Source organism: Octopus sinensis, linkage group LG25, assembly GCF_006345805.1.
Source record: "Octopus sinensis linkage group LG25, ASM634580v1, whole genome shotgun sequence".
NCBI classification, from domain to species: domain Eukaryota; kingdom Metazoa; phylum Mollusca; class Cephalopoda; order Octopoda; family Octopodidae; genus Octopus; species Octopus sinensis.
The window spans coordinates 17,630,429-17,702,517 of record NC_043021.1 but is presented as its reverse complement, the minus strand read 5'-3'; the positions used below and the strand labels follow the sequence as shown (position 1 = coordinate 17,702,517).

Genomic DNA, 72,089 nt, shown 5'->3' with positions numbered 1-72,089 from the left:
GTGCAGCCTTTTGGCTTGCCAGCCCTCAGTCAAACCGTCCAACCCATGCCGGCATGGAAAATGGACGTTAAATGATGATGATGATAAAGGGTGGTTCTTTAGGCAAGTCTCTTCTACTATAGTTCTGGACTGACCAAAACCTTGTAAGTGGATTTGGAAGATGGAAACCGAGAAAAACCCATTATATATCCAAATGTGTGTGTGTGTGTGTGTGTGTACTTGTTTGAGCTGTTCATTTCCAAAATCTGCCGAAGACATATCTGACCATGGGGGGGAACTATTATTCCTTTGCTTGTAAACAAGAAGGGCATCCAACCATGGAAAATCTGCCTTATATTATCAATGGTTCAAAATTCAAGCAAGATTTTATTAATATCAATTGTATTACTGGAACTTGTTAAGTTGGTGGTTTATAATGGCCTGAAATTGACAGATTGGAAGGATTTAATAGAATTCTTATCCCTGTTAGTGATAGAATTGTGATCCCGCCCCCCCTGCCTTTATAATAAAAACAATGTCTGAGATTAAATATGAATATTTACTCCATCATTTTGAACAGAACCCTTTACTGGAGGGAGAGACAGAGAAAGGATGTTAGTCTTCTCTTCTTTCTTATAGCCCCAAAATTTATCCTGTTTTGTGAACTTTTCATTCTTAGTATTTGTTGACATAGTCCACAGTTTCACTAAAATTTGATGCTCATTGCTGCATTCAGTAAACATTCCTTTGTTAATGTAGAGAATTGACCACTATAAATGACCACTTTGAATACCTTTCTTTCATTGCTGACCCTCCAATTGAACCAGTCCTGTTTTCCTGTATTGCCCAGCAGTGATCTTTTGTCCTTGAACATTTTCACAAAAGTGAAACATTTATTACTCCTGATACTAAAGTCTCCTGATGTAAAAAAAAACAAAGACTGGTATGGCAGTCTGAATACCTTCTGTCTCCACCCAGTGAGAGCAACCTGGATTAGAAAGTTTTCTATCAGTTTGCTCAGTTGTAGCTGCTAATATTGATATAATTACTCTTTCTCTTCATCCTAATTAATCCTGTCAAGTAAGAATCAGCTCAACAGTCCGCTATCTCTGGTTCTCTTTCTCACTGACATCAACAATTCACTCTCTGAAGCTGGGAGACATATTTTCTCAGTAATACCTAACCTTTTTGTGCCAAGGTTACCTTACCACTTGCTGTCTTCCTTGACCCTTTAGCTTTTCAACTAGCCTAAATATTCTACCTGTTTTATGTTAAAACTGACCACACCTATCTTACAATGTCATTGTGAAAATAAACAATCACATCCTTGAAGTCTTGAACACAAGTACCATTGACAGGGAGATTCAGTTGTCTTTGCATCCTCTTACATAAACACAAATGAAATCAAGTCATGCTTTGTCCTTAATGTGAAAGATCTCACATTTTCTGGTCCAGTTACTCTACATTTGTTTATCTACATCAAGATGTCAACAAGCGTAACTTGAAGCCCCAGTAATTTTGGCCCCATCTATTGGGAAAAGTTTCATTCCCAACCATTTCCAGTAGTTACTATAAAATAAATTAAACACATTATTATCATCGTCATCATCAACAACACAGTTTTGTAGGTTAAGTAGTCTATCATTGTGTCACTCTCTCTTTTAGTCACAGAGGATTCACAATCATTGCACAGTTCAGATTACCTTTTCCTATTTAAAAGAGAGAAATATCCCTGTTTCCCCTCCACCATCTTGTGTGTGTGTGTGTGTGTGTGTGTGAAGCCAGTGTCCAACATGACCATATTGTCTAAAGAACACACATCTATAAGCACTATCCTTGTATGTGTGATACACTGTACCAATGGCCATCTTTTCTCAGTGGCTAGGAATGTTGGTTGAGTTTATTCATGTCAACTGTTCTCACTAGGAAATGATAGTTTTGTTGTGCTGTTTAGGTGTCTGTCAATAATATTGTTTACTTCTAGTAATAAAGTTCTATGATATTGTTTCTTAAACTTTGTGTACATACAACAGCAAATTCTCATATTAAGACTTTCACTTTTATTTCTCTTGCAGATAGCAATGAAGCTGCTTTCACAGCTCTCCAGCAGGGCTGTCTAGCTGCTGATAATTGTTCACCTTCAAAACTAGACGATCCACAGATAAAATCCTCCTGTTTACATAGATGGCCTTACTTGCAAGGTAGGTTTGCCACTTGTTATAAATTTAAAAAAAACAAAAAAAAAACCCATTTTTCATTTCAGCACTGTTCAGTCTGCTCCAGGAAGATTTATCTTTTCCAGATTACATAACAGTTTGGTACAAGATAGTATCTAGTTTGTTCATTTTTCAGTTGTATGAACACTGCTCATATACAAATCTTTGTGTTGCTTTGCATAATTGCCATAGTCTCCAGCAGCATATCTTTATATGAGGTTTATATTATCAAACATTGTGAGATAGCTTCAGAATTTCTAGTCATCATGTTTTGTTAAAGTGACTATTGCTGTAAAGTAGAAGATAAATTCCTGGCAAATTGTTCCTGCAACTTGGTTTTGACTCGTGATAGTTTCACTTTAATTACGGCACGTAAAAAGCACCATCCGTTCGTGGCCGTTTGCCAGCTCTGTCTGGCACCTGTGCGGGTAGCACGTAAAAAGCACCCACTACACTCACGGAGTGGTTGGCGTTAGGAAGGGCATCCAGCCGTAGAAACACTGCCAGATTTGACTGGGCCTGATGAAGCCTTCTGGCTTCACAGACCCCAGTAGAACCGTCCAACCCATGCTAGCATGGAAAACGGACGCTAAACAATGATGATGATGATGACTAATGAAGTCAAATGAACTAGTTCCAATAATCCACATTATTGTATGTGTATGAGAGAGAGAAAGTGAGAGATCTTTTGTACTAAAATGACTATCATCAAAGCACAGTTAGTTTGCTACTTTTTTGTACTGCTTATATCTGAAAATTACAGTCAGTTTCAACAAATTCTCAATTTGGTTTTAACAGGTGCCAACAGAATACCTCTGAACTCGCAGGACGTCCTACGCCTGTTGAAATCCTTACAGCCTTTATTGTCAGATGCCATACAGAAGAAACGCACCATGCGGTTATGGGAGCACACTTATAAGTTGTCTGGTCCTCTTAGTTGGAAAGATTTCCATCAGCTGGCAGGCAGAGGTAAGTCGAACACATCTTGCCTTCACACTTGTTTTTCATAACAATACTTTTATTCTCTTATTTCTTCAACCACTGGTGCACACACCCACACACCCACACACACTCTCTCTCTCTCTCTCTTTTCACTTGTTTCTCTCTTCTTCTACTGCTACCACAGCTTCTGCTCATCAGAACTATCAAGCTAAATACCCATTTCTTTATTACCCACAAGGGGCTAAACACAGAGGGGACAAACAAAGACAGACATAGGTATTAAGTCAATTACATTGACCCCAGTGCGTAACTGGTACTTAATTTTATCGACCCCCGAAAGGATGAAAGGCAAAGTCGACCTTGGCGGAATTTGAACTCACAATGTAACGACAGACGAATTACGGCTATGCATTTCGCCCGACCATCTCTCCTCACAGGTTCATTTATCTGCCTGTCTTTCTTTCTCGTCATCTCTAATGCATCCCTAAATTGTATGTCCCTGGAATTCTTTCCTTGCTCATTGTCTACCTTCTATAGCTGCTGACATCAATCCCATTAAACTAACTACCCTAAGTGAGCCAACAAACATCATAGGACCCCCCCACACACACACACACACACACACCTCCATCTGACTAAATTTTTCTACTATCGGTACAACACCTGAAATTTGGGGGAGGGGGCTAGCCAGTTACATCGACCCCCCCCCCCTGCTTTACTGGTAATTAATTTAACTGATCCCGAAAGGACGAAAGGTAAAGATGACCGTAACAGAATTTGAACTCTGGACGTAAAGACAGACAAAATGCCGCTTAAGCACTTTGCACAGAGTACGATAACTTCTTCAGAGCTAGCCACCTTCATCTGATTAAATAATAAGACACAGAGACATAACTGTATTTATGGTCTATATCATTAAAATTATTCTCATTGTGATTATTATCTAGGAGCATGAAGAGTAATGACTGTAGGGATAAAGTGCTACAGTAATAACAGCGGCGTTAGTGTAATAAAACCTTTAATAGGCTTAGTTGTGTTGTGGAATGGTGAGCAACAAAGGTACGTAACTCTGTATGCACCAGAATGTCTTTTATGGACAAAAACCACATTCTATGGCTTTCTCATACTTGAATGGTTAATTGAAGAGAAGTCATCCATTCAGCTGTTAAATCAATTGATTCTACTAAAACTAACTCCTCATTATAAACCCAAGAATAATTGATATAAAAGTGTAGGGAGAAGGCAAAAAAAAAAAAAAAAAAAAGAGTCCTTGACAGTGTCCCTAATATTGATAAATATGAGATGACAAAACCATTACAAAGTAGGGTGACCAACAGATTGATATTGTTTGCATTATCTTTCTTTTAAGTTGGAATTGCATGCTGTGTCATTCAACATTTTCCCCAATGTCATTAACATGGGTTGTTATCATGATCGTAAATATTGCAGCCATAAGTACGAAACAATTTAGATAGAATTAAAATGGATTAGACACAATTAGAAATGTAGTAGAGATGAAATTCTTAATGATTATTTAAAGTTTAAACTTTAAAATAATTTACATAAAAATCGTATTAGTGTATATAAATTCATTTTATATCTTTTTTTTTTTGTTTCATTCTTGTGTGGGTTGGATGAATACATATTGAACCTTTATTTGGTTTTTAAGTCAGGGATTTCTTTTATTCTGTAACTTAGTGGTTCAGCAAAAGAGACCAATAGAATAACTACCAGACTTCAAAAATAGATAAATATAAAAAAGGAAAGATGTACTGGTTGTGATTTGTCTAATTGAACCCTCTGAGATGTTCCCCAGAATGGGTGCAGTCAAGTGACAAACAAGTAAAAGGTGGAATTGAAAGCACAGTGTCACAGGATCAGTTATTATTGGGGAATGCCAACATAATGCCACTGTTTTTGTGCTGATAGACTTTTGTGGGAGGATGCGGAATGTAAATATTTACACAAAGAGAGAGAGAGACAGACAGACAGACAGGCAGTCCTCTTCTGCTCTCATTGTACCAATGTCAGGTTGCTCAACTTACTGTCCAGGTCCTCTCAGAGGTTCTGTTTCACATTGTGACACGATGTTTAGTCACTTGCTTGATAGCTTCCCTTGTGGTTGCCACCTCGGCTGGACGTATTTGTGGAGTTTTGTGAGAATGAATTTGTGGTCTGTCCGGCCTTCTGTGTCATATATGGCCTTTTGGCACCTCATCATCCCACCTGTCCCATCTCCTGACTATGATGTAGTCACTTCGATGCCAATGTTTGCTGCATTAGATGTGTCGATGCGGAATAGTACCTCTGACAGGGGTACATGTGGTGCTCTCTGGAGTTGTTCATCTGCTTTGCCCCCCCTCTTTCTCTCTCTCTCTTTCACACACACACACACACACAGGTTTCAATCTCAGAAAGGGAAGAGCCAGAACAGATACTGTAAGGTATTTTGTTCAATGCTCTGATGATTCTGCCAACTCACTGTTCCTACCCCCCACCAGAGAGAGATAGAGCTGTAAACAGTTCTATTCCTGCATGCTAGCATTCTTTATTGATTACAAATATTGATTATATATTTATATTGTTATTCGAACTGAGATATATCTGCAGATATTGATTTAATGTTTTTATTGTCATCTTATTTCAGGAACAGAAGAGAATTCTGAGCCCCAACCAATTCCTTCATTTCTTGTTGGCTATGATAAAGACTGGTTGTCTGTATCACCATATGCACTCCCTTATTGGGTAAGTAGAACAATTATGATGTCCAGGCTGTGGTGGGTATGTTGCCATACAGGCATGTTAACTTATTGGATCATTTAAATCTGTGTGTTAAGGGTTTGACAAAAGCTAAATGAATGAGGCTACATACATTGCTTGACCTCATAGAAAGTACAGCAAATCTCCATGAAATCTCACTCAGCTGTTAAAAAAAAAAAAAAGAAATGAACCTAAATAATAATTTTAAAAATGGGATGGTTATAGCTGGAATATCTGGTCATAGAAATAATTCAAGGGTGGAATGAGTTGTAGAAGAAGAAAATTATTTGGGCAAAATTTCTCATTGGAGAAAAAAGGAAAAATAGGTAAAGTGTTAGTGGAGGAAGGTGGAGGGGAGGGAAACAGTCAAGAGAAGACAAGGGATTTAGGAAGTTCGTTTGGTCTGGGGAGCAGCAGCATGTTTTACTTTTGGTCTTGTTTAATACACAATGTGGAGGCACGTGGCTTAGTGGTTAGGGTGTCAGCATCATGATCGTAAGATTGTGGTTTTGATTCCTGGACCGGGCGATGCATTGTGTTATTGAGCAAAACCACTTCATTTCACGTTGCTCCAGTCCACTCGGCTGGCAAAAATGAGTAAGGCTGCGATGGACTGGCATCCCATCCAGCTTGGGAATAAATACGCTACGGAAACTGGGAAACCAGGCCCGTGCGCCTGGTTAGGCTTTAAAAGGGCGTATTTATTTTATTTTAAATACACAACCCACTGTTTACTTCAGTTTGTTCAGCTGAAGACTCTCTGAAGCTGTATGACTTAGAAGTTGGCTCCCTAACCATGTGGGTTTGGGTTCAGTCCCATTGCATTGCCCTTAGGCAAGTATTTGCATAGCTCTAGGGTCACCAAAATTTTGTGAATGAATTTGAGAGACAAAAACTGAAAGAAGCCTCTGTGTGAGTGAGTGTGTACGCATAAGGGTCGTTGTGCTTGTGTCTCCTTGCCGTGACATCACATGATAGCCCCTAAATGAGTATCACCCCCATGCAAGCAGTATTGCTCATTTTCAATCTTCTGTGTTAACATGCCTGGCCATGAGGAAGTGTTACTTTGCTAAGAAACAAGGAAGGGTTGGTGGCAGGAAGGGTATCCAGCTGTACGAAATCTTCATCCTCAAATTCCACCTGACCCATGCAAGTATGGAAAAGTGGACATTAAAATGACAACATGGTGGAAGCAGCAGCAGTTCCTGCCCACCACCATGGACAGAAGCATGAAACTGATGTGGAGTCATTGGAGTACTTATGAGGTTAATCCATAATAATAGTTTTAAAATCCCTCATAACAGCATGGTATTAAGGCATCAAAAAACAACAACAAAAAAAAGAAACAAAAACAAAGGAATTTGTATGATCAAGAAATTTTACAAATTTACGAATTGTTAATTAGGCTGAAATAACCAAACCATTTTCATGCCATTCTCTTTCTTTTGTTTTTTTGTTATACACCTGACTGCAATTCCTTCTTTATTTCAGGACAAGCTTCTTCTTGAACCATATGGGAAGCCTCGTGATATCGCTTATGTAGTGGTTTGTCCAGATAATGAATACATTGTGAAGAATGCAAGGTTTTTTTTCAAAGAATTAAGTACAATATACGAGCTGTGTCGGCTGGGCCGACATAGCCCTATAACCAAAGTACTTCGGGATGGCATTCTGAAGGTAGGCCATTCTGCTGCCCAAAAATATGCTGATGAACCTATAGAAGACTGGTTTAATTATATTGGTAAGTGGTTTCAGCTCTTTCCAAAACCATTCCAAATCTCATTCATTTCAGCAGACTTGAATTTACACATCCATGTGACAAGCCTTATCTCTAACCTCCCAATTCACCGATTCTAGTGACTGTCGTGTTATATGTGGATCAGAAATATAGACTTAAATACATAAATTGCTTATGACTTTTTAGATCAGTGATTTTCAACCAGGGTTCCGCCAGTACAGTGCAGGGGTTCCACAAGAAGTTACAAAACTGCTAAAATCGGCAGTAATTTTTAGTTCTCCTGTGCAGATATGTGTGCATAAGACTATTAAATTATTGCACAGGGGTTCCTCGAGCCAGTGGAATGTTTCCTTGGGGTTCCGCTCCAGCAAAAAGTTTGAAAAGCACTGTTTTAGATATATAAATGTTATCACTGGAAAAGCCATGACTGTCACAACAGCCTTTTCTTTTGTCTCTTTCATTCATTAACATTTTTTTCCTTTTATTGTTTTCTAGGTGAATCTCCAGTTGCTGCTAAATTAAGACTGTATGCTAGGGTGTGTAAACACCAGTTGGGTAAGTTTTTTTTTTCTCTTTTCTTTTTCTTTTCTTTTGCATCAGCATTGTTTGTGTGACAAAATTATTAGCTTCAATTTGACCCCCCCCCCCAAACTGCAACATTTTGGTACTTTGCTACTTTTCCTATACCTCTCATATTGATTTTTTTCCATCATTTGGGACTTTAACCCTTTTGTTACCATATTTATTGTGAGATGCTCTGTGTTTCATTCAATTAATTTTAATTATAACAAGGAATTTAGCAAAAGAACTTAGTTATCATTAGGCTAGTGTTGGGAACACAAATTGTGACTAAGGTTTGGTGGAAGATTTTAATTCAATACTTATGAAAGTAAGACATTTGTACTACGGAGCCAGAGGCGGTTTTGGCCGGGTTGGTATCAAAAGGGTTAAAGTCAATTATCTGACACTTTCTATTCTCTTTATCTACTAAACTAAACCAAACCAAACCCTCTTCTATTACTCTGTTTATTATTAGTACTTTTATTATTGTTATTATTATTATTGTTGTTGTTGTTATTTATTATTTTTATTATTATTATTGTTGCTGCTGCTCTTTCAGGCCCTCATCTTGCCCAACAAACGCTAGACAAGTCATTATTTGAGATGAGTTGCAGCAAAAGTAACCACAGCACTCCACGATCATCTGACATGTCTCAAGCTCCAGCCACTCCGGAACATCAAACATCTGGTAGTACGACCAGCAATGTAACGTCGTCTACAGCACCGAACCAACCACTGTCCAGTCAGTCCCAGCAACAGCAACAACAACAGCAACAACAACAATCAACAACAACATCAGCAACGACTAACAGTTGTAACAATAACAGTAGTAGTAGTAGTAACAACAACACTACTACTACTACTGTTACAGGCCACATTGGAAGTAGTAATCCTGATGATATGAACAAAGGTATGTAAAGTGTTGGCGGCTCCACTATATGTCTTATTTGTAATATCTACAATATGTTAGTACAAATTTAAGTCACGCTCTCTGAATTCGACTAATCCAGTGCGATTAGGAGCCAGCCAGGTAGAAAAACTATCTTGGCAGGGTTTTCATGGCTGGATGCCCTTCCTAACGCTAACCATTCTGCAGAGTGGACTTAGTGCTTTTTGTGTGGCACTAGCACAGGTAAGGTCAGTTTTGGTGTGATTTTTACAGCTGGATGACCTTCCAAATGCCAACCACTTTACAGTGTGGATTGGATGCTTTTTCATAGCACTAGCACTGGCAGGGTCACCACGTAGCTTGCAAGACAAGGAATTATGAGAGGGGTGGGGGCATTGGAGGAGGGGGAACTTATATATAAGCAAAAAGTAAATAGTTTGTGATGCAGTGAATCTAATTGTGTACCAAATATTTTATTATTTCTACCAGTGGCACAGGGTCAAAACCTTTTTGCGCGGGGGTGTGGGGCATCGCATTAGGTGAAATCTCTTTCTTAATTTTATTGGCATGTGCCTCAATGAGATTTGACGTGAGAATAGTAAATCAGTAGAACTAAATATTACAGAGTACTTTGCCCATCATTTTGTTAATTCTAGGAAATGACTGTCTTAAATTTTGGTATATTGCCTGTGGAGGGATTGCTGTTTACTGAAATATGTCAGTTCTCAAAGGGAAAGACGTATCTTTTTTGTTTTCTTTTTTCTTTCTTAAACAAACTGTATAAATGGTTTTCTAGATTGACAATCACTCTTTGGTTTGACTTCATTATTACAACTAGACTGGCCAGTCTTGATTCCACTTACATGGATACTCTAACAATTGGGAGTGGTTTGTTGTATTGGAGTTGAAAATTCTGGTATTGTGCACCTTTTCTTAGTGTAGTAAGGGTAAAGACCCCCTTCGGTCATGAATGACCATGGGATTGCACCTAGAAAGTTACCCTCCTAGACACAAGTCCGGGCAAGGTTGTTTATGGAAGACCAGCAGTCGCCCATGCATACCAGCCTCCCCCTCTCCACACCACCAGTGTTATCCAAGGGAAAGACAAAGGTCGATACAGCTTGGCACCTGTGACGTCGCAACTCATTTCTACAGCTGAGTGAACTGGAGCAACGTGAAATAAAGTGCTTTGCTCAAGAACACAACACGCAGCCCGGTCCGGGATTCGAGCTCACAACCTCACAATCGTAAGCTCGACGCTCTAACCACTGAGCCATGCGCCTTAGTGTAGTATGAAATATATATATATATATATATATATATATGTAATAACCTTATAGCGTGCTTTCCAAAGCTTCTCTTCGGATATTGGCTACCAGGTATTATTATACAGTAGGATTTCTTCCGTTACTGGGTATACATATGGAAATCTGGAAAGATCCATAGAGTATAGACAAAAAGATTTTAACTTGAGAAGCAGGAATGAATGGGCATTGTTACAAATCACTACAATTGTTTCAGCATATCATCATCAGCTGATAATTGCTGAATGTTACCTGCATTATACACAGCAGTGGTTTGGACTCTACTCACCTGAAGATGCGCATGTATACACCAGTATTGAATCCTATAAATGCAATAGTGTGTATAATTTATGCCTCATTCAGGAGCTGAAACAATTTTAGTCATTTGTAATAAAGCCTGTTCATTCCTTCATCTCATATTAAAATTCTTGTTTGTGTGTGTGTGTAAAAAGTGGGGAAGGAAATAGAGAAATTATTAGATAGATGGTTGGTTGACTATAGGGCTTTGTCTTTTATCTTCTTAACATCAACTCCTCAACTTGATGTCCTGTTTCGGAGTTGGAGTGGGACGAAAAATGCATCTTTCATAGCTTTCATCCAGTTGTTGGAATAAGAATTAAATCAAGGAATGATACCTGCTGTATAATAGCATCTTAGTGAAGGGGGACATTTCTTTTTCTCTCACTTAGCTCTAAAACTGGAGGTACATGTTGCCCCTTAGAATTCCCTCCAGCTTACATATATATCTACATTCTTATTAGAGTCTCTAATATCCTGTGTAACTCTTTTATTCATTTATTATTTGTTTCTGTAGATGGTGGTGCTGACAGCAACAGTTCCCAGCAGCAACGGGACGGCGGCATCCATGAACAACAACAAGAATCTGAGGATAGTTCCACAGAGTGCCCGGCTCTAGTTATTTATATTGTGGATCCTTTCACCTATTGTCAGGAGTGGGACCACCTTAATAGGCTTGGAACGATTGGGTTACTGCACTGCTACCAAGAAATTGTGAGAAACTTGCCAGAACATATGCAAAGCCATGTTAGTCTACAAGTGAGTATTTGTTGATTGGTTGCATTTGGTTTCATTTCCTACTTGTATTGTGTTCATCATCGTTTAACGTCCGCTTTCCATGCTAGCATGGGTTGGACGGTTCAACTGGGGTCTGGGGAGCCCGAAGGCTGCACCAGGCCAGTCAGATCTGGCAGTGTTTCTACAGCTGGATGCCCTTTCTAACGCCAACCACTCCGAGAGTGTAGTGGGTGATTTTATGTGCCACCGACACAGGTGCCAGACGAGGCTGGCGAACGGCCACGCTCGGATGGTGTTTTTTTATGTGCCACCGACACAGGTGCCAGACGAGGCTGGCAGACGGCCACGCTCGGATGGTGTTTTTTTATGTGCCACCGACACAGGTGCCAGACGAGGCTGGCAGACGGCCACGCTCGGATGGTGTTTTTTTATGTGCCACCGACACAGGTGCCAGACGAGGCTGGCAGACGGCACGCTCGGATGGTGTTTTTTTATGTGCCACCGACACAGGTGCCAGACGAGGCTGGCGAATGGCCACGCTCGGATGGTGTTTTTTTATGTGCCACCGACACAGGTGCCAGACGAGGCTGGCGAATGGCCATGCTCGGATGGTGTTTTTTTATGTGCCACCGACACAGGTGCCAGACGAGGCTGGCAGACGGCCACGCTCGGATGGTGTTTTTTTATGTGCCACCGACACAGGTGCCAGACGAGGTGGCAGACGGCCACGCTCGGATGGTGTTTTTTCATGTGCCACCGACACAGGTGCAGACGAGGCTGGCAGACGGCCACGCTCGGATGGTGTTTTTTCATGTGCCACCGACACAGGTGCCAGACGAGGCTGGCAGATGGCCACGCTCGGATGGTGTTTTTTCATGTGCCACCGACACAGGTGCCAGACGAGGCTGGCAGACGGCCACGCTCGGATGGTGTTTTTTCATGTGCCACCGACACAGGTGCCAGACGAGGCTGGCAGACGGCCACGCTCGGATGGTGTTTTTTCATGTGCCACCGACACAGGTGCCAGACGAGGCTGGCAGACGGCCACGCTCGGATGGTGTTTTTTCATGTGCCACCGACACAGGTGCCAGACGAGGCTGGCGAATGGCCACGATCGGATGGTGTTTGTTACGTGTCCACAGCATGTTATGTTTAGATATCTTATAATCTCTAAACCCAGATTTTTATTGAGAAAATGCATTTCGAATTCCATGCTTTCTGAGATTCGCCAACACTACACCTGATTTTCTCCCCTCCATGTATCTGACTCATACATTGTTCGCTTTCCAGACATTTGTACATTACTGCATGTGCTTTATATGCACTGTCTGACAAGTTGTGGTGCACCTGAGCACTGTATACAATAATTTCATTATTATTATATTATTATTATTATAATCTGTTAATAACTTCAGTAGGGAAATATAATTAATATTCAATAGGCACAGCTGGTATGGCCGTGTGGTAAGAAACTTGCTTCCCAACTGCATGACTCTGGGTTCTGTCCCACTGCATGGCACCAAGGGCAAGTGTCTTCTACTATTGCCTTGGGCTAACCAAAGCCTTCTGAGTGGATTTGGTAGATGGAAACTGAAGGAAGCTCGTCATTATATACATACATACATACATTATATACAGGGTTGGCCAAAAGTCACCTGACAGTAAATCAAAACCATTTAATTCCAAGATTTCTGTTTAACAACTGAATGAATTTAAGAAAAGCATCTCAATATAAAATATCATGAAAATTGTTCAAACTGAAGTCCTTGAGTGACACATTCTTTCATTCGAGTCAACACAGAATTACAGATAGTATTTATGGAATTTTGATTTACTGTTGGGTGACTTTTGGCCAAACCTGTATATTATATATATATATATATATATATATATATATATATATATATATATATATTATATATATATATAATGTATATATGTATGTGTGTCTGTGTTTATCCCCTCACTATTGCTCGACAACTGATGTAGGTGTGGTTTGGCAAAAGAGATCGATGCAGTAAGTCCTGGACTTGATTTCTTTGACTAAAAACCCCTTTATGGCGGTGTCCCACCATGGCCATAGTCAGATGACTGACGCCTGTAAAAGACTAAAAGAATCAAATTCCTTTTCAATAAATAATACCATTTTCCAATGTGGTGTCATACTGTTTTCTTTATTGTCTAAAACCATTCTGTTACAGAGGAAGATGGTTTTATTATTCCATGCTAAAGAAATTCATTTAAGAAGAAAATAATGTTGGTGCTTTTTGACATTGAGAGGTTTTATATTTGTTTTCAGATTATTCCCTCTGAGGCTGTGATAGATCAAAAAGAATGTGGCTCACAATATCAGATGCTCAAATCTTTGGCATTCTCAGTTTTTACTACTTGCCGCTGGAATTTGGCCCACAATGTCTTAGGACGATCGTTAACTGGCTTTGGGCCTGCTGCTGATGCCGAACTTTTCCTTAAACAGAAAGAGGTAAGTTGGCAGCATTTTTAATGAAGCTGATAATGTTAGTAGTTAACTTTTTTTAATATTGTTGTCCTATTTAGCATTTTAATGTATTTGTTAGTCACTATTAATCACTATGTGTGTTAATTCAGGGATTATCCTGTGTGGGATCATAACTTGTTCTCATTGGTTTGTGTATTTATTGATTAATCAAGTTAGATAGCGATGGAATGTTGTGAAAATTTTTGATGCAATATCTGAACATTGACATCGAGGTCTAATTCTGTTGATTGTGACTAAAGGATTTACTCTGTTGTGTCTGGGGAGAGTCATTTTCTTTTTGTGCCTCACAATTTAACACACGCATCGGTAAAATTTCTACTTTTTTCTGATTTTTATTTTCCTAAAATTTTCCTTGTCTTGCAACCATTTCAATAGTCAAGATGCACCAAAAATTTTAGGAAAATAAAAATAAGAAAAAAGTGGAAATTTTACTGGTGAGTGTGTTACATTATAAGGCACAAAAAGAAAATGACTCTTCCCAGACACAACAGAGTATGCTTCAACACACGAACTCATATAAAGAATCTTGCAAACCAAATCCAAAAACGAAATAAATGATTTACATTTGACGAATATTTATCCTCATCTTATTTCTTGTTAACACAACATTTCGGCTGATGTACCCTCCAGCCTTCATCAGGTGTCTTAGGGAAATTTTGAACCTGGGTGGACAAATATCCATCAAATGTAACTAATGTACATAATTCCTCATCTCTTAAATATAGAACTGCAACTAAATGATATTTTGATAAAATAAACTTTTCATGTGACATTTCAGCGGTTCATTTTATTTTATTGTAATGTTTAACATGAGTGTTGTTTTAAAGCATTGTGATAATTCTTTTAACTTTTGATGTATGCAGGTTGAAAAAGCTGGACAGATGAGACTCTATTGCCCACCTTTCATTCTGGCACCGGTGAAGGACAAGCAATCAACACTTGCTGAATCTTGTGGCGAAAAACTTGAAAAAAGTACGATTGTGTTTTGTGGCTACTGCTTGAGTGAAGATCAACGTTGGCTACTGGCCGCTTGCACTGACGAACGAGGAGAGATGCAAGAGACTTGTATAATAAATATCGAAATACCCAACCGGTAAGTCTTTTGGTGAACTCAAGCAACATTTTACTCACCTCTGTGCTTTCTAAAATATTCTTTGTCAAATATCCATGGACTCTGTTGTCTCAGAGATGCACTTTTAGATGTTTGGGCTCTAACAGCGAAGAGGAAGCTGGATATCATCAGTTACAGAGCCATTTCTGGCACCTGGTTGTAGTCTCATTGTCCAGTCCAGTTCTTTGTTATGTTTTGTGGATGCTGGTTATTTGTTTTTTTTTATATCGACTGGCCTCGTGCCGGTGGCACGTAAAAAGCACCATCCGTTCGTGGCCGTTGCCAGCCTTGCCTGGTCCCCGTGCCTGTGGCACTTAAAAAGCACCATCCGATCGTGGCCGGTGGCTCGTAAAAAGCACCCACTACACTCATGGAGTGGTTGGCATTAGGAAGGGCATCCGGCCATAGAAACATTGCCAGATCAAACTGGGCCTGGGGCAGCCTTCTGGCTTCCCAGACCCCAGTTGAACCATCCAACTCATGCTAGCATGGAAAGCGGATGCTAAACGATGATGATGATGATGATTTAGATGAGTTAAGGTAGTATCCCTAACTTCTGTAAAATTTCCCTGACTTGGGAGTTAGATGTAGCCTCCAAGGCATGAAACTAAGATCAACATACATTGAACAATGTGTCCTCCTCTGTAGGCATTCCATGTAACTAAGTATTGAAACTCTTCAATGTCGGCCACCCTTGAAAGCTGTTCTAGTTACCAGTTGTCAGTTACTTTGATTCTTCATCACTAAATATCTGTGAGATAATCTCATGTAGTTTTGATTTGAGTTCATTAGTGCACTGACGATGATAAATACCTAATACTATTTTACACCTAATTTTTCAACATTATAAGTATAAATTTGCAATAATGTTTATATATTGCTTACCCCCCCCCCCCCCACACACACACATCTCTTTGTTTAGTATCAATAATCTTATGTTAGTTTGAGATATTTACTTTCAGGTATTCAATACTGACATGGGTTTGATAGGTCGTGAAAATTTTTTTGTTGCTGGGTGTACTTCTTATTGCTCAAGTCTGCAAAGTAGGCAAGTTTGCAAATTTAGAGAAGGTCTTACCACAAAGCATCATCACTATTCAAGTCACCTTATGTTTACTAACATTACTTAACAGTTTTTGCAAAAACAGGCCACCCCTAATTGGACTTTGGTTTACCTAACTGCAGAATATGTGTTATATGCAAGTTTGCTAAAATTTATTAATATTTTCTTTTCTTTTTTTAAATGAATTATTTTCACATGAATGTCTTATCACTTTTCTAATTTCAGTAATCGACGGAAAAAGGCTTCAGCAAGGAAAGCCGGTTTACAAAAATTATGGACTTTCATTGTTGGAATTGTGTCTATGACAACTCTACCATGTCGTCTTGTTATTGGACGATTTGGTCGACTTGGCCATGGGGAATTGAAAGGTAAGGGGAGAATCGGCAAACCTGTTGCTGTTTAATGTGTTTTCTCTCTACGCATGCATTTACCTTGGTGGTACTGTTGGAGAGATTTTATTTTTACCATAGTACCCTGTTATGTGAAGGCTCATGACTCAGAGCATTGGGCTTACAATCATGAGACCATGAGTTTGATTCCCAGACTGGGGTGTGTGTTGTGTTCTTGAGCAAGACACTTTATTTCACTTTGCTGCTGTTTTCTCAGTTGCAGAAATGAGTTGCGGTGTCACTGGTGCCAAGCTGTATTGGCCCCTTTGCCTTTCCCTTGGATAACATTAGTGGTATGGAGAGGGGAGGCTGGTATCTAGGTGCAATCCCATGGTCATTCATGACTGAAGGAAGTCTTTACCCTGTTATACTAGAGGTACCTAACTGTACTACTTTATACTAGAGAATTGAGGTACAACAGCCATACAACTATTTACTATATTTACTATATAATATACTGTAACTTTTGAGGTACTTAGCTATATAACTGTATGCTAGTGTATTGAGGTACTCAACTCTACTCTTCTAATATTATAGTACTATATTTTTGAGGTACCCAGTTTTCCTATTATAGTAATAATTTGATATATTACCTTTAATTTTACATTATTGTCGACTTCTAATTCTTGATGTGACGAATGCTGTTATAATAATTATTGTTATGAGGGTGTCAGAGCAGTACAATAGGCAGAATGACAAACAAAATGCTATCTGATATTTAATTATGTCCCTTTCACTTTATGAGTTTAATCATGCCATGGTTGACTTTCATCCTGCCTGGTTCAATAAGATAGAGCACCAGTAAAATACTGGGGGAATGAATTTATTTTTTTATTCACCCCATCCTTCCTCAAAACAATTTTGTCTTTGTGTGTTTTCGTTAGAAGAAGATTTAATTATTAACATTTGTTTGATTATGGTTTAATTGTTCTCTTTCAACAGGCTGGGCTGAACTATTGGGTAAGAAAAACTTGATGAAAGCCAGTCAGCAAATGAGAGATATGTGCACCCAGTGTTCCATAATGTCTAGCAGTGAGACACCTTGCATCCTCAGTGCGTGTCTTGTTTCCATGGAGCCCCAGTCTTCCTTTAGAATTATTTTTGATTCAGTAAAAGTTGAAGAAAAGATGAGTAGCAATTGCCCCTTACAAACTCCACGTGATGCATCCTGTACACATATCCTGGTATTTCCTACCTCAGCCACAGCACAGGTAAAACCGTTACACCTTTTTTGTTAAAGAATTGCATTCAGATTATTGTTGTTCCTTGTCTTATAAGTACTACCGTCAATTCAACCCTTTAGTATTCAGATACTTTATCAAATGTTATGTTTGTTTATTTACATTGTTTTGGATTAATCTTATAGCTTCAAGATTTTGAATGGTGTGATTATTTACTTTTAGAATGACATTGTAGGATAAGTGTGAGAGACCAGATCTGACTGGTTTCAACTTAAAACAGGTAGAATATTTGGGCCAAGTATAGCTGGCTTAAATACGAAAGGGTTAAACTGTCCTGATTTGATCCTAATGTTCTACCAGTTCTCTGATCAAACTGGCCAGATCCAGCCTCTTGGACCTTCACTACAATGTCATTCTAAAAATAAACAGTCACATCATCTAAATGATGAAGCCAAGAGATAATGCTTGATTAATTCAAAATGTTTGACAAAATAATCTGAATGCTAAAGCTTTAAGTGTCTGCTTTGAGACTAAAAGTAATTTAATATTTATACCTACATGACAACCTTTTGGAATTGTACTTGTCTAGCAGATGACTTGTGTGTCTGTGTGTTGAAGCTACATTATCAAACAACCATTTCAAAATTATTTCGCGAGGTATGAAGGTTTTTGTACAACTGCAACCTGGTCACTGACACAATTCTCCTGTAGGTCCTGAAAGTAGGTCAGTGAGCAGGTTACAATCAGGGGACGACAACTTTAACACCTTGTGAGATATATTTGAAGGGAATTTAATACTCTTTGATTTTTACAGTAAAAAGTCTTCCATGATGTGTCTCTGTTATAGACATAATTATGAAATTATATTTTTCATCTCTGGAGATAAAGATTAATAAGGCAAAAAACATAATTGCTTAGTCATTTAATTATATATTTATTTTTTAGTCTTTTATTAATCATAACAAGATTTTAGTATTTTGATTATTTTGTCTTGGTTACACAAGTTTGGAAATGAAATGATTTTTGTATTGTTTTTGTCTCGTTGCAGGCCAGTAACCACTCACTCCATCGTGGAGAGCATTCGATGGATCCTACCTACCACCTAGGGGACCTTAATACAGATGCCCTCTTCCCCTCAGCTATAGAAGATGGCATTGGAGATGATATTGGATGTGAAATGGACGATCTTCTCTCCATCTTCATCAACCCCATGAACGATGATAAAAACTCTGCTTCTGGTTCTCTTATTCATGGAGATGAGGGCTGTCAGTCACCTTCAAAGATGGGAGTCCCATCAGCAGTAAGTATTTGCTCTTCCTTGTTACCGTCTGTGTCTGTGTTGTCAGGAACTCTCTTAGATGTAAACATGTTATCACTAGACTTTTTGATTTCTTCATTCAACAGTCCCCACCTGAGTAAACCTTTTAACGTGAGATTGCTCAGTTTTTCCTTTTCTAGTTTCTCTGCAAAACTTTTTACTTCTAAAGTGTCGTACATTAAGTTTAGAATATGGAATGGAATTTTTGAAGTAGTTGAGTGAAAGCCTTTTTTTAAAGATAGTTTAGTGGAAGCTCTGTCACAGTTGAGTAGAAGCTGTGTCACAGTTGAGTGGAAGCTCTGTCATAAGTTGAGTGGGAGCTCTGTCATAAGTTGAGTGGGAGCTCTGTCATAAGTTGAGCGGGAGCTCTGTCATAAATTGAGTGGAAGTTCTGTCATAAGTTGAGTGGAAGTTCTGTCATAAGTTGAGTGGAAGTTCTGTCATAAGTTGAGTGGGAGCTCCATCACAGTTGAGTGGGGGCTCTGTCACAGTCGAGTGGAAGCTCCAACATAGATGAGTAAAAGCTTTTTAAAGATAGTTGAGTGGAAGTCCTGACATGGTTAAATGAAAATTAAGTACAACTGGTTGTTGTTAGTAAATTTTAAAACTGAAAACGTGTTGGTGTGAAGTGGTATGAGTGGTGATGGTACCATGTATGGGTGTAGACTCATTAATGGTCTTGTTAGAATCAAGCTTGGTCTTGTTGTCTTCTGCTCGATGTTGACCTGTTTTGTTTTCTTGTGTTCTGTTTCAGGGAGCTGTTAACACATCTAATGATCTTCAAGAGGAAGGTGGTACATTGCTGCAACAACCTCTGGCAATGGGCTATTATGTGTCCACAGCTAGCACAGGACCACTACCAAAGTGGTTCTGGTCAGCATGTCCTGAGGCTGAAAACATGTGTCCAAATATACTCAAGGTCAGTTATTCTCTTGGTCAGTCTCTCACTATAATGTCTGGTCCTTCTCACACTTTCAAAGGAAATTCAAATGCTTTCCACTATTGATGCCTTTCCTAACGCCAAACACTTCACTCTGTAAAGTGGTTGGCATCAGGAAAGGCATCCTGCTGTACAAACCATTCCAAAGCAGACAATTGGAGCTTGGTGCAGTACTCTGTTGGTTGAACTCTCCAATCCATACCAGCATAGAAAATGGATGTTAAATGATGGTATTACATTATAAATGAAGATTGAAGAAATCTTTTGAGAATTTCCTTTATTTTACATTCATTTTTCTCTCGTAACAATATAAGCATTCTCATGACTGGATGCTCTCATTGTTGCTAACCTTTTCCTGCTTTAGGAGCAAAGGAGTTTTTATATCACTATTTGGAGTGATATATATATATGTGGAGGTGCACGGCTTAGTGGACTCATGCTTATAAGATTGTGGTTTCAATTCCTGGACCAGGCAGCGCATTGTGTTCTTGAGCAAAGCACTTCATTTCACGTTGTTCCAGTCGATTCTGCTGGCAAAAATGAGTAGCATCTGCAATGGACAGGTGTCCTGTCCCAGGGGGAAATATATGCACCATGGAAATTGTGCTAATTGGTCCGATGAATCTATATGCCTCGAGAAGGGTCTTTATATTATATAGTGTACTTCATGAAGGCGCATGGCTCAGTGGTTAGAGCGTCGAGCTTACGATCGTGAGGTTGTGAGCTTGAATCCCGGACCGGGCTGCGTGTTGTGTTCTTGAGCAAGACACTTTATTTCACGTTGCTCCAGTTCACTCAGCTGTAGAAATGAGTTGCGACATCACTGATGCCAAGCTGTATCGACCTTTGTCTTTCCCTCGGATAACACTGGTGGCGTGGAGAGGGGAGGCTGGTATGCATGGGCGACTACTGGTCTTCCATAAAACAACCTTGCCCAGACTTGTGCCTCAGAGGGTAACTCTCTAGGTGCAAACCCATGGTCACTCATGACCGAAGGGGGTCTTTACCCTTTACTTCAGGAGTGTTAAGCTTTGGAGTGTCATCTTCATTGAGACTGTAAATACAGCACTGTTTTATTTTTCTATTTAAATGATCTTGTGTGAGAAACAGAAATCACAATTTTTACTTACACACCCACCCACCCACACGGTGGGCTCCCATTTGGTTTCCAGCTTCTAATGTCATTCTTGAGACATTGATTAGGCCAAAACGATTGCACAAGGTACTTAGCCAAGAACCATGTTCTTGCAAAGGAACTTCTCAACCATACAGCCATTTCTGTGCCTATCATATAATGTTATCTTCTGAAACCTGTCAGAAATATTATTAATTTCAGTCAAGAATTGAAAGTGGGAGGTCTGATTGTTACTTTTGTTTAATTAATATCTTTTTTTGTTAATGACTAATTAATATTTTCTCTGTAATCTCTTGACATCTGAGCTGGTATTGGAAGATAAATTTTATGGGGATTCTTTCATTAGTCTTTGATTCCAAATTGATTGCTCTTTACATTTTAACATAGTTAAGATTAACTCACTGAACAGGCATTTTAAAATTCTATAGTTTTTAGATGTTTTTATAAAAATTCATGTTTGATACTTAGGGATTTCTAGTTGTTCTCTCCAGGATTTTTGTTGGTATGTTTTTCATTAGACCCTAATACTTGATTGCTAATGTGCTTCTAATTATGTTGCAGGCTGCACTTCACACACACTGTTCATCAAAACAAGATGATCCTCTTCCCCTTCAGTCAACACATAGTAGAAACATTCACCCCCTTGATTCGAATCTAACCTGTGATGTTTTGAGGTAAGTTTCAACCATTTCTGAAGAATTACAGCTTCCTTCTGCCTTTTTGCTTGCCTTAATAAATCGAGAATCATATTTTTCTGCTTTAAAAGAATCTTTGATTTTCTTAAGTCATTCTAAATGTGAAATGTTTTGAAGTTTCTATTTTGATTGCTAAGTCGTTTTATTCTTTTTCCTCATCTAAAATTCTATTGTATTTTGTTATTTTTTCTAGATTTGTTTTGGAAAACTACAATGCCTTGTCCTGGTTGACCATGGACCCAGTAAAAAATGACCGCCAGTCATGTTTGCCTGTGCACTTTGTTATGTTGATGCAGATGTACCATGCAGTTAATGCATTTGTATGACATAGTATCGGCAGGAGGAGGAAGAAGCGGCGTAAGAAGAAGATGAAGAAACTCTGAAGACAAGCTACTTTGAGCAGAATCCAAGAGGGCTAAGAATAATACTCAAACGAGCAGCAGTTTTACACTGAAATTTCCCGATCCCTCGAAAACATTATTGTTATTATTATTAATATTATTATTATTATATAATAGACAGAGCCGTTAGAAAGGGAAAGCAACAGTACCCTACCGACACAATGATTCCAGTTGTTGGTATTTTTTAAGGGTGTACCTGTTGCTAGTGAATCTAAAGTTTGTCTTGTTCTCTCCTCCCCCTGCCAATTGTGCAATGTGGTAACTTAGTGACAGCACCTGCAACAGTTGATCTGTAAATGTGTACAAATATTTCTTCATATTACAATCTTTCATTTTTTAAAAGATAAAAAAAAAATATTGTTTCCCCCCTCCCCTCAATTCCAACATCTCATCTCTTTTTTTTAAAAAAGAAAAACAATTACTAACAATTTTTTCTCCTACTTTCCATTTTGCTTCATGCCCGGTTGTGTCTGAAGTTTTAGCAGGAATCACAAGCCAACTGTATGTATGTATGTGTGTGTGTCTGTGCACGCACGTGTGTATGTATGTGTGTGTGTGTCTTATATATATATATATACTTGGTTCCCATCATAAGAATTTTCAACCAACAAACAACAGTTTTCCTGATAGTTGGAATAAATCCACCATTAGTTTTAATTATTCCTGGGTCGATACATTCATCTCCATTGAATCCCCATCACTTTCGTTATCATATTCAGTCAATCATTTTATTTAATATTTTGTTCCAATTATTTCCTAATTTTTATCTTTCTGCTATCTTTACCAATTTTTATTCTTTACTGCTTAATATTTGGTACTCCATTATTTTTTCCTACCCTACACATTCACACACATATTCCCATTATTTTAGGGGTTTTTTCACTTCTAACCACCCTACAGTACATTCTTCTTCACGATAATTGAAATGTTATATATATATATATATATATATATATATATATATAATGAGGTCAGTCAGATATGATCAAAGCTCTTTAGGGTGGGAGACATTTGAAGTTAAATGTGTTGAGGAAGGGAGTTAACTCCTATAGCTAAGGTTTGATAATCAGTTATTTCTTATGTAACTGGAAAATGTAATTTTCATCACCATACATTTTCTTTTGTACATTTTGTTATAAATATTCTTGCTGTTGCTCAGTGAAATCAAATAGGAAAGTTCAATTATTTTTTATGTATCATACCTCTAAAATTTTTTAAACTTAGGTTTTGATTCTTGAAGAAGTGAAATAAAAATGTAAAAAAAAAAAAAGTTTCTTTTTAATCCTTAAAGTTTTATTTATATCACAGTAAATGTCTAATGATTTTAAAATGGGAATAGTTCTTCCTTTTAGTTTAGACAGAATTTGAATTTCAGATAATGACTAATCCAACTTCTGCCTGAATTCCAAACCAAAACAGTCCTTTCAATCCTAAACCCCAACATTATGTAAATCCTACTTCAAGAAGCGCAGTTATGATTTTTAAAAATGTAATTATATCAATTTGGTTCTTTAATCATTGACCCATATCACGTAACCCATCTGTTTCTAGGAAAATATCAGTTTTTAGAACAAAGAAATTTTTATAGTGTAAACTATGAGTGGAGCTGGTTAAATTTCATATGACAATATTGCTCCTTAATTTTTCCAGACCCTAATCTTGTATTTACTCTTTGAAATCCCCTGAGAAAAAAACTGATTAAGGTTTTGTTGTGACAGCTGACTTGTTTGTGCCTTGTCTCTTGCCTCGTCATCTCGTTGATAAAGGATCATAAACACATATGTCAACAGCCCATGTTATTTGTTGTAATTCACCTTGATGGCTTAACAAAATCTTTAGTCTAAAGTTTGATATCAATTTTATCAGTTGTGATGGACATCTCAAAAGCTATGCAAACCTACACTGGGCAACAATATCACAAAGTATAGAGGACAACAATAGTGCAAAGTTAAGAGGGTAACAATATCACTATGCCTTCTTATTGTTAAACCTGTTCCTTTCTTTATCCTTCTCTTGGAAGCACACAAGTCATTCCATTCCCCCACCACACAACCATTACTTATTCTCCATCAGCAACCATCAGCATGGATATATGACTAACACAACATGAAAACATCATCATGCTGTTTGCATTTCAACATGATTAAACTTGATGATGAATATCATAACAATTAGCTGGTCGGATCACATTTAGTTTTTGACTTTCTTAAAGAAGTACTCCACCCATCCTAGGTTTGTTCCACGATGGGTCTGATGACAAGGAAGATTAAAACACTGCCCTCTTTGCTTGATATTAAAATGCTGTGTCTGAACTAAAAGCTCAGTCACCTCTGCTCAATCACTCCTCATTCACTCAGTATTCATTGTGTTGGCAATTTATGTGTTATTTTACATAATACAAACTGGAATTTAAACTGCTGTAACATTTCCCAACTTCCATTGTGGCAAATATTCTCTTGCAAAAAATTTTTACTGAATTCATTTTTTTTTTATATATACAAACTGACCCTATTTTGTATATGTAAGCTTGTAGTTGCATTCCATAGAGACCATATTCTTGTAGTTTATCCAAACAGGGCCACAGAATTATTGAATAGCTTCATCTTTTGTTGAGATATTTTGTTCTGAGTGTGAGTGAACACTCAAAATGCATTTAGTAAGAAAACAGCTGCACTTGTGTGTGCAGTTAGTTTTAGATTGCTATCATAGTAACACGAAAAATGGTATCAGGAACTTTGAGATTTGTAGTGGGCCAGCAGAGAGATTTTACCGATGAAGGGGCTGTTGTTCTATCCCTTGTACTGTTTACTCCACATCCTACATCCTTAAATTAGCGGGAACATAATAAATCTGAACCACAACTGAATGCTTGTTGTAGGTCTCAACAAATCTGAGGAATTTTTTTTTTCTTTCTTAGAATACTTGGAAACGAATATAATGGCAAAAAAAGGTGGGCGATTCTTAGCCTCTCCCCCTGGACCCCAACACAAACATCAAACTCAGAACTGACAATAATATAGCTCTAGGTGAACGAGTGAGAGAGAGTGAGAGGTGATAGGTTGTAATTATCGAGTGCCTTCATATTTGACAAATTTCTGTTTAGATATCAGGGTTGGCTGTGGACAAATTTACTTACGGAAGATTTAATGTAAAGAAGAAGAACCCCTTCCCCCCTCCTCCGTCTACAAGATGGAGAAAAAGTTATTTTTTAAGAAAAACCTCAAAACCTAACTTATGTGCCTCTCTTTATTTAAAGAGTTTTAAATATCCTCATGTTGTTTATAAGGCATACATATATGTAGGTAGTGTGTGTGTGTGTGTGTGTGTGTGTGTGTGTGAGGGTAAGAATGTGTGTGTGTGAATACACACGTATATAGGTAATGTGTGTATATGTGTGTGTGACTACATATACAGACTAAACCACTTCATTTTTGATTCTATAATACTTAATAATTTTGATAGTTGAGAGAATGGATGAACATAAAAACCTTGAAACAAAAACAAAACAAAACAACCAATAGCTACCATAAGATTATGAGTTTAAACATTTAAATTTTCTCACTGCTAGATTTCAGTTTTAATTTATATTGTTTAAAAGACTTGAATAACTAAATTTCAACATTAAAAATAAATATTGAAAAAAAAAAAAAAACAACCAAACTATTTTTGTTTTATTTATTTTTCTTTATATAGTTATTTTTTTCTTTAGTTTTTTGGTTAATTTCTGTCAAAATGTGGCTATTTAATCTAACAATATAACATTGAATTAACCTCCCTTCTAGTCTTGGAATCAGTCAACTCCAATATAAAGGAACAGTTTGTATATTTTCCTGTATAAATGTTTCATATGAGAAGTTTAAGGCTATGAGTTTGTGAATGCCAGTGTCAGCGCTGTCCTCTATTGAAACCAAAGAAAGTAGAAAACATCTCTACCATTCCTGGCTATGCAATAACTTCAAATAATATTAAATACTCCTTTACCATTCCTGCTACAGACTTCAAAGAACCAGTGTGTGTATGTATGTATGTATGTGTGCGTTTCTGTGTAATATGTGTATACACACGTGCATACGCACACATACATTGATGTTATTTTTATTAAGGCCGACTATAGTTCCATTACAAAATGGTCAGTTGATCGCAGTGTTCAAAAGTCGAGAAACTCTGAGTGATCATATGTGAGTGTGTATGTAAGCTATATGTATATTTATATATATGTATGTGTATATATATATGTGTATATATATATATATATATATATATATATATGTGTGTGTGTATATATAATTATACTTTCTCCCCTCTCAGTTCTATATTAAGAAGCCCTGAGATTATTTTTTTATTGGAGTAAACTTAGGTGTTTCCTATTTTGTTCCCGATCTTTTCCTGACAGGTTTTTCTCGTTTGTTCCGGTGGTTTTGGAAACATTTTAATCCAGTTTACATTATCTCAAAAATATATATATGTATATATATATATATATATATATATATATATATATATATATATATATATATTATATATATATATATGTGTGTGTGTGTGTGTGTGTATAACACACATATACTTAGTGTGTGCTAAAACTGTGCTGCTGTCACTAATTCTTCCCACATTTTCTCAATGAATTAACATTGATGGGTTTTGAGAGCAAGAATTAACGAACATCTTACACTAAATAGTTAAGGAATGTTGTACACTAATTACACACCATGAAAATATCTTCGTTTTACTTCTTGTGATTTTCACCACTACCACTACTACTACTACTAGATATTGTCTTTTGCTGCTGCTGTTACTACTACTACTACAACAACTACTAATGCTGACAATTCATTAAACACAACACAGGTTGCTGGCCCTTGGATATTTTATTCGACCACAGAAGCCACTCAATGAAATAAAGGCTTCTCCTGCTTGTAGCTGTTATTTCTGATCTCTGGATTTCAAAAAGAGAGGAAGAAAGGAGGAGAAAACTATTAGAAAAAAAAAAAAAAGAGAGGACTGCTTTGTTTCATTACATCCTTCCGGGGTTTTATTTTTCTCATTGAAAAAAATAAAATTTTTAAAAAACCCCAAAAAAAACAAGAACAAAGGGGGAAAAACAAAAACAGAAAGAGGCCTAAACTAGAATGTTTAGGTTTCAGAATATAAACACCCAACATACAGTTTTCATCATTCAAACATATGCAGACATATAATTATAATAATAAGAAAAAACACTGAAACTTCTACAAAGTTGGATCTAATGTTATTCAAGGGAGAGAAATACGAAAATTATGAATTATCTCTGTTGTTCTCACGGTTTAACATATTTCTTTATCACTATCTCTTCCTCCCACCTCTCTCTCTCCCCCTCTCTTGCTCTCTTTTATCCTCCCAAATTTGAAAATTTCTCATCTTCGCGCTCCACCTTCCTTTTCCTGCTCTGTACGGAAGAAAATTAACCAACAAACTTGTATTTAAACAATTTGAAGCAAAAAAAAACAAAAACAAAAATTAAATATAAAGAAAAAAAGGAAAGCATCATTATCAACATAATAATAATGATAATAATAATAATAATGATAATAACAATAATTATAATTATTATTATTATTATTTACATTTTGTATAATTAAAAAAAAAAAACAGTTGCTGTTGTTATTTTTCATTAGTATTATAATTATAAAAAAAAAATAACAAAACAAACCAAAATGTAGGTAATTAAGGATGTAACAACCTACAAACAGCCAAAAGATAAAAAAAAACTTATGGAAAGTAAAATTAATAAAAACAATCACACACAAACAAACGAAATACAAAACAAACAAAGCAAAACAAAAAAAAAACCAAAACATTGCACAGAAATTTTTTTTAAAATTTAATTAAATTCTAAAGAAAATCTGGGGGAAAGAAAATTTAACCAAAACAGATTGAAAGAAGAGTTTTCAAAGAAAAAATGCTATGATATTCTTCTCTTGTGGAAAACAATTTTCATCTCACAGTGTTGGCGGAAATATCACCGGAACTTGGGGCTGTTTTGTTTGCAGCCGCGGGTTGCTGTTTGTTCTACTATTGTTACTGGTCATTTATTAGAACCTCTTCTCCTTTTTGACATCTAACAACAACAGACTCGACACCTCCACCAACATTTTTACCACCAGCCTCCACCCCACCCCCGCATCATATTTCACGATCATCACTACCATCACTAACTTACCAATATCATTGTCATAATCATCATCATCATTATTATTATTATTATTTTGTTGTGTTAATATTTGTGTGTATGTGTGCGTGGTCTGTTGCCTCTTTTCTTTTTTTTTTTTAATTCCTCATTTTTGAAAACCTTTCATTTAGAGCTATGCAAAAAATGTTCTCATGATGACCCCCCACTCCCCACCTCAACAGAAAAACTGGACAAGTAGTCTACAAGTAATATCAACACCACACACACACCCTAATACACAACAGACATCAATATGTAACACTTTAGAACTCCTACATGATAGGCTGTTTACTAAATAACTTTTTTTCTCCACTGTGTTCTTTGTGTATGTGTGATAATTTATGATGTGTGTATGTATAGCTCATAATGTGTATGGGATATATAGTAGGAAATGTGTGTATATATGGTTGTGTGGTCAGTTGACTATATTTTTAAGATGAAGACTGTAGAAGCCTGTTAGATGTGTGCCTGTATGTCTGTGGAATGGTAGAATCGATGCATTGAACAAAAAGTACCTCATACTACTTGATTCCACTCTTCTCGCCATTATTAGCTTACCTTAAAACCTCAATGAGATCCTTTCTCTTCAGGTACAACGCCTACAGGTATCAGCAGTCAGGGCCCTCCATGTCAAAATCTTGGGAAAGGTACACTTGTAGTTTCCCAATGCTGTTTTGTTTATTCTGCTGGTCCCCTGTCCTCTTTAGCCTACCCTTGAGGCACAGGGCCTATTTTATCCTCAGGCTGGGCATGTCCTACCCTTGAGGCACAGGGCCTATTTAATCCTTAGGCTGGGCATGTCCTCACACTGGTGGGCCTGAGTGATACCCGTCTAGGGTCCAACAGTCTCCTCTAAGTCCTATATGCTTTAGTCACAGGACCATTTGCTGCTATTTGGCTCCTTAATGGGGCCCTTGACAGGTGCTGCTACTGATCTGGGCCACATCAAATCTTAGGGGTAGTGTTGATTAAAGAGTAACTCTACTCCCCAAAACTCCTGAACTCCCAAGCTGGAGTTTCATTTCTAGATGTAGATTGTCTTGCCCAGGACATCAATAAAATAAGGACCAGATTAACATAGTGGGGTCAGTTATAATTCCTCAGAAGCATTGGCCCTGGATCCAGTCTAGAAAATAGTGTTGTCTCCTACCAATATGTGTCCAATGTAGTGTAAAAAAAAACACCACTACTTTAATGGTTTACATTCTGGGTTCAAATTTCACGGAGGAAAACTTTGCCTTTCATCTTTCCTGGGGGGAGTTAAAATAAAGTATCAATCAAGTGCCATGGTATCAACTAGCCCTTCCCCTCAAAATTTATTATTATTATTTGAATATCTTAGCTCAGTAAATTTGCTTATGTTCTACTGTAGGTCCTAGTTTAGCCCCTGGTCAGTTCTGTGCCAGAAGGAATAGATCTATGATGAAGTGTGTTCCAGCCATGACCATTCCATTTATTTGTATATCAGTAACTATATTTATTGTTCAGTTCAATGTGTTCAGCCTTCTGAAGGCAGTAGGGTGTGATGTGCGAGAATGTTAGCTGTTATTTATAGCAAATTGAGTGACTGTGTAGAGACACCTTTGTTGGCTCGTCACTGTGTGTGTCCGTGTGTCCCCATGCCCCCAGCTCTATTTGATCTTTGATGATCAAGATCTCACTCATTGTGGAAGTCTTCAGTGGAGATTACAGGTAAAACAGCAACAACAACAACACTACTGTTTCATGTTAAAACATATTTTAGATGGTTTTCACACCTACATCTTAACACCCCCACCCCCCGTCATTACGAGGGAATCTGTCCCCCACACTTCTATTTTTTTTTTTATATATTCTTAAATATTACACTCTTTCTCTCTCCCTCCCTCCCTCCTAACAATTGTTTTATTTTTTTTTTTTATTAGCTGCTGCTGTTCATTTCAGTTACCCCCACCTCCACACCCTCCCTTCTTCTTTACATTGACCCCCACTTCTAAACAAACCCAACGTTTATTTCTCTTTTTTCAATGATCCTTTACACTTAAAGTGTTTACTTTAGTTCATACTTGCCACCTCCTCTCATCTAACACACACACACACACATACCTCTGTGTCATCACAACCAATAATAAGACTTGTTTTATGTAAAGTACCTCTTAGGGTTTATGGTTTATACTCCTTCAGAAACCACACACCAACAGGCCTGCTCATAATTGTTTACCTGGCACTAAAAGGAAAAAAAAACCCCCAAATAAATAGAAAAAAAAACCGGAACATCCACCCAACCATATGTCCTTCATTCCCACCCCCCCCCCCACAATGTTGTTGTGCCAATTTCCTTGTATTGCACCCTCAATGAGGGCCTTAAAAGAGGTGACAGTATGTGTTCATGGCAGCCACACACTGTCTACCCCCTAAATGTACCTTACTTCTACCACATCCCACCTGAAATAGAAAGAAACTCTTCCCCACACCATTTCCAAATATAAGGTGATGTTGCTATTATCTGTTTCAGAACAACCCTTCATGTTATGATTTCAAAGACTTGACTCTCTGGCATCGGTCAATTCTTTGCTGTTTCAGATGTTCACATTATACATTCTATGATGAAGACACTATTACAACCATGCCAGTGACTTAGAAATGGTGAATCCTTTTTTTTTATTATTTAGGATTCACCGTGAATTCTTCATCTTCAAATTGGAAGATTTAATGTTTTTCAATATAAACCATGGAATTTACCATTTTATGTTATTCCTTGCAAAGTGGAGTCGGACCTTTGGATTTACTTCTTGACTTTGCATTAATTCTTAAGCTGAGGTTTTATTGTCTAAAAAAAAAGAAAAGAAAAGAAAGAAAAAAGAAAAAAAAGAAAGGAAAAAAAACTAAAAAAATTGTAACTTAAAATAATTCTTCTTCTTCCTGGGAATAATTTTAGCTTTAGCAGTTTTTATTTATTTCCCCATCTCCCTTCTACATATCTTTGATAAAGGTTCGTCCTGTTTTAATACTATTTTAATACTGACAATGAAAACCTGTGCTGTGTTGTGACTTCACTGGATCAGATGAGGTGTCTACATTTGTTGTAAGGTAGCTAGTTGTTTACAAGCCATCTTTTAATGGAATATAGGTGCCAATCACCGCCAGGTGTTTGGTTCTTCTCTAGTTGCAACATAAAGATGGATTTATCAGAGTTCTAGTCTTATGGGGAATTCTATATCTTCAGATTTCTATTGTTTATTGCTGGTTCCAGTCACGGAATGGTGTTGTTTGGGAATTCTTTCTTTCTTTTGTAAATGCATTTGTAAGCAGAAACTCGCATTTCCTTGCATACCGACAAAGCTGACAATGTTAATGGAAACTTACTGCCCCTTGTATAACACACACACACACTCACTCACTCACTCACATATTATTCACATCATTTCTGGGGTTTTCCCATTGATGGGGTTTTACATTTTTTTTTTCTGCCCTTTCTCTTCCAATTTCATTCCTGCATTCCTTCCTTACATATGTCATCCAGTCATCCCTTCGTTTCAAAGCTGTGACCTCTTGCCTCCCCCAGGTTGTCAGCTGAACTAATTAAAAAAAAAACCAACAAACCCTGCTCAACCACATGGATACGTTGAAGCTTGTACGATTGCCTCAAAGATCCCTTTTTGTGTCCAGTTTCTCCTTTTTTTTTTCTTTTTTTTTTTATCCCCTTCCTTGAACTGGACCTTGCTACATGCTGTCTGTCTTCAAACAACAAAATATATATATATTTTTTTTATATATTGAGAGAAGTGATCTATGAAATCAACAAACCCCAAAAATCTATATAACTCAACAGCATTCACAGTTTCAGTGAATAAAAAAACCTCCAATTGCAGCAATGTGTTTATAAAACTGGGGAAATAAATGTTTAAAAAAAAAAAAACCCAAAAACAAAAACAAAAAACAGAAAACAAATTCTGAACAAACCCTGTGTATATATGAATATATAAATATATATATATATACATATATATATATATAATATATATATATATATATGTATGTATATATATATATGTGTGTGTGTATATATAAACTGTATATATATGTAAGACATGTTATTTCTCTTGCAACATATTTAGTTCAGTGTAGGTTGTTTTTTTTTTTTTTTTTGTCGACCATTTCTTTGTCAACCGAGTAATGTGACTGCCACGACCACAGCCAATATTATCTCTGACCTGGGCTAGAGGACTGTCATATACTCAAGTGGTTCTTTACTGAAAAGACGTCTCGGACAGTCGAATGTTGGATGGACCTTCTCTGGCCTTATTTCAAGTAGTAAATCACCCACTTTTTTTTTTTTATTTTTTATTATTAATTTTTTTTTTTAAGAAAAAATAAAAGGAAAATTTTTTCTGAACTGTTGTTGCATGGTGATGCAACACCATCTTCATAGTGACTGTGTGTGTGTATATATATATATATATATATTTATATATCTATCTACATCTACATATCTATTTATATATGTATGTATATATAGATATATAGATATTTACATAGAAGAGAGTTAAAGGAGAAATATGCTGATATATATCTATATAAAATCCTGCAGCTGACCAGGAGAACAGGACAAGAAGAAAACCTAACGAAAGAGAGAGAGAAGACGGAGGGTACATACATGCATAACTGTAAATATATGTGTGTATATATAAAATATATATATATATATATATATGATATGGTCATTAAACAGGATTAAATCAACAAATTAAACGAAGGAATTTGTTAATTATTCTTTCTCTCTTTTTCTCTCGCTCTCATCAGTTTATTTCAAAATGCCTTTCCTGTTCATTGGAAAGAAGGAATACATTTAATAAAACAACAAAACAAAACAAAACAGACTGAACTCCTTCACAAAAAAGAAAATATAATATATAGGAAAAAAAGGACAAAAATTATAAAACAAGAAGAAAAAAATTTAAAAACATTTAATTTGAAGAAGAAAATAAAATGGAAAAACAAACCAAAAAAAAAAAAACATTGCTAACATTTTTGAGTAATAAAATACTTTTAAAATTTTATCCTGATGCCATCTTTAACAATCCCTCGTTTAACATGTGTGTTTTAATTAATTCAGTTAATTTCTTTTTTTCAGATATGTTTTTGCTGTTTATCATTTTATTTTTTTAATTCTGTTTCTGCGGTCATAACTTTTTTTGATTAAGAGATCTTTAAATATATTGTTTGATGATTGTAAATTGAATGGTAACTAACTTTTTTTTAGTGAACTAATCTCAGTCCTTTCATGGTACGACCACACTTGGAATTCGCATCATCAGTTTGGAACCCCTTTCTTGCTCAGAACATTGACCTCCTGGAATCTGTCCAGAGATGTGCAACCAAACACATACCCTCCATCAGACGTCTACCTTACTCTGAGCGCCTTGTTTCCCTGGGCATGGATTCACTGAAGCTCCGGCGTCTGGCGATGGACTTGGTAAACACCCACAAAGTTATCAACCACCTCACCAACAACAACACTGAACACTTTTTTGATCTCCATATATCCAACACACGTGGACATGCCTACAAAGTCAGAAAACAGCACAGCTCCCATGACTTTCGGAAACATTTTTTCGCGCTCAGAGTTGCTGAAGTCTGCGTCAGTTGTCGACTGCCATGACACTGCATCCTTTAAGGCCCTCATGCTTTCCGAAATCCGCCAAAACTACACCTGATTGTCCCCCTTCCATACTCATACACATATGTGTATGTCATGACTGATGCACTGTTCTTTTCCTGACGCTTGTACATTACCCTATGTACTATACATACACTTTAGATGAGTTGTAGTGCACCTGAGCACTGTACACAATGTTTTATTATTATTATTATTAAAGCTGTTAATGAATTTATGGATGTAGCATAGTTACAAAATATTAGTTCATTGTGTGTGTATGTATGTGTGCGTGAATATATGAGAGGTATTGGTATCCAGAAGACCCAAGGTTGCAGGTAACGCTATGTAAGTGCTATGGAAGGACCGTAGTTAAACTCTCGGTTCGATAATGATACGAGTGAGGAGTCTAATGTGAACAGGTATATCTATATATATAAAACTGTAGTTGTGTGAGTGTCTGTCCCCTTCGATTTAGATTCCTAACTACTCCCACATTTTGCGGTGCAGTTTAACCAAAAGCGGGTATCTTATAGTCATGATTCATATCGAGCCCTTCTGGGTATTAGCATGAGTCTACAATTTAAAAAAAAATTTACCCTCATTTTTTCCCATTTTTAATGCATTTTTTGGCTATTATATAAGGGAAGTAACTCTCTAAAATGTATTATTAAATCTCAGAATGTAAAAAGCTACAGTAACACCCCACCTTTGTGGTTAGCCATATTGAGATGGCTATTATACTTTACATCTCTAAAAATGCTTATATAGTTATTTCCCTTACAAACCCGAGCAACGCTGGGCGATACTGCTAGTGTTTAATAAAATGAGACAACAAAGCCAAGGCTGTGTGGAATTTTTAGGACAGGAAGCATGTCTACCACTTCTACTCACCACTTTCCTTCGATAATGGAACTGCAACAATAACATCTTTATACATTTTTATTTTTATTTCTGGAGCCTGGCACAGCCTCCTGGCTTCCCAGACCTCGGTCGAACTGTCCAACCCATGCTAGCATGGAAAAACGGACGTTAAACGATGATGACGATTCATTCTCCTGTTTCCCTACACACTCCTTATTTGCTTCCTTTTCCAAAACAGCTCCTCATATTGAACTCTAATATTTCCCTCTAGTTAACTTTCTCATATCGTCTCTGCTGAAGGGATATCCTTAATATCCCAGAAACAGCTGTAAGACTAACTTTCTCTTTATAAATGTCCCGAAAATTCCACACAGCCTTGGCTTCGTTGCCTCATTTTATTTAAAACACACACACACATGTGCACACATTTATATATTAATGGTGATACCTCAGCATGGCCGCAACTCTCGTCCACTTCTTTATTATTATTATTATTATTAATAGTCAATTGGTTAAATATTTAACCAACTAACTAACTAACTAACAATCAATTAGTTGGTTGGGATTGAATCTCTGTGTTTGTGGCTGTTGCCAGCCTCGCCTGGCCCCCGTGCCAGTGGCACATAAAAAGCACCATCCGATCGTGGCCGTTTGCCAGCCTTGTCTGGCACCTGTGCCGTGGTTGGCATTAGGAAGGGCATCCAGCCATAGAAACATTGCCAGATCAGACTGGGCCTGGTGCAGCCTTCTGGCTTCCCAGACCCCAGTTGAACCGTCCAACCCATGCTAGCATGGAAAGCGGACGCTAAACGATGATGATGATGGCTCACCCAAGACAACATAACCTCTCTCTGTCTCTCTATCAACATCATCATCATTTAACATCTGTTGTCCATGCTGACATGGGCTGGACAGCTTGACTAGAGCTGGGAGGGAGGGGGCCTGCGCCAGGCTCCAATCTGATTTGGCATGATTTCTATGGCTGGATGCTCTTCCTAATGCCAACTACTTTATGGATTGTGCCGGGTGCTTTTACGTGGCACTGACACGAGTTCTTTACATCAACAGGAGGATCAATCTTAACACGTCTACCTTGGAGTGTGGGTCTTCTTGAGTACAGCAAGGTGTCAGGCATATCAGTCCTTTGTCATATCTCTCGTCATCATCATCATCATCACCGTTTAACGTCCGTTTTCCATGCTAGCATGGGTTGGACGGTTCAACTGGGGTCTGGGAAGCCAGAAGGCTGTGCCAGGCCCAGTCTGATCTGGCAATGTTTCTACAGCTGGATGCCCTTCCTAACGCCAACCACTCCGTGAGTGTAATGGGTGCTTTTTACATGCTATATGAATAGCAACTAGTTTAATTTTTCCTTACCGCTTTCCAGACCATACCCCAATTTTGTTTTAGTATTTCACTCAAAGGAACCATTCCCAGCATGAATATCAGGGAGGACACACTGTCCCCACTGGAAGATTCCTCTCTTGATTTTCATCTCCTGGTACTTGCTTCCCTGCTGTCGCAGTTCCTGATGATTAGATTATCAATTAAGAGCTGATCCTCCATTCCCTGGCTCCTTTTTCAGGTTATTATTATTTGTGAGATGACCCAAAATATATATATATATATATATATAAAAAACAAGTCAAGATAGAAAATGCTAAAATAATTTTATAAAGAACATTTCAGTACCGGTTTCGGTCATTTTGAGACCTTTTCAACTGTAATGATTAAATAATTAAATTTAGAAAAATTAAAAGAAAAGTTTTTTTAAAGGAATATTTGTACAGTGTTCAAATATAAGTGGCATTCTGCCTTTCTCTGTCTCCCTTGTTTGCACTTGTGTGTTCGAGGTCATTGTGAATTCTTGGTAGGGTAGAAGTTATATATATATAACTTATAAATGAGGGTTAAAGAAAATTATTTCAATGCCAATATGCTGATAACAGACTTTTAAATCGTCAATTTCCACATATTATTTACTCGCTACAGAAAAAAAAACACGAAGAACTGAAATCGGGGGAAGCCGACTGATAGAATTTTTTTAAAAGTTCGTTATTTCTATATTGAATCAATTTTGGAATTAATCTCATAAAAGATTCTTTCCTCTTCAGTAGAACATACGAAAGGATATAAATAAGATACTTACATGCGCCCATGGAAAAAAGCCGAAGCAAAAATCATGAGTACATATAAGTACCCCAGATATATCTAAAAATAAAATTCTTTGGTCAGCCTCAGCACAACGTGTTGACTGTTCTCCACTACAGGTTATAGTGGTTACCAGTCCCTATAGTGAGTAGTAATAAGTCTACTACTAATATAGGATGAAGTTTTTATATATATATATATATATATATATATATATATACACCACAATGAGGTCAAGGATTGGACTTTGAGGGAGGAAATAGTAATAGGGGCTGGAATTGTTTTTGCTTAGCATTGGGTTGATCCTTAATCCACCAGACTTATGATGAAAGATATCCTGACTATAACCATCTCATTTCTTTTTCAGACATGATCTATCTAAGACTACACTTTTTAATGTATCTTTCATTTTCATAAAGATCGTAGCATTGATTTCATTAAAGCTTTGTTGCTATGTCTAGCAATTTGAGCAACCACTTTTGTTCTGCTTCATTGGTTGAAGTCATTTTAGTTGGGAAATAAATAAAAGTGTATAAATATGTCTATGTGTGTGTGTGTGTGTGTGTGTGTGCTTACGAACCACATGGTTCCGGGTTCAGTCCCACTGCGTGGCATCTTGGGCAAGTGTCTTCTACTATAGCCTCGGGCCGACCAAAGCCTTGTGAGTGGATTTGGTAAACGGAAACTGAAAGAAGCAGCCTGTCGTATATATGTATATATATATATATATATATATATGTATGTGTGTGTATATATTTGTGTGTCTGTGTTTGTCCCCCTAGCATTGCTTGACAACCGATGCTGGTGTGTTTACGTCCCCGTCACTTAGCAGTTCGGCAAAAGAGACCAATAGAATAAGTACTGGGCTTACAAAAGAATAAGTCCCGGGGTCGAGTTGCTCGATTAAAAAGGCGGTGCTCCAGCATGGCCACAGTCAAATGACTGAAACAAGTAAAAGAGTAAGAGTATATATTTGGGTCATCCCATAAATAATGCAATTTTTTCAATTGCATGAACTAGTTGGAGTTGGAGGGGGACAGGATGAACTACCTGCATGAACTTGCTATATAAAAGCAGGTAGTACTTTTACCTTGTATTTATTCTTAGTGCAAGCTTTGAATGTTGCAGTTTGATTTTTAACAGTTATTTTTTTCAAAGCTATGATCATCATCATCTAGCGTCCGTTTTCCATGCTAGCATGGGTTGGACGGTTCAACTGGGGTCTGGGAGGCCAGAAGGCTGTACCAGGCCCAGTCTGATCTGGCAATGTTTCTACGGCTGGATGCCCTTCCTAACACCAACCACTCTGTGAGTGTAGTGGGTGCTTTTTACGTGCCACCGTCACAGGTGCCAGACGAGGCTGGCAAACGGCCACAATCGGATGGTGCTTTTTACGTGCCACCGGCACGTAGGCCCGTCGGGGCGGCGCTGGCAACAGCCATGTTCGGATGGTTTGCTTACATGCCACCGGCACTGGTATCACAGCTACAATTTCCATTGATGTTGATCGATTTCGATTTTGATTTTGATTCTGTATATATATATAATATATATATATATATATATATATATATCTTTTTTAGTCATGTGTTAATGTCATGAGATACATAAAACAGCATGGGGGATTCTTGTGTTCATGCCATCAAAAGATTACTTCATGAAAGCTCTTAGTGCTCATGTGACTGGACTATGAATTAAAATTGACTCAACATGGAAGTGGCAAACGAGCATATTCAGCATATTTTGCTTTAATGAGTTCAATAAAGGCAACAACACAATGGAAAGTGCAAGGAATATTAATGCAGTATATGGGGATCGGAAATCAGTGTAAGCCAGACAAAAGGTGTTCTTCCATCAGGATAATGCTTGGCTACATACAGTGAGGATAGCTGGAGCAGTTTGAATGGGAAATGATGCCCCAACCATCATATTTGCAAGAGATTGCTCCATCTGATTATCATTTAATCCGCAGTGCTCAGAATCATTTGGATGGAAAAAATATGAATTCTGTAGACAAGGTCAGAACAGTACTAGAGGAGTATTTTTTGTCACAGACAAGTGGATTTTGGAAGAGGGCCTTGCAAGTCTACCAGATAGGAGAGGGGCTTTCTCCGTCCGGGTTGCGGATCCGTGGAATAAGCTGCCAGACGAATGGTGAAGATGCCGACGACCGCTCGGTTCAAAGTCTCCCTTGACCACGAGTGGCCTGAACTCTTTACATGAACACCACCCTGTACATAACTCCATGTCCCCATACATGGCCTTGCTTTTTGCTTTTTGAGCCAAAAAATTAACTAACTAACTAGCTAACTAGATAGATAGAAGGGCATTGTAGAAAATGAAGGTGAGTATATTTTAGTTTAAAAAGGTACTTTATCTTAATTTTGAAAAATAAAAGAAGTATAAAAAAACGCATTATTTATGGGATGACCCAATATATATTTAATATGATAAATATGAAAGCTAATTTCTGTGTGTCTTAGCCCCCCCCTCCACCTCTCACTATTCAGTGACACTCCTATTATTCTTCATGATGGGGTGAGAGTAATAGGTACAGAGACGGTGAGGGTGGTGGCAAAGACAGAGAGAGAAAGATAGACAAAGAAATTTATGGAGAGTTGATGTTTTATTAAGAGTAGTAGTGTTGATGGTGGTAGTGGGAGTAATAATCAGAGAGAGGGAGAAAGAGTGGGTATGTGAGAGAAAGAGGGAGATGATGTACAACTTTGTTTAACCATGTCTCTTTCACAAATTCCTGTCACCAACATACTGAACACAGTCATTTTTGTTTTATTTTTTGCTTTCTTTAATACATATATATATACATACATACACACACACACTCGCACATACATATATATAAAATATACTTCAATTGAAATAAAGTTTCCCCAAAATTAAGCATATATAATAAATGTGTATGTCTGTGTCACTTGCTGTGGAACTTAGCTGAGCCTTTTGTATTTGTTTTTGTTTGACAATGATGTGAGTGATAGATGTCAGCCAACACTGAATATTTTTAATTAATTATTAATTATTTGATAAGGTGTGGTTTGAGAGGGATTTGGGTTCTATTTCTTGCAAGTTAGATGAAAGACAAGGTAGGTGTTGGTGTTTATATTAGATTTAACCCTTTAGTATTTAAACCGGCCATATCCGGCCAAAATAGTTAATCTGTTTTATGTTCAAACTGACCAGATCCAGGCCCTCACACCTACCCTACAATGTTATTCTACATGAAGTAATTACACCATCAAGATCTTGAAGATATGAGGTAATGCACGATTAATTCAAATCAATGGGAATCAATAAGCATTATGTTTGATTGAATAATCTGAACAATAAAGGGTTAACAAAAAAAAAGACATTAAATAACTGATTGAGGAGGTCAATTATTTGTCTTATTTGCATTAACTAGGAGATATATTTCCCCCTGGATAGAAAGCTTGTCACTTCATAAAATTATTTCCCAATTTCCAGCAATGTAAATTGCAACAAATATAAAAATATGTGTGTAAACACACGCTATGTCTTGACACATCTTTGCTTTCTCTCTCTGACTGGGGCAAACCTGTATCTCCTCTATAGGAAGACACTTATTTGTATCCCTCTATCATCGTTTAAGCTCTCATCAATGTGCCACCGCCCTCAATATCTCTCCACCTCTCAATTGAAAGGACTTTATCTTGCAACGTACTCAGCGACCTCACTGGGGCTAGTGCCTCATAAAAAGCACCCGGTACACTCTATAAAGTGGTTGGCATAAGCAAAGGCATCAAACTGTAGAAACCATGTCAAAGCAGACAGCAAAGCCTAGCACTGTCCTTCTGTCTGACAAGCTCCTATTTCTTTACTACCCACAAGGGGCTACACACAGAGAGGACAAGCAAGGACAGACAAACGGATTAAGTCGATTATATCGACCCCAGTGCGTAACTGGTACTTATTTAATCGACCCCGAAAGGATGAAAGGCAAAGTCGACCTCGGCGGAATTTGAACTCAGACCGTAACGGCAGGCGAAATACCTATTTCTTTACTACCCACGAGGGGCTAAACACAGAGAGGACAAGCAAGGACAGACAAACGGATTAAGTCGATTATATCGACCCAGTGTGTAACTGGTACTTATTTAATTGACCCTGAAAGGATGAAAGGTAAAGTCGACCTTGGCGGAATTTGAACTCAGAACGTAACGGCAGACGAAATAACTATTTCTTTACTACCCACAAAGGGCTAAACACAGAGGGGACAAACAAGGACAGACAAACGGATTAAGTCGATTATATCGACCCAGTGTGTAACAGGTACTTATTTATTCGACCCCGAAAGGATGAAAGGCAAAGTCGACCTCGGCGGAATTTGAACTCAGAATGTAACGGCTGGCGAAATACCTATTTCTTTACTACCCACAAGGGGCTAAACACAGAGACGACAAACAAGGACAGACAAATGGATTAAGTCGATTATATCGACCCAGTGCGTAACTGGTACTTATTTAATCGACCCTGAAAGGATGACAGGCAAAGTCGACCTCGGCGGAATTTGAACTCAGAACATAACAGCAGGTGAAATACCTATTTCTTTACTACCCACAAGGGGCTAAACACAGAGAGGACAAACAAGGACAGACAGACGGATTAAGTCGATTATATCGACCCAGTGCGTAACTGGTACTTATTTAATTGACCCTGAAAGGATGAAAGGTAAAGTCGACCTCGGCGGAATTTGAACTCAGAACATAACGGCAGGCGAAATACCGCTAAGCATTTCGCCCAGCGTACTAACGGTTCTGCCAGCTAGCCGCCTTTCTGTCTGACAAGCTCCTGTCAAGCCGTCCAACCCATGCCCGCATGGATAACGGACGTTAAATGATTATGATGATAATCACACATACACATACATAAGTTTCGAAATTTAAACAGAGGCACGATAAAGGAACGAACGGAAAACCCACACAGAAGACATGGACAGGCTCTTTCCTCGCCAGTTATCGTCCAAAAAACGTCATTACAATTTCACGCCTTTAACGATAATATTGTTCGTTTTTTGGTGCGAATATAAATGTAAATATACAAACAAAATAAAATAAATATATAAACAAAACAAAAGCCGTGCCACTTTGAGATAAGGCAAGGCGTGTGTATAATAAATAAGGCATTGGAAAATGATGTCCTGTAGGACTGGAAACGGAAAGTAGACAGATTGAAAGATAGAATGAAAGGTGAAAAAAACGAACTGTAAAAAAAACGAACCTGTTCTACACACACACACACATATATGTATGTATATAATTATTACCTTACTGCCCACAAGGGGCTAAACACAGAGAGGACAAACAAGGACAGACAGGCGGATTAAGTCGATTAGATCGACTCCAGTGCGTAACTGGTACTTAATTTATCGACCCCGAAAGGATGAAAGGCAAAGTCGACCTCGGCGGTATTTGAACCCAGAACGTAACGGCAGACGAAATACCTATTTCTTTATTACCCACAAGGGGCTAAACACAGAGGGAACAAACAAGGACAGACATCGGTATTAAGTCGATTACATCGACTCCAGTGCGTAACTGGTACTTAATTTATCGACCCCGAAAGGATGAAAGGCAAAGTCGACCTCGGCGGAATTTGAACTCAGAACGTAACGGCAGGCGAAATACCTATTTCTTTATTACCCACAAGGGGCTAAACATAGAGGGAACAAACAAGGACAGACATAGGTATTAAGTCGATTACATCGACTCCAGTGCGTAATTGGTACTTAATTTATCGACTCCGAAAGGATGAAAGGTAAAGTCGACTTCGGCGGAATTTGAACTCAGAACGTAACGGCAGACGAAATACCGCTAAGCATTTCGCCCGGCGTGCTAACGTTTCTGCCAGCTCGCAGAATACACACATATAGGCATATTTATAGGGGCGCATGAATGTAAATTTCTTATATACATACAATGGACTTTCCCATTATCTAAAGAATGAAATAAAATACCGTTTCAGACGGAATCTTATATTTCATGGTTCTTTATAAACCTCCACCATTCTTAGAATGTTTAAAAGACTCCCCAAAAGTTAATAGCAATCACTTCCCAGCTATAAATTAGTGCTATGAGATAGAGTTAACTCCCTTGTTATTCTTATACATTTTCTTTTTTCTCACAAATTTATTTTCTTGCTAATCATTTTCCGTCACCCGCTTCTCATCTTACCTACCCATATATCTGTGAGTGTGTGTGTGTGCGTATTTATATATCAACAATATATCAGAGAATGTCCTATATATATATATATAAAAGAGAAGTTGTGTGTCTGTCTCCTACGATTTAGATTCCTAACTACTCCCACATTTTGCGGTGCAGTTTAACCAAAACCGGGTATCTTATAGTCGTGATTCATATCGAGCCCTTCTGGGTACTAGCGCGCGTCTACGATGAGTCTACGATCTAAAAAAAAATTACCATCATTTTTTTCCATTTTAATGCATTTTTTCGCTATTATATAAGGGAAGTAACTCTCTAAAAATGTCTACGATGAGTCAACAATTTAAAAAAAAATTTACCATCATTTTATTTTCCATTTTTAATGCATTTTTTTGCTATTTTTTGGCTATAACTCTCTAAAAATGCTTATATAGTTATTTCCCTTACAAACCCGAGCAACGCCGGTCGATACTGCTAGTATATATATATACATACAATTGCAGCGTGGAAGGTGTTTATAAGCCATTTAAGAAACACACAAAAACCGTTGGATTCACTTCAACATTTAAATTTAATTTGTCAAAATATTTTCGTCGCTTTGAGATCGTGACCTGTTTACGTCAGTTCCAGCACACGATCTCAGATCAAGTCACTCGCTATGCAAGTACATCTCCGTAATACACACACACACACACACACACACACACACACACACACACACACACACACACCACACACACACACACATATATATATATATATCTGTAAATGTAATATGTGACAATTATTCGGTAACCATGATAAAACTCAGAGTTTCGGATGTCGGGGTGGAAATCCACGCCGCCATCTCTTCACGATGGTCGGATAACTGAAGAGATGGCGGCGTGGATTTCCACCCCGACATCCGAAACTCGGAGTTTTATCATGGTTACCGAATAATTGTCACATATTACAGATAAATTCCTCTATTTCCATAATATCGAGGTCTCTTTCATTCTTTTGTTGTCTTATATATATATATATATATATATATATATATATATATATATATATATATATATATATATACATATATGCATATATGGGTACAGGACGTCACCAACTGTGTAAACAACATGAAGTACAAAAACAAACGAGTTAAATACGCAATGATGGCGAGGCTGATGCGCTGGAATAGCCAAGCGCCCTCACGAGTTTCACCAGTTACCTCTGCTAGACGAGTTACCAGTCGAGACAGGAATCTCGCAGTCAGTGGCCCGACCCCACCAAACGTCTCGAACGCCACAGGATGGAAAATGTAGTTGGGCGACAATTCGCGGTATTTCAGGATTTTGTTCCCCTCGGCCGCAGAAGCTGTAGATATCGCTCTGATCGCACCATCCAGTATACTCTTTACTCTTTTCCTTGTTTCAGTCATTTGACTGCGGCCATGCTGGAGCACCGCCTTTAATCGAGCAACTCGACCCCGGGACTTATTCTTTTGTAAGCCCACTACTTATTCTATCGGTCTCTTTTGCCGAACCGCTAAGTGACGGGGACATAAACACACCAGCATCGGCTGTCAAGCAATGCTAGGGGAACAAACACAGACACACAAACGCATACATACATACATATATACGACGGGCTTCTTTCAGTTTCCGTCTACCAAATCCACTCACAAGGCTTTGGTCGGCCCGGGGCTATAGAAGAAGACACTTGCCCAAGATGTCACGCAGTGGGACTGAACCCGGAACCATGTGGTTGGTAAACAAGCTACTTACCACACAGCCACGCGAGAAGATGCAAAAGAGTCGCTAACTATGACATCCCAGACAAAACATCTGCCTCGCGACCAGGGGCACAGAGTGAGGCCGTCAGGTTTTTTCCCATCACATCTGGACAATCCAAATGGTTCCAAGATGGAGGGGATGTTTGCCCGGGCCAAGCACCATGAGTATCAGGAGACACGAAGTTCGTCCAAGCTGAGTTGGCCACCAACATTAGCCATAGAGATGGCTTCAATCCAGTTACCTGAGTATTTGGCACGAGCAGACGGTAAGCGGCACCTTGAAAACTGGTCCGACTAGATGAAGAAGGAGTCGAAGGTGGCCTTCGAAATTATGTCGTCCCAAGTTCTCTGACTCCGACATTCTTCCAATTTCTCAGGAGCAGACAAGCCTAAATCTCTCCAGTGTTGGAGAGCTTCATCCAGCTCCCTGTTGGAAGTGGTGCATGTTGGAGAGGAGAGGATGTTGCTCATCAGGGTGGAGCAGGCGTAAGTGAAGGAAAGGAAGCAAGAGATAGAGAGAGAGAGAGAGGGAGGAACACTTGCGGAGACTAAGACCTCCAAATCGCTTGGTAAATGCAACCTGATCGCGGGACGTTGGAGAGAGTCTGACACTGACCAAGCATTTGAGTCTCTCAAAGATTAAGTTGCTGAAGCGTTGGAGACACGATGGGAACCGATAAGAAGAGTTGACTCTGAGCAAATATAGAAACTTAGGGACCAAGAGGTAATTCCTAAGTATGAAAAAAACCTTGATGGGGTTCGATAGCTTCAATAGTTTTCAGCAATTGCTAAAGGGCAGCCGCCTTCGACTAGAAGATGGATTCGAAGGCAAGGTCAGTGATTGTGGCTCCTAAGGAGCACCAAACCGATGAGGGAGAGACTACAATGGAAGGGAAGGACCCTGCAAAACGGTCAATAGTTGGTTGATGTTGAGAAGCCGGGTGATTGATGTTATGTGTAGTTTCGTTCTAATGGGACAGACAACCAATATGAAGCCATTGTTATTGTTTTACGTGTTTATTTACTTTCCATGTTACACGAACTGTCAACATTCAGCGTAGTGATACATTTATACTTTGTGAGGGCGCGTGGCTTAGTGGTTAGGGCATTCGGCTCATGATCGTAAGGTTGTGAGTTCGATTCCCGGCGACGCGTTGTGTCCTTGAGCAAGACACTTTATTTCACGTTGCTCCAGTCCACTCAACTGGCAAAAATGAGTTGTACTTGTATTTCAAAGGGTCAGCCTTGTCACTCTCTGTGTCACGCTGATTATCCCCGAGAACTACGTTAAGGGTACACGTGTCTGTGGAATGCTCAGCCATTTGCACGTTAATTTCACGAGCAAGCTGTTCCGTTGATCGTATCAGCTGGGACCCTCGTCGTCGTAACCGGCGGAGTTTTTTTTAGACATTTATACTTTAGACACAGTTCGTACTGTTCACTAACAAAATAGTGCCAAAAGTGAGGATGTATTCTACATACGTATACACATAGATATGAATGTGTAACAGTTGAGGATCCAGAGCTCACATTTGGAGCTGTTTACTTGGGGTCCCCGGTGACCAAGCCTCCCCCCAACGATCATGTTTGCAATGGCGAGAACCTTGTCCGGAGGTCCCCCCCCCCCAAAAAAAAGTATCGTCAAGATACCAGACGTTGAGGTCTAGCTCGACCGTCATCTTAGTGATGTCATCAATGCTCAGTGCGAACAGCGCGGTCCCGAGTGGGTCGCTCTGTTGGACTCCTGAGGCGGAGGTGATGATTTGATCACTGAGAGAGAGATAGAAGGGCTCCCGTGCAAGGTGGTAGAGTTGTGGGAACCTTCTCAATTTAGGTGGAGGGGATAAGTCGATTACATCGACCTCCTCAGAGCTCAGGTGGTATTTATTTTTCGAACCCGAAAAGATGAGAGGCGAAGTCGGCTGCTGCAGAATTTGAACTCACTGCGTAAAGACAGACGAACTGCCGTTAAGTATTTTCTTCGATATCTGCCAGTTCGCCCCCTTCGACAGACAATATATGGTGGTGGAAGCACTCCGTCGGTTGCGACGATGAGGGTTCCGGTTGATCCGATCAACGGAACAGCCTGCTCGTGAAATTAACGTGTAAGTGGCTGAGCACTCCACAGACACGTGTACCCTTAACGTAGTTCTTGGGGATATTCAGCGTGACACAGAGAGTGACAAGGCCGGCCCTTTGAAATACAGGTACAACAGAAACAGGAAGTAAGAGTGAGAGAAAGTTGTGGTGAAAGAGTACAGCAGGGATCACTACCATCCCTGCCGGAGCCTCGTGGAGCTTTTTAGGTGTTTTCGCTCAATAAACACTCACAACGCCCGGTCTTGGAATCGAAACTGGGATCCTACGACCGCGAGTCCGCTGCCCTAACCACTGGGCCATTGCGACTCCAAAGACAATATATATATTACAGAAGTGATATAGACTTTCACCATTTCTGTCCGACCTTTTGAAGTGGGTTCCTCTCAACTTATTTCTGGCTGACACTAGCCGCCCTGCTCGTAACCTCGTTTTAGCTTCTATTCACCTGGATATCTGGACCTAACTAGACCCTTAAACATCCTAAGTGGATCCGCGTTCCATCGGCAGATGCTGGCAGGCTTTGACTTGCCTCTCCAGGTTTTGAATTTCAAATTGGTTAACACGTGTTCTTATTATCACATCTATTTCTTTACTACCCACAAGGGGCTAAACACAGAGAGGACAAACAAGGACAGACAAACAGATTAAGTCGATTATATCGATCCCAGTGTGTAACTGGTACTTAATTTATCGACCCCGAAAGGATGAAAGGCAAAGTCGACCTCGGCGGAATTTGAACTCAGAAAGTAACGGCAGACGAAATACCGTGAAGCATTTCGCCCGGCGTGCTAACAATTCTGCCAGCTCGCTACCTTAAGGGAGTGTATATCTTATTATCCCATCGGGTTCCTTAACCCTTTACCTGTCCAAAAGCATTTTCACAAGTTTGTCCTAAAACGTCCATGCTTGTTTTCAGACTTTTAGTCGAGCCTTTGTTTCGTATATTTTGAATAATAGAAAGCTTTCCTTGCATGAGTCTCATGTTACTCTGGTGGTCGGAAATAAAAAAAAAAAGAGAGTGTATATCGTATATGATGCAGGAATGCCTGGGAATGATGTCCTGTGTATCACACATGGCACATAGGACAGGAAGATGGTTAAAGATGGTGCCAAGGCGGCGAGCTGGCAGAAACGTTAGCACGCCGGGCGAAATGCCTAGCGGTATTGCGTCTGCCGTTACGTTCTGAGTTCAAATTCCGCCGAGGTCGACTTTGCCTTTCATCCTTTCGGGGTCGATAAATTAAAGTACCAGTTACGCACTGGGGTCGATGTAATCGACTTAATACCTATGTCTGTCCTTGTTTGTCCCCTCTGTGTGTTGCCCCTTGTGGGTAATAAAGAAATAGGTATTTCGTCTGTCTATACGTTCTGAGTTCAAATTCCGCCGGGGTCGACTTTGCCTTTCATCCTTTCGGGGTCGATAAATTAAAGTACCAGTTACGCACTGGGGTCGATGTAATCGACTTAATACCTATGTCTGTCCTTGCTTGTCCCCTCTATGTTTAGCCCCTTGTGGGTAATAAAGAAATAGGTTAAAGATGGCGCCAACCATCTCGATTTCCGAGACATCCAACAGTTTAACAGCGAAGTCAGTAATGATGGTGAAGAAGCCTCATGGCTTGGTTGATCTGAGTCTCTCACTGTGGCTAAGGAGGGAGGTCTCTACGCGATCGCTCCAGCTGTCAAAAATAGCAGCCAAATCTCAAATCATACATACTCCATCGACTTAATAAAGATACAATGGACAATATTGTCCTTGGTATGAAAAAGAAAACACCTCAGATGGTCACAACTGGAACGCTTTTGATCATAAGTCTCCTACATCAGGGTGAATAGGAGTTAGGCCACTATAGTCAGGTAAAGGGGATCAGAAGCCGTTCTGTAAGGTGTTGGGTGGGTCGAGATCGAACCCTTTGTTTCAAATTTAGTCACCGAATTTATTTATTCAATTGGGAGGGAATTCATCTGTGAATGTCAGACGAATACAAAATCCAGAAAATTATTTTGTGGCTGTGGTGGAATTGGAACTATAGAACCATAAACTTCAAACGTATCTGTAATCCATCGGCATTAAATTGACTTTTATGAACCAACGAGAGACATTCTCCTGGGGTCGCCAAACTTCCTTTAAGTCACAACTATCACCTTTAAAAAAATGAAGGTCATGTTGGATATTGTAGGGTGAGATGTTTGAGCAAATTGAGTGAATCGTCACGGCTGGAACGTCTTCGATCATAACTCGTCTAGGACGGAGATGACTTGAAGTTAAACATCAACTTGGACTTCTTGTTGAGCAATAAAATTTTGAGTATCAATTTTTACAGTTGGAATCGAACCTGGTTTTCAGTGACGACAGGAAAATTATGATTTGATCTTGCCGGGCGATTCCATTTGAGATTTCACTTTTCAATGAAGCAGTAGAAGAGTTCAAAATAATAATAATACAAAAAAAAAAAAGCTTTAAAATCTCTACAGAAGTATAATTTTAAAAGCTTTTTTGACATCGTTCTTTTTTATCGAAAGGTCGGAGAGTTAAAGCTACTCCATATTTTACTTACAACACTATAATTTCGTTTGTGTCGGAAGGTTAATCCCCGTTGCGATGTTCTTTGTGGAGCAGAGGCAAATAATATGTGTCGACTCTCATGTTAAGCAACTGACCGATATTTCAACGACAACCTCAACAGACTCCTCTTTATGTATCAGCTGCCATATGTGTGTGTCTTCTTCTCCGGAGCGTATATATATTATCCCTGAAATAGCTTTGAAAACTCTCAATATATAATTCTCGAAATAACATGTGAAGCAATTTAAAATATGTGTTGAAACAGCAACGATTTCGAGACATTCTAGTGATTTGCGGATTCTCTAACCACAAGCGTGTTGTGGCTGGCTTCAGAGGCGCAGCCAGGTTTTGAAGTTACGGCAGCAAGAACATGAGAGAGAAAGAAAAAAAAAGAAAACCGCTGTGACGTATCCAAACTTATTGGTTATGGATTTTATTAAAGGCGCCAATTTTGAAAAATGTTCCCGGGGAAAGCGACCGCTCCTATTGTTCTCCTTTTAGCTACGCCACTGGCTGGCTTCAAAATTAAACGGCCATTCTTTAAATCATTCTTCTGTCAAAGACTATGCTTGGAGCCAAAAGAAATATGAACCATTGCACACAAGTCTTTTATTTCAAACACTATCAAAGTAATATGCCTTGTATTACAGCTTTTTGTTTTTGACTGTAACATTCTCTGTAACGTAACGTGAGTTTTGGAGGTTCGTCTTCTTTAAACGGAACATATCTTCTACAGCGAAGATTCATGCTAACGTGGATACCCTCGGGTGGTCATCTCAGCCCACGCTATGCTACTGCAGGTGTCATCATTAAAATGGACCGTACGAGCACTAGCGTAGGTAGTGCTTGCCACCCCCCGGACCACACAAAAAACACATTGCCTACAGCAGACCCAAAAGTGTCGCCCGGGGCGGACTGCACCACCATCCCCACCCCTAACCACGCTAGTGCATCCTAGACTGTATGCTTCAATATTTGACTTGAATGAAGCTTCGTGTAGTTCATTCCACAAGATTTTGTCAGAGATGCCAACATTTCCCAATTTATTCCGCTCATTTATTTGAACCAGTCAACGGAATAACTTCATTTTAGTTTTGGAACTGAACCGTCTACTTGGAAGTAAATTCTTTTTCAGCGAACTGCGGTGAATGGTCAGCTTTGCCTGGTATCGAACCTACAAGTGTTGTATTGAAATTCATTTTGTTTTTAAAGGGACATAATCGCAGTGGACCGATGCAGTGTTACCGCTTCTTTAAGTCGAAGCTTCTGTGAGTATGAGGACAAAATGGTTTCTTTTGAAGCGGCGATGAATCCGGTCAGACAATTCGATCTCTCTGTATTGTTGTACTATTCTTATAGATTTATGGCGAATGGTAGGATTTGGAACTTGAAATATTTTCATTTCTAACATTGTAGTTCCTCGATATGGAATACATCAAAGAATATCTCCCTAACACTCGCACACCCTTCCTGAATAAATGTGTGTGTATATGTATGTATATATATATAATACACACACACACATGAAATAGAAACGGTCCAAGATTAGAGTCTTTGACCGCCATTGACATCTCTAACGCAATTTGAAAAGATCTTTTACTTTCTGTTAACAGTTCCCCTCAATTGCGGTCGTCCTCTCAACTCACTAGAAACTTACATTTTTTTAATAAGTAACCCCTTTTCTCTGGTTGGAATTCTTTTAACCGAATTATTCCCTTAATTTTCCTGACGAACATGATTTGGTTCGAACAATGGCACTTTTTTTTTTTTTTTTTTTTTTTCACGCCTTTTTAAAGTCCTTAGTTTCAAAATCCAATCATTTGCCATAAAGATGTTTTTTTTCCTTAAAAAAAACAAAAAAAAACCGACGTCTTTAAATTTTCCATTTGTTATTTGGATGTAATCTCCGTCTGTCAGCTCTTTTTTTTTCTTAAGTTACTGACTTCGATAGACTGAACTTGAAGGGGAAAATCTTAAATTCGCCTTTTTTTTCTTTTTTCTTTTTTTTTTTTTTCGTTAAAAAAAAAAAAAATTTCAGACTTCTTGGAGTTCTGTTGATACTTGTTGTCTTCAAGAAGGTGAAGGGGTTGGTTCACGTAGAATTCGTAATGAATTGTGTATTTCTTGACTTTAAGCATTTATATCTGCCTTGCATTTATTGTTTGTCTTTTACGTAACGTTCCTGTTTCTCAGTATTCAACTCTTGTACAAAAATTGCGCTTTTATACTTTAACTTATAAAAAAAAAATCGAAGTGCGACTAATATAGGCGGAAACTAAACTATGAAGCGGGGAAATTTTCTTGTTTAGTTACAAAGAAATTATTTTAAAAATCTGCCGGTCAAAGTGAAAAGATCCATTTTCTTTTCTAAACCGATACCCTAATACTAAGGGTTGCTACTTTACGCGGCTAACTCGTATAAGGATATATTTAAACTGTGGTTCATGTTTTAAAACATTCTTGTACATCTTCCATCGAAAGTTTGTGGAAAAGAGCTACAATAGATAATTGCATATTCCGGTCTTTATAAAGAACACCTAATGTGTCCTGATTCTTTATTACCCATAAAGGGCTACACAGAGGGGACAATACAAACATTGGGGACATAAAACGTCACAATTACATAAATATGGGTAATGAAATATGATAGATGAAAGTGATACTAACGGCCCCATCCGCTAGCATCACTTACCTGTCCTTCACACTTCATTCCCAATATAATACACCTTGCTCTCTAGTTTCCTCTCGAATCTCTCTTCCATTTCCTTCACTGTTTCGTCATTTATTTCCACTGTATATATTTCACAGGCGCGTGGCTCAGTGGTTAGAGCGTCGAGCTTACGATCGTGAGGTTGTGAGTTCGAATCCTGGACCGGGCTCTGTGTGTTGTGTTCTCGAGCAAGGCACTTTATTCCACGTTGCTCCAGTTCACTCAGCTGTAGAAATGAGTTGCGACGTCACTGGTGCCAAGCTGTTATTTCTTTATTACCCACAAGGGGCCAACGAAGAGGGGACATAACAAAACATTGGGGACATAGAACAATATGATTAAAATTATGAGCAAATGAATTATAAAATGAAAAAATGATATGAAAGCGATGCTAACGGCCCCCTCCGCCAGCATCACTTAGCTGTCCTTCATCACCCATTTCCCATCACAATTCCAAACTTTTTTACCACACTCTTCGTTTCTCTTTCATACCTCTCTATCATTTCATCCTTCATATCCGCTGTCAACCAGTTTATACGCACTTCGTTACACTTATTCAACAACTAGCAGTATCGCCTGGCGTTGCTCAGGTTTGTAAGGGAAATAACTATAAAGCATTTTTAGAGTTATAGCCAAAAAATAGCAAAAAAATGGAAAAAAATGATGGTAAATTTTTTTTTTGATAGTTAAAAAATGTGGAGTTGCGTCCCCTACACAGTTTGTGGTTTGTGTTCCTGATTCTCGACCCCATGTCGAATTTATCGATTTTTTTCAGAACTGGGGGAACTTTTCAAAATTTTCGCTGCGTTAGTTTTGAATTATGACATTGGGCTATGTGTGTGTGTCAAGTTTCATCAGAATCGGTTGAAAGCCGTGGTCAGTGAGGGTACAAGCAAACAGACACACAGAAACACGCACAGACAAACTGCCGTTTATATAGAGAGAGATGAGTCCATAAGTTCATCTTCAAACACCGCGTAACTGCCGTCTTCATGCTCTTGCCATACGTCATTATGAAAAATCCTTTTTGCGTCCTCGGTGTCCCCCTTCCTCACAACGCATAAAAAAGTAGGTCTTGGGCCTTTGTTTGTTCTGTGTGTCTGTTTTTGTTTTTCTTGTAGGCGGGGAGTGGGTGGAATCGCTGTTTGCAGGGGAAGGATGGGTCTCCAAGGGTGTGGGTGGTGTTGGGGTGGGTTGGGGCTTCGCACTGTTTTTCTTTTTCTTTCTTTTTCTCTTCTTTCTCCCTTCTTCCCACTCTTGCTGCATCTCCTCTTCTTCTGTCATTCCCTTTTCTGTTTGGTTCTCTTTAGTTTCTTCCTCTTTTGGGGCTTCCGCAACGATTTCCTTTTCCTTTGGTGGGGGAGGGCAGTAGGCTCTTATGTGACCCCTCAGGCACAGGTGCCAAGCTGTATCTGCTCTTTGCCTTTCCCTTGGACAACATCGGTGACGTGGAGAGGGGAGGCCGCTATGCATGGGTGACTGCTGGTCTTCCATAAAAAACAACCTTGCCCAGACTTGTGCCTCAGAGTAACTCTCTAGGTGCAAACCCATGGTCAGTGTCTGACCGAAGAGGGTCACTATATATTTCACAGTCCTTCTTTTCGCACCTTTCCACAAACTCATCTATTCGTTCTTCTGAAATTACTGCATACCTATTACAGCCCTTTTCACACCATTGGTAGTCCTTCATTATTTCTTTTGTCCTTTCTCATTGCAATACTTAAAAAATTGGGCCTAGGTTTTTTTTGTGGTATCTTGACTGTTTGCTTCTTTTTTTTTTTGTTTTCTTGTTGGTGGGGAGTGGGTGGGTTCACTGTCTGCAGGGGAAGGGTGGGACTCAGAGGGTGCGGGTGGGGAGTGGGTGGGTTCACTGTCTGCAGGGGAAGGGTGGAACTCAGAGGGTGCGGGTGGGGAGTGGGTGGGTTCACTGTCTGCAGGGGAAGGGTGGGACTCAGAGGGTGCGGGTGGTGTTGGGGTGGATTGGGGTTCAACACTATTTAATTTTCTCCTTCTCTTCCTCCTTTTTCTGCCTTCTTCCCATTCCCTTTTGAACTTCCTCCTCTTCCGTTGTTTCTTTCTCCGATGGTTTCTGCTCTTCCTCTTCTTTGGCCACTTCCTCTCTTTGAGGTTCCATAACAATTTCCTTTGATGGGGGAGGGCAGTAAGCTCTTATGTGACCTCTCAGGCCACACTTGTAACAGCGTGGAGCTCTGCCCTCCACCCACCCACACTCTCATAATGACACCTCCCATTTTTGATGTTCTCCGTTAATTTTTCCAACGTTTCGGCCTCCGCTTGCACATTTAAAACCAGCACTGCACCCTTCCAGCTTCCAGCCTTCATCCTTCATAGTAGCATGGACGATGTCCACCTCTTCCTCACAACCACTGATTATGGCTGCCACTATCCATTCTCCATCAACATTTGGGGGTATTCCCTCCACCCTGATCCGAGTAGTTTTCCTATTCAGATATGAGGGCAGAAGGAACACCTTATCTGTCTTCACCGCTCTCGCAGCAAAGCTTTTTCTTACCACTTTATCATCGTCACATCAACAGACATTAAGGCTGCACAGTAGCAGTTGACAAGGCATGTATAACGATTAAATAAAAAAAATTTTGTCTATATCTTCGATCACTGTCATTATTCCATTGAGTCAACCTCATTATTTTCTACATAGCAGACCGTTACATAAACAGGCAAAGGTAATCTTTCGTTTTAACTCGAAATAATGTAAACGCTGAATTGGCCATACATACACACACATACATACACACACACACATACTTACATATACACACACACACATACATACACACACACACATACTTACATACACACACATACTTACATACACACACATACTTACATACACACATACATACACACACACATACATAGATACACATACACATACATACATATACACCGAGTAAAAAATTTCAGTTATCTCTCTTTCACACATTACTCTCTCTTCACACACACTAACAGAAGCACTTCACTTACACAACATACTGTCTGTCTCCCACACCCCATCAAACGCACGCACGCACGTCAATGCTTCCCATGCACGGTAACTTCAAAAGAACTTCCCTCGTCATACAATTGCTTTCTCTTAGTCTCTTTCGCTCTCATTACTTCAAAAGTTCCCGCAAGCCCATATGTAAAAAAAAGAAGTTTTTTACGGAAATCGATGGAAAGGTCTACTAGAGACGAAAGATTGCCCCATTTTCTTCGCCACACTCTCGTTCCTGAATTGGACCACCACAATACCGAAATCTATGCCTCTTGTCATGAATATTATATCTTCCTCCGTTCTTTTCAGAGCTTCTATTAATTCCATACTATTTCAATAGTCCGGTACGTGATGGTCCTTCGTTCATACCACTCTCTTTGTTTTGGTGGCGATGACAACCCCACTTCACCGCCGTCCTTTTTAATGAATTCGTGGTAGCTTGGCAGTTTGGCCAAGTCTATTTCTTTTTCCTCCGACTTTTTTTTGTCACTCCTGCGTAAGTGTTTCCTAATTGTTTGTCCATCTTTTTTATTGCCTTCTCAAGCTCTTCTTCAGAAGTCGATAAATCCGACACACTTTCGAACATACCTCGTCTGGCCATCTCTCCCGTCAGGGAGGGGCAGTCCACCTCTTCCTTTGTCTGTCTCAACACAGACAGACAACAACAAAAAAAAACGTACAACAAAACGTTCAACAATAAAATTAACACTCAATAAACAAACAGCAACTCACAGTAAACAACGCCACGACAAAAAAAGATGACTAAGTGTCGAGAACACCTAATGTGTCCAAGTTCCTAGTGACTCGTTCATATCTAATTGACTAATTATGAAGTATACACTATTAGGATTATTGTAATAAATACAGCAATGAGGCAGCCTCTACCTCACAAATCGAAATTTCTAGAATTTCAGTCCCATCAAGTTTTCCCACCAACGTGCTAATTTTTTTTTTTTTTTTTTTTTTTTGTACTTGGGCTGTGGCTACCTTGAATGGTTTAGTCGAACAAATCTAGCCCAGGACTGTTTTTAAAGCCTGGTGTTTATTCTATTGATGTAACGATAACTTACAAAGACCTTAAGAAATCGACACCACTTAGATACGAATCGCTTTGTCTCGACTCGAAAATAATTAGATTACGAACGACATCCCCGAGGGTCGTTAAATACAGGACCCATTGGTATGGGTGGGACCTCGTGGAATTTCGGTTAGTCTACTTCGAGGGATAGTTACGGCCGAAGTTAACTTGCTAAACTGGACCTAGACTAGGTAAGTGCTTGGTCCTGTCTTGGGTGAGGAAGTAAACGGCGCTATGGAACTCATTGTTCCCTATTTTTATATATTTCACAAGCCGTGTATAAAATAGTAAACAGTCCCATAAAGTATACTACACTAAAAAAAAAAAAAAAAGAAAATAGAGTTCTTGGGAATGATGATGGCAATCCCTCAAGGTCGAGGATGATGGTCATGGCGCAAATTACTGGTGAGTCCATAGGTGACCGATAAGACCAATTCTTGCTTGAAAAGATCGGTCGTAATGCGGACATCTAGTGCCGGAAAGGAGAGTCGCACGTGGTTGTTGTTGGCGCTCCTTCCGTCGTCGTCTTTTCTCCTCCAGCTCTGCAGACCTTTTCGACTTGAAAGTCGCCGTTCCCTCATGGATGGTGGTTTTCCAGAGTGGTCTGTTTTTTGCCGTTTCCTCCTAGTTAGTGAAGTCGATGTCACACTTTTTGAGGTTCGTTTTCAGGGAGTCCTTGTAGCGTTTCTTCTGGCCTCCTTTTGTACGCTTGCCGTCTTTGAGTTGGGAGTAGATCTGTTTGGGAAGTCGTTCGTCAGTCATTCTAACCACGTGGCCGCTCCATCTTAGTTGGTCTTTGATGACATAGGCTTCGATACTTGGGAATAGAATGTTACTATTGAGAACGTAATATCCATGCTAGTGAGGCGACCTAGGAGGGTTATAGGGAAAAAACTTTTCACGAGGCCCTGTAAGAGAAGCACTTTATGTAAAATAATTTTTAGTTTTATTTACAAATCTTAGACTGTTTTTAATGTGACTAAAAATGGTTGGTTTTAACACAAACGGGTTTGATTATTGAACAGCAGGTTTTTAACCTTTTATTTTTGACATCTTTTGAGTCTGGGAGAATTGCATCTTAGCACACAGTGATTTTCAAGCATTTGGTCCACGACAGGAGCAGCTGAATTTCATTTTATGGCAAAACTATTGCGTTTGAATGTTACCCTAGAATACTTTGTCGGGTATTTGTGAATATTCTTTATAAATTTTTCTTGAAACTATTTTGGTCCAGAGTTGTGATAAACCTTAAACGTTAGTTTCAAGTGAGCAGCCAAATTTATTTCACTGCTTCCGTGGCCGAACGGAACAAAATCCTTAAGTATCGAGACCAGTTAGTGAACTCTCTCTCTTCCACCTGTGGAATTTGAAGACTTTGGAGGGGCTGGGCCGCTGACGGAGGTTTTTTTTTTTTTTTTTTTTGCCATCGTTGTCTCGCCTTACTGAAGCGTCGGACGATGTCCATGAGGGTGCTTGGCTTCAGTAAGTTATGTTGAACCTTGTGGTGAGCAACAAACTGAGGCGCTTGGTGATGAATTGGTGTTTTACCTTTCTTCGTTTTTCTTGTTCCGCTTTCCCCATATTTTTCGCCTAGTTTGGGATTTGTATTTTTGATGTGGTTTTGTATTTTATATGCATCGTAGACATTTTAGGCATAATTAAATCTCAGAATGAGATTGAAACAGTAATCGCTCGATAATGTAAAGTATAGAAGCCATCTTATCATGGCTAACCACATTGGGGAGGGGGTGTTACTGTAGCTTTACAGCCCCAAGAGATCGTCGTCTCTAGCTGGCTTTAGACACAATATCAGTGCCCTTGGAGTATTTGCAAAGGGAGGCCATCCCTTCCTCGCAAGCCTGAGTGATACGCTCGAACTAGTTTCGGGATTTTGACGATCTCTTGGGGCTATAAAGCTACAGTAACACCCCCTCCCCAATGTGGTTAGCCATGATAAGATGGCTTCTATACTTTACATATACATTTTAATTTATCTTATATTTCATAAATGTTTAGTATTTACTATCCGACAGTGGGATCCTCTGGGAGCCTTTGATACAATGCTCAATGCATGTTTTTTGACTTCTTGACACTCGTTTTTTTATTCCCCATAAGGTTTTACACAGAGGGGACATTACAATACATTGGGGACACAAAACATTAAAAAATCGTATGATAGAGATGAAAAGAAGGGTGAAAATGAGATGAAAGTGATGTTAGCTGCCCCATCAGTCAACATCACTTGTCCTCTTTCCTATTTCAATGAGAAAAACCACGTAGTCCCCTAGATTTATCCCATATATTTTCTCAAGTTCGTCCCTCCTTTCCAGTTTCAACCTTCCCCTTATTAACAAATACACGTTTCTAAGTTCTTTTTCAAGCTCCGTCACCTGATTGTCTGTCAACACCATTTCCATTCCCTCTTTCCATTCCCTCTATAAAAATAGTAACGCGATCCTATTCTTATTAATATATTTTACTGACTATATTTTACATGCAGCGGCAATACACATAAGTTTGGAATGACAACAAGATTTCTTTTTAAGATATATACATTATTTATTTTACAGTTTTTTACAATCATGTTTGATGTTGGAAGTTTGTAAGTGTTCGCATGTTTTTGTGTCTGTGTGTTCGTTAGGCGTAAAAAGGTACTGACCAGTGAAAAGACGATGGGATTTGATTCACAGTTAATGTTGTTGGTATCGGCTTGGCAACAGGTAATAACAGATGGCTTAAGGTAGTTCTTAGAAGAAACTAGAACCCAAGAAACAGATAATTGATTTACCGTTTATGAGGTACACTGTAAGAGTCCCATATCAAGATATTGCATGTCGCAGTTGAGATTAATTGAATCACTCGTTGTGTTTATCTTTCTCTTGATATGAATATACTTCCAGACATGTTACTGTAGCCGTTTTCTTCGTGGCGAGAATTTCACCTAACCGCTATAGTTGAATCTGTAGTTGTCTCGTGTACAATTTAAATCTTCGATGTTTGTCGATTGGTTCTTGCTGCTTCTTCATTATATGTTCTGCTTGGTTATGTTTCTCTAGTTATAGATATCTTGTAACCGTTTTCTTCATGGTGATTTTTCACACTAACAGTATGAGAGGTATCTGTAACATCTTGTATTAATGGTGGTCGCCTGCCTCGAAACTGGAACTTGGTCGAGTATTCTCTGTGTGGTCAGAGACTTAGTTCTTAAAAGAACTAAAAGCCTAAGACGAGCTGTGTGTGGTCAGAGGTTCGCCCTGAGAAGGACTGGAAACCTAAAACGTATTTCTTTATTACCCACAAGGGGCCACGAAGAGGGGGACATTACAAGACGGGACATGGGGTACATAAAGCAAAAATAAAATATGAAGTAAAGATGAATTATATGTAATGAGATGGAACGGCTTACGAACCCCCAACTCGCAGTTCCGTTTAAAATACAATTGTACATTTCATATATTCCAGTTCAAAATACAATTTTACAGTTACATATATTCCAGTTCAAAGTACAATAATTTTACAATTTACATGTTAACATTACATATATTCCTGTTCAAAACACAACTTTACATCATACAATTTTACAATTAACAATTCCAATTCTTTTACATTAGACACTCGTCCGTCATATAATCTAATAGGTCCATATGGTCTATTACATCTGGTAATTTATCATACCGTACATAATGCGTTATATGAATAGCATTAAATATCTTTTTTAATTTTGTGTATGTTTCTTTGTCTATAATGACGCCTTTTACATCGTCACCATACAGTTTTGGGTTCACCTTCACCCTGACCAACCCTTTCCTACCTACAAGTCTCTTTTCCACTTCTGTATTCTTGATATACATCACAACTGCCTTCAGGTTTTTTCCTGTAGGCCTTCTTCCATATTTACACGATTCCAATTGTTCGTTCACTCTTGTCTCCCATTCTTGTTCAAACTCTGTCCTTGGCCGCTCTCTCGCCTTCTCTTTTACTTCCTGTTCTTTACATGTTCCCTCTTCTCTCTCTTCTGCTATCTTGCTTTTGATTTTTTTCTTTTTTAGATCTTTCGGTGGTGATTCCACCCTTGATCTCTTCCTATCTTCTGTTTTTTCCTCTTCTACACTTGCTCGTTCTTCTCCCGTATCCTCATTTAGCTGCTCCTCCATTCGTGCTTCCTCCGCTTTCGCTTCCTCCACACACGCATCTTTACACTCCTCTATCACAACCTCCGGTGCTTTTGTTTTTTCCCGCGGGCACACATCCTTCATGTGGCCCCTCGATTTACAATTATAGCAGATTGGGGGTCTTCCCTCTACCACAACTCGGAGCCGTGTCTCGTCAGGGTAGACCAACTCCTCCGGGATGTTGTACAGGTCTCGCACGGTTATGTGTGCCAGAACCTGCACCGTATATCCCCACCACTTAACCTCTGCTGACTTCTCCACCTTCAATACCTCCACATCATCCTTGCAGTTGAACAGCACTGCCGCCAGCAACCTCTCCATATTAAATTCGGGTGAGATTCTATTGATTCTCATCCTCACTGCTCTCCTTCCGCAGTAACTTGGTAGCAAAGTCCACTTATCCGATTTCAAAATTCTTGTTGCATTCTTTTTTGCCTCATTTTCTGTTTCAAAATATACCACCACCGTGGCATATTTCTTTCCTTTTTGAAAAATGTGGGTTCACCCTCAATTTCCTTCAGACACTTTTCTACTTCTTCCATTTCCGCTACCTCAATTTTCTTCGACTCCACACACCACGTCCTGTACGTTATCGTACGCTTTTCCGCACTGCTTTCCTCCTCCTCGGACGGTGTGACTCTCACGCAGTCACCCTCCCTCTTTAAACTGTCGAAATACTTCTGTAAAGTCTTCTGTTCGACCACCACCTCCTCCATTTCCAGCTCACCGGCAACCAGGCCTCTGCCCGCCGCTCGCGCGTAAGTCTGCTCTTGCATTTTCAAGAAAAAAATTATTCCACGTCCTCCAACGAACTCGAACTCACAACCTCTTCACTCGAAATAAACACACCAGAATAACTCCAAATAACTTACTCAAAGGCTGGAAACCTAAAACGAATATTTTTCTGAGAAACCTTGTTTTATAAGCTTCACCAGGCTCCCAGTGAACTTCAGAAATGGAAAGCTGTGATTGGCTGCTTGGAACTATGGCGCGAAAATAAGTCGAGACATTTTGCGCCAAGTTATAACCAGCGGTGCGAGCGTAGTAGAGACCAACGTGTCAGCCAATCGAATTAGTGTTTACATCAATGTTGAACTAGCCAAAGCTGTTTGTAATCTCGACCGAGGTCATTCTATATACTCTTCTCAAACAGTGAAGATAGCACTGAGAGACGATATTGCTACACCTCTTTCCATTCCCTCTTTCCAGCCATCAGGTAATTCGACTTTAACCCCAATCCTTTAAAATTTCAACCACATCCTCATCGTCACTAATTCCTACACAATGTTCTACTGGACTGGAGTGTTGCGAGTTAATCTGTGTGCTCGTCTTCTATTTTCTTGTTGATGGGGAATGGGTAGTGTTACACATTCATATCTATGTGCATACATAGGTATACGTGTGTAGAATACATCCCCACTTTTGGCACTATTTTGTTAGTGAACAGTACGAACTGTCTAGGGTATATATGTATCACTACACTGAATGTTGACAGTTCTTGTGACATAAAAAGAACACTTGATTATTTTTCCTTTGTGTGTCTCTGTGATTGTTGTTTTGCCCAGTTGTGGAGTCCTGGTACCTCCGTACGCAGTGAGGATTACATCACTTGGTGCGAGGATTCCTTCTTTGACTTTATCCTCATGTGTTCTGGGAACATCTTTTTGTAAAGGTTGACAGGCAAGATATCACTCTGGGCTCCAGTGTCAATCTTTAGCCTTAAGTCAATGTTCATTCGTTTCTTGCCAGACTGCTTTTGTATTCGTATCGTTGTGCACATTTATTGTGCCAACTGCCAAGAATTCCTCCTCTGAGGCGTTTTGTTCTTGTTGTTGGGCATGTATATCTCTTTTTCTATTTCCGTTCCTCTTTGAAAATTGGGGCTTGTTTTTCTGGGATTTTGTTAGCCTACACATTTTTTCCCCCAGTGGTTCAGTTTTCCACATGCTTTGCAGTGTGTACCAAACGCAGGACATTTCTTCCGGTTGTCGAACTCATGCTCTGTACCACAGTACTGGCAATGTTCTTTGCGGGTATGTTTCGTCCTGTGCCTAGATACATCTACACTGCTGCCTAGTGAGCTTGTTTGTAAGGTAAGTGAGGCCATTTGTTTGGTAGTGGCTTCGAATGCTCTTGCAGTGTCTACTGCTTCTATCAACTGGAGAGCGTCCTTACCTATGAGGGATTTCTGGACTTCTTTATGAGCACACCCCCATATTAATTGATCAACAATTCTTTTGTCCTTATCTTTGAATTTTCATTTTTCTGCAACGTTCTTTAGTCTGGACAGGAAATTGTCAATCGTTTCTTGTGGGTCTTGTTTTAGGCCCTGGAATTCGTATCTGTGAATTCTATGGTTCGATCTGGGCTCTAGGTGCCTTTCAAATTCCTCTAAAAGTGTGTCTGGGTTATTGCAATCAGATTCTGACATGTTCCAGCTATTGAATAGGTTTAGGCCCTTTTCTCCCATCCATAAAAGGATGTAGCTTACCTTTTCATCTTCAGTCGTGCCTTTCAGGAAACTTTTGAAAGCTAATTGAGCTTTCTGTTTGAATTTCTTGAATGCTTCCACGATATCATCGGAGTCCCAGTTCATGATCGGATGTAGATTCATCTGTACGGCGATGGGGGGGCTCGCCATTTTGGATCCTTGTGTATGTGTGTCCGAAGACGAAGCGATGTTTTGCTTGTTTAAATTTCTGGTTCGTTGTGTTTCTGTTTTGTTGTAAAGGCACAGTTTCCGATTATTTACCGCTGCAAAGGGTGTGGGTGGTGCTGGGGTGGGCTGGGGTTTTCAGTCACTTGCCTTTCTCCTTTTCCGCCTCTTTCTTTTCCCCGTGTATTCCCATTCTTTTTCATCTTCCTTCACTCGTCTCTCTCTCTTCATCTGCTGTTTCCTTCTGCCCCTACTGGGGGTGTTTGTTTCTTTCGTTTCTTTGATTCCTTCGCTGGTGTAGTGTAATTCGCTCTTACGTAGCCCTTCAAGCCACATTCAAAACATCGAAGGGCTCTGCCTTCTACCCATACTCTCATTATGTCACCCATCGTAATAGTTTCCGATAAATTTTCCAAAATGTCCATGTCCACTTGGACGCTCATTTCCAGTGTTCCCCCTCTCCATCCTCCTTCCTCGGTTATAGTTGCTTGTTTTGACTTCTTGACACTACCCCAAGCTGGGTTGCCGTATATTATAAACAAAAACTTTTGTCCAAAAGCTTACGTTCGCTACGGATTAGTTCAATTTGTGTCGATAGTTTGGATTCAGTTGCTTGAATGGACAATTTCTAATTCAAATTTTCACCTGTAAGGTTTGCCAGAAAGTGAATTCGCATCTTTGCGAGTTGATGAAGTGCTGCAGGTACAGAAAACGTGATCCTATTTGAAACACTATAGGAATGTATAGTGCCATCTCTTAGCTGGTATGAAGCGTGTCTCTGGCCCTTGTATTAAAAGTTTTTTGTTCCACGAGTTGTGTATAAAATTGGAATGAATTACAAAAAAGCGGGGTTTTTTTTAACCAGCTGCGATATTTTATTCGTCTGCTAAATGAATTGTACTATAAACCAGTCGGATACATCATGAAGATAACTGTCTGTAGAAATCATACACAATCGGCTGAACATTTTTATCAATTTTATTAAATTTAGATCCTCACGACACTCCAAATTGATAATGATGCGCTCAGGAGCTACAAAACACCCCAAATGGGAACCACTGGTTTATTTCCATTAACACTATTGTCTGTAGGGGTATTTATGTATCCCCCTAAACACCATTGTCTAGAGTGTTTATGCAGCTCCTTAAATACTCTATAAGGAGTTTGCTTAGCTCCCTAAATATTGTCTATAGTGTTAACTCCGTAAGAATTATTGTTTAGAGTAGATGTCTAACTTGAGGTCTTCAGAACACCTTAAACACCCGAGTGTATAAAAGTTTAGGTAGCTCCCTAAACACCATTTCCTTGAGTGAATATCCTCGGCTCCCTAAATGGGGAATGGGGAGTAACTTTCAATCTTCTTGAACGCCACTGTCTATAAGGGATTTTTTTACTTGCCTCTCTAAACACCATTGTCTAGAAAGCAGCCATGAAACTCCTAACCTTAATTGTAGATGTTGTTGGAAGTGTGTGTGTGTGGGGGGGATTTTTAGTGCCCCTCCACCCGCTTCATTACCACTCCTGTTGGTTATATTTACAATGAATCTTTCTTCTGTAAATATATAGGGTTGAGGCAACATTAACTCTGAGGTTTCAGAACATTGAAATTGTTCAATCGTTGGATTGAGTGAGAGATGGCTTTCATTTTTAGCAGACACTATTTAGAGCTGACAGAGAATAAGAATACGTTGTGAATTGCTTGAAGTATGTTCTTCCGCTGCCATTGCATGTAATCTCTTGAAAGCAATTGACCAATTATACCATATTGATCTATAGATTGGCTCTGATCTGGTTTCATTATGGCAAGATGTCTGACAAGGTGCAAGTGGTGATGGAGTATATATTATGTCATTAACAAACGTGACCTCCAGCATCCGCATTGATTCCTCATTGCCTCTGCAGTGAGCAACACGATTAAAACCTTGATGTAATATGATTAGCAGAATTTTTTCGGTTTATTGGCATCGCTAATAACACTGGAGAGGAACTTATTGAATTATTCCTGTCAATGTTGCCGTTCTGATTCAATTGCAGTCAAATTTCCACAGAATCAATGGCTTCAAATATTTATACTTTCACTGTTTCACAATTTTCTGCTGTTCATTTGAATAAATTATCAAAGGGAAATATGCTTTGTACCAAAATTCTTATTCAATTGAACAACAAAGCTGGACAAAAGCATTTGGATTAAGGCTATTTTCTGAAGGCTATTTTCTGAATTCTTTTAGAATTTCATAGACTTTATTTACACAGAACTGGTTACATTGATCTGTCTTGGGAGTTGCTATGAAATGGCTGGTATTCTCAGCTCAAGGCTCTTGGGGAGAGGGCCAGAGTCGATCCTATTGCCCTCGGAATTTGACTGGTACTCTTTAAACTTCTCTAGCAGTTGAGTTTGAAAAGATTCAACCTAAAAGCATATAGGACAGTAACTAAGCGCTGCAAGGCATTTTGCCCAATGCAGTAACAATTCTAACCTTGCCTCCCACACAGGCTAAAATCTGCAAGGTTAGAAGACTCTGGTACCCAACAGTAACATCACAAGGTGATGCGAGTTAGAAATCTTTGGGGGGAAACACCTCTGGAAGTTATCCAGTGTCTTCGGACACTTAGATTTATTTCTGTCTATTTCTCTAATTAAAATCCTGTCTGTTTGACCTGGAAGACCCATCACTGCTCGACCATATCCACAATGGAGTGCTAGGGAATTCCAGTCTATATAGATCTGCTAGCTGAAGGTGACTTAGCAGATCACGGAAGCAAGGATTACCAATTTCTATTTGTGTACACTATAAATTGTAACTATGTTGGCTCGAATACAATCTGTGAAGCATGCATGGATTATTTTGAACTCCCCTTTTAAAATGTCTTTTCTGAAGACTAAACAGGAAGAAAAAAAAAAAGAAAAAAGAAAAACAACAGTATGAAACAGACATTAGTGCTTAGGTTTATCCTCTAACCCTATAATTAGTTCCAACACAGGGACAAGACCTAGTGAATGTATGTACCCAGAAACTTCTCCAGGTCACGAAAATACTCACTTTGACCAATTGAATGAGGTGCATAAACTCCAACCAGTCTGATAGTCTTTCCACAACTGAACATCAAGCAGGCTATTAAGCCCATGATGACCAGCCTATCTTCTGGATCAGAAAAAAATTGACCTTTTCTCTGAAACCCGTTTTCTTTTTAAAAGGACCAACACCCCCACTTCTGCCCAAAGAACGGCCTGGAGAAATGAAATTCTCATAACCAGGAGCAGATTTAACCAGGTTTCAATTGCAACAATTAGTCAAATCATGTGACCTGATGTCATTTAGGAAGCGCCCTGGGGCTTCCATCTTGACGTCAGGCCACATACATTTCGACAACCAACATGAATAGCCATTGTGACTGACCTTAATCAGTGATGGGAGGTGGATTTTCATCCACTTTTTCTTTTCCACGGGCTTGTGGGGTTGGAGGAGGTAGGCCTTCGAATGTTAGCGGCGAGAAATCTTTCTGCAATGGGCCTACATCATCCCCGAAATCCTTTTTAATTATAATTTTTTCTGTCTTTTGATGGGTGTTCATCCATCCGTTTGGCATTCAGGGTGACTGCAAAAAGGCTTAATAGCCTCTTTGATGTTCTCACTTCCATCAAGTTGTCCATTAATTTGTCCATCTTAGTCAGTGGTTTCTTTGCTCTCTTAATTTTACGGTTGTTGTTGGTAGATTTCAAAGGGGAGGTTTGGGGGACCTTTCATTTCACTGTTGACCACCCTTCCCCTCTCTCTTTGCTGCTTTCTGGAGTTGTTCTGGGTTCAGTTGTTGTTGCTTTTTCTTTCTTCTTCCTCATCTGGATCTTCCTGAGGAGGGTTGCACTCGGCCCTTATGTGGTCTGGTGTCTTTCTACGGAGTTGACCAATCTGGCCTTTCCTACCTGAATCACCTCCAGTATTCCAGTGCCAGGGGCTCTATTTGTATCCAGATATTGAGGCTTTGCCCCTTCCAATTCTGTTTTTCTGTAATTGTAGCTTGGAGTGTAATCTTCTCCTCCAGGTCTATGGTTGTGGCTGCCACTAACCAGGCAGCATCCACTTCCTGTAGGATATTCACTATTTTTATTCTTGAAGTTCTCCTTCCCATATAAGTGGAGAGGAGAATTCTGTTTTTAAGGTTGTGATGTTTCGCCTTCTCTGTAGCCATCCTTACTTCAATCATCATAAACCTTTTTCCTGTCATTTGGTTAGTGATATTTTGCCATATCAGCTTTAGACGCTTCTCTGCTTCTTCAGACAACTTATCTATTTTTTGCTTTTTACATTGAATGTTTTGTACAGTTTTGTTTTCTATTATGCTGACTGGAGGGGACACTTTAACCTCTCACCCCTCCTTTGTTAGTGTCTCTTTATACTTGGAGAATTCCCTTTTCTCTATAGTTATGTCTTTTTTCTCACCAGCTGCCGCTGCAAAACTTAATTTTTTAGGTAACGCTGCTGACAGATTCTTTTCTCTGGGAGTTACGGGTGACTCACTGGTAAAATTTTCAAAGAATATTTTTCAGATATCCATGTAATAAACAGATTTTGATTCTGCAAAATGTGCTCAAATGAGAATATTTCTAACCCCCCAATTCCTGTTTTATTGTAATCTTGATTGTAACTTCTAATCCCAGGTGCTAGCAACAAGCCTAAAACTTATCCCTAAATCCTAATACTAGCTCCATTGCTAAATTCTAACCTCAGTTCCTAGTTCTTGTGGAGGATTGCAATCTCCTATGTCTGAAGCATATGCTTCTTGCAAAGAAGCTTTGAAAATAGTTACAGCCAGGAAACTAAATGGGTAAAAGAAATTTTTGAAAAATTCTTTTGAATTAATCTGTTTAAAACCCATCTCGTATGATTGTACGAATGTAGAACATAGAAGTTATTTCAAAGAATAATTGAGGAACTTTTTTCTGTATATGTCTGAAGTGACCACTGCAGGTGGTTCCAGGCTGTTGAGAAACTTGCTGGTATAGGTTCAATTTGTTTTGGATTTAAAATAGTCTCATCTTGGACACAAATACAATGTCTTGCAGCTGTTGGATCCCGACATCTTTACTCGGTCAATGTGAGTTATTTTGGCTGGTAAATATGTGCGAGTATACCTGTTAACACCTGTACACACTTGATGGTAGAAATAGCAGAAATAGGATTCAATATGTAAAAGTAGGTGGCAAGCTGGCAGAAACGTTAGCACACCAGGCGAAATGCTTAGCGGTATTGCGTCTGTCGTTGTTCTGAGTTCAAATTCCGCCGAGGTCGACTTTGCCTTTCATCCTTTCGGGGTCGATAAATTAAGTACCAGTTACGCACTGGGGTCGATGTAATCGACTTAATCCCTTTGTCTGTCCTTGTTTGTCCCCTCTATGTTTAGCCCCTTGTGGGCAATAAAGAAACAAATATGTAAAAGTAGGAACCTATGACTTCAGCTGTAGCATTGTGTGTGAGAGAGAGAGAGAAATACTTGATACTGTTGCAATGTTTAAAGACTGTTAAAAGTTTTGTGGTGTGATGGATGAAGAGGACAACAGAAGGAGAAGAAATACAAACAGTCTTACCTCGGCGAAGATCAGGTCTCTTACAAACTCGACACGTCCAGTCGCTTCCTTGTCTCTGCTCGAATTGCTGCTTCCTCGATCGCAACACGTGCGTCCCGCTTGACCGCTTCCGCTTCCCCACGCACATGCGCCCTCCAGTCTTCCACCAGGCCCCTGCAAGCTCTACTGTCGTCCTCTCCACCGACACCACAAGTTTTTTAAAAAATGCAAAAACATTGTTTCAAACCTACGGGAAGTTTATGTATCATATTTTCTGCAATGTAGGGGTTTCGAGTTGTCTCCTCAGGAAGCAGCTGGGAATCTGAGCTTAAACAAAGCTAGCAGTCTTGTTTATACTTTTAACAAATTGTTTGATCATTGCAGAAATCTGCTGACTGATAAAGAAATAAACCATTAGCGAGATCTGGAAGTGTTAATTGCATAGCCCTTAACCTGTCAGGTTGGTGTTTAAAATCCATCTGGTCTGATTGCATGAATGTAGAACATGTAAGTTCTTTCAAAGAATAACTGAGGAGCTTTTTTTGTGTGTACATCTTCAAAGTGTCCCCTGCAGGGGGTTACAGGCTGTTGAGAAACTTTTTGGTGTAGTTCAGTCTGTTTTAGATTAAAATGGTCTCGACTTGGACACACACAAAAATATCTTTTTATGACGTCAGTGCTCAATACACTCAGCTCATTGGGCATGCACAAAAGTGCACTGGGTTGTTGTGCATCAATGTGCACTTTACTGCACACCCTGGCACCAACCCAGGGTATTTCTGCCTCCCCACGTTCTAGTTAACCCATAGGTGGAACCCTGGCAGGTACTGCTACTCTGGGCCAGTGGACTTGGGGAACAATAGTAGCTAAGAGATGGTTCGACATTCCTTGAAATCCTGGGACTCTCTGAACCAAAGCCCAAATACTGGATGCAGTTTACTCCTGCTTTTCTGGGTTGAGGCAAATTTATCTGTAGCTAGAATCTGTTCCTTTTGCCAACTCTCACCTATTTCCAAGCAAAGTAATATTCCCCACCCCATGGCCAGATATGTTTTCACAGATTACTGGAAATGAATGACACTACTTATATAACAGGGACACTCGTTTACAATTAGCACCATGTCCATACATGGCAAGTTTCTTTGTCTTCATCTCTCCAAATCTACTCATAAGTTTTTGGTTAATTCCTGGCAATAGTAGTCACTTCAGGTGCCACACTGTGGGACTGAACCTAAAGCCATTTGGTTGGGAAGCAAACTGTCAACCATTCATCCATGCTTGCACCGACATCATCAAGGTTCTCTCCATGCTTGCGTTGGTTGGATGATTCAATGGAGTCTGATTTGCCTGAGGGCTGTGTCAGCCTCTAGTTCTGTTTTGGCAAGTTTCTATGGCTGGATTCCTTTCCTAATGCCAAGCACATTAGTGTACTGGGTCCTTTTGTTTGGGTACCTGCGCTCATGGGATCAGCAGTTGACCCAACACCTTCATACCAGGGGTTGTATTGAGGGGCTGGCATTGTGCCAGGTGCAGGGAATCTGAAGTAGGAAAAGGGGAAAGGAACAGGTGTTATGCTTTAGAGGAAGACGCATGAGTGCCCCAGCAGGAAAGGGAACAAATATGGATAAGAGTTACTGGGGTGTTCTTTCAGGGTACAAGCAGATGGATATAAAATCTCTCTCCTCTTTGTGTGTGTGTATATTTTTATCTTTCGCTTAGAAGCAGTGGATGGTTCCGGAAGTTTGGACTCCATTCAAGTGCAACAAACTACTCCAGATCATTTAGTGTCCGTGTGGTTCCTGGGACCAGCAAGTTTGAATTGACATCCAGTTGTAATAAAATGAAACTAAATAGTGACATTTTGAAATGATTTAATGTGTGTTTCAGGTTTGCCTAATATATAATAGGAAATTTGTCCCTTACGTAAGAGCTTCCCTCAGTTAAAACATTTCGAAATTTGAAACAGTTGATGGAAATATTCAAATTTGTGATCAAAACGGTAAGAGTTAAAATATAGAAGAGAAAGGGGGATGAAAGAGAGGGAGAGAAAGGAGAGATCTATATGAAGTGAGGTAGCAGGGGAAAGATATGATTTAAAATTTCCTCTTGAGGTTTGGTAAAATTTTGTTTTGGGTATATTTGTAATGATTGGTCACTTTAAAATCTTTCCCGGCTCATTACATTTTAGATATTGATAGCGTTTTTATTTCACACGAATACGCTTGTGGATAGTTAACTGGTTGCTGAGAGACTAATTTGTCTTATGTCAGAGTTCAGTAATCTTTCTATTTAAATTCCAGAACTTCCTTTATAGGCAATGATACACCTTTCTCTAGAAGGAGCAGAAAGAGATTGTGGATGTCTGTTAACATCTTTAAACTATTCATTCTTTTGATTTTATTTTGGTTTGATCAGTATCCAAGAAGTTATTTGGGCGTTTATGGCAATGTAAACCTAATTTCTTTAATGATCAAGTTTGTATCTGTTTTTTATCTCAGCAACTCATTGTCTCTGTAAATTTCCTTCTCATGGTAAGGAATAATTTTCCCTACAAAGGGTCCAGAACATAAAGTACCAAAAGCTCATACAGTAGAGAAATCTCATGAGTTCATAGAAAGTCAAATTATCTTTTTTTTTTTAAATCCGGGTGGCACCATCAAAAACCAGAATGGTATTTCTCACTTGCATAGCTATATCTGTCAGACATCCATGACTGGTGTGATGGTGTTAGGGAAACTCAAGCTTTGTTCATCAACAGCAAATGTGCAATTATTCTAATTCTGTACTTTGGAACCATTTTAATAGTTTGTTGTTCTACACAATAATAGAAGATAGCATGTCTCTTAATGATTGTTCAAAAGATGTTGTTGGCATCCTTTTTGTCTCAAGAGACAATGGAGTTGCGCATAAAATAATCTAGTCCGGCTTTTATATTTCATGTTCTAATACATCTCCTGCTGTGGCTGTGTAGTCCTATCCTGGACAAACACTCCCTCAGGCAGGTGCCGCAAATGTAGCAAAGACTTTGCCTGGCTGGTTGTAATGTCATAGTTTCTTGTTGACGTCTTTTCTTGTTTTTCCATTTCTCCTCTCTCCCTCTGTCACTCCTTTGTGTTCCCTCTTTTACGGTACATCGCTAATCTCCACGGTTGCTGGCAACTGCTTCCCAGTTGCTAATATTGATGTTGCAGGCCTTCATGTCCCTTTTGCAAACATCTTTGTATTGT

At 39.1% G+C, this 72,089-nt stretch overlaps 1 protein-coding gene and 1 long non-coding RNA gene across 7 annotated transcripts in view; one reads left to right on the top strand and one right to left on the bottom strand.

The window, feature by feature from the left end:
* Positions 1 to 25,124, top strand: part of LOC115224396 (mediator of RNA polymerase II transcription subunit 13-like) — a 212,252-nt gene extending 187,128 nt beyond the window's left edge. For 5 of the 6 annotated variants that reach the window (XM_036513190.1, XM_036513189.1, XM_029795291.2 and 2 more), the window contains 15 exons: positions 2,055 to 2,180; positions 2,994 to 3,164; positions 5,785 to 5,882; positions 7,389 to 7,638; positions 8,131 to 8,190; positions 8,756 to 9,106; positions 11,204 to 11,445; positions 13,724 to 13,906; positions 14,806 to 15,035; positions 16,342 to 16,484; positions 17,448 to 17,716; positions 18,735 to 18,986; positions 19,753 to 19,923; positions 21,641 to 21,753; positions 21,968 to 25,124. In XM_036513190.1, the coding sequence (XP_036369083.1) occupies positions 2,055 to 2,180; positions 2,994 to 3,164; positions 5,785 to 5,882; positions 7,389 to 7,638; positions 8,131 to 8,190; positions 8,756 to 9,106; positions 11,204 to 11,445; positions 13,724 to 13,906; positions 14,806 to 15,035; positions 16,342 to 16,484; positions 17,448 to 17,716; positions 18,735 to 18,986; positions 19,753 to 19,923; positions 21,641 to 21,753; positions 21,968 to 22,100 (2,792 nt within the window). In that variant the 3' untranslated portion in view covers positions 22,101 to 25,124. The remainder of the gene's footprint in view (positions 1 to 2,054; positions 2,181 to 2,993; positions 3,165 to 5,784; positions 5,883 to 7,388; positions 7,639 to 8,130; positions 8,191 to 8,755; positions 9,107 to 11,203; positions 11,446 to 13,723; positions 13,907 to 14,805; positions 15,036 to 16,341; positions 16,485 to 17,447; positions 17,717 to 18,734; positions 18,987 to 19,752; positions 19,924 to 21,640; positions 21,754 to 21,967) is intronic. The other variant, XM_029795290.2, reaches the window with a different exon arrangement.
* Positions 25,125 to 30,226: 5,102 nt separating this feature from the next.
* LOC118767859 lies at positions 30,227 to 59,532 on the bottom strand. The gene is made up of 4 exons (XR_005003764.1): positions 59,050 to 59,532; positions 42,004 to 42,013; positions 40,554 to 40,558; positions 30,227 to 30,240 (listed from the first exon to the last, which is right to left on the bottom strand). It is a non-coding gene; the product is annotated as an uncharacterized LOC118767859 (long non-coding RNA).
* Positions 59,533 to 72,089: the final 12,557 nt, after the last annotated feature.